This window comes from Pelobates fuscus, chromosome 1, assembly GCF_036172605.1.
Source record: "Pelobates fuscus isolate aPelFus1 chromosome 1, aPelFus1.pri, whole genome shotgun sequence".
Lineage (NCBI taxonomy): Eukaryota > Metazoa > Chordata > Amphibia > Anura > Pelobatidae > Pelobates > Pelobates fuscus.
In genome coordinates this window covers 147,722,789-147,794,877 of record NC_086317.1, presented here as the reverse complement: position 1 = coordinate 147,794,877, position 72,089 = coordinate 147,722,789, and positions in this window count along the sequence as shown.

The window sequence follows — 72,089 nt, the reverse complement described above, 5'->3', positions numbered from 1 at the left end:
CTGTGAATTCTATTAACGTTCCTACTGTTCCTCCTTTATCTACGACAATACCCTCTCAGTATTTAACTTTAAAGACTGTCTTTGATAAAAAAGAGGCTGACAAATTACCGCCTCACAGACCCTACGATTGTGCTATTGATTTGTTGCCTGGTACTATACCTCCTAAGGGCAGGGTGTACCCCCTATCGGTTCAAGAAAACTGTGTCATGGAGGAGTACATTAAAGAGTCATTAGACAAGGGATTTATTAGAAGATCCTCCTCTCCGGCTGGAGCGGGGTTCTTCTTTGTATCAAAGAAAGAAGGTGATTTAAGACCTTGCATTGATTATAGAGGTCTTAACAAGATCACCATCAAAAATGCTTACCCTATACCTCTAATAACAGAATTGTTTGACAGGCTCAAACATGCTACGGTATTCACCAAATTAGATCTTAGAGGAGCATACAATTTGATACGTATTAAAAAGGACCACGAATGGAAGACAGCCTTTAACACTCGGTCAGGTCATTATGAGTATACCGTCATGCCATTTGGGCTTTGCAATGCCCCAGCAGTGTTCCAAGAATTTATTAATGATGTCTTAAGGGACTTTATTCACTCATTTGTTATTGTGTACTTGGATGACATTTTAATATATTCTACTGACATTCACGCTCATCACAGACATGTTACAACAGTTCTGAAGACCCTTCTTGCTAATGGTCTTTATTGCAAATTAGAAAAATGTCTATTCGACCAGTCCGAGGTCCAGTTTTTAGGGTATTTGATTTCCGCCGAGGGTTTTCAGATGGATCCCCAGAAGCTCGCTGCAGTCATAGAATGGCCTCTGCCGCAAGGTCTGAAAGCCATCCAGCGTTTTCTGGGTTTCTCTAATTATTATAGACGTTTTATCAAAGGTTTTTCGTCTATAGTAGCGCCTATTACTCGTATGACTAAAAAGGATGGCAATACACGTGTCTGGTCTACTGAGGCACTTCAGGCTTTTGACTTTCTTAAAACTACGTTCGCCTCTGCCCCTATTTTACAGCATCCTGTCCCCTCATTGCCATATATACTTGAGGTTGATGCTTCCGATATAGGGGTAGGTGCTGTCTTATCCCAAAGAGAGTCTCCTGACAAGCCATTGCATCCTTGTGGCTTCTTTTCTAAACAAATGTCTAAGGCAGAGAGGAATTATGATGTGGGTAATCGCGAACTCCTTGCTATCATTTTAGCACTCAAAGAATGGAGACATTTGCTAGAAGGAACTAAGGATCCTATTCTCATATTTACAGATCACAAGAACCTATCCTACCTTAGCGAAGCTAAAAGATTGTCTTCAAGGCAGGCTAGGTGGTCACTGTTCTTGTCTCATTTTAATTATATAATCACCTATAGGCCAGGTGACCGGAACACCAAAGCGGACGCTCTGTCCAGACAATTCGAGACTATTGACAAACAGGAGATTGATGTCACTCCTGTCATTCCCCCAGACAGGATAATAGCAACTACTATATTGTCTATTTCCTCGTCCCTCTTGCAGGCCATACAAGCGAAACAAGGCATGGCACCCAGCGAGAGGCCTAATGATAAATTGTTCGTTGACATTCCCGAGAGACGGGATATTCTGTCACTTTATCACGATACTAAGACTGCTGGACATCCTGGTATTTCCAAAACAGTGTCAGCCGTTTCTCGGTATTTCTGGTGGGATACCTTACGTAAGGATGTTACTGACTATATAAGTGCTTGTACTACTTGTGCATGTATGAAAACCTCTCGTAGAGTTCCTTGTGGGCTGTTGCATCCGTTGCCCGTTCCCGAGAGACCTTGGTCTAATCTATCAATGGATTTTATTGTTGAATTACCCCCTTCGAATGGTAACACAGTCATCCTAATGATAGTAGATCGGTTTTCCAAAATGGCTCACTTTGTGTCTCTTCGCAAGTTGCCCACTTCCAAGGAATTGGCTCTTATCTTCGCTAGAGAAGTGTTTCGATTACATGGTATTCCCTTATCTATTGTATCCGATAGGGGTAGCCAATTTATTTCCAGGTTCTGGAAAGCCTTTTGTTCGGAGATGGGTATTTCCCTCTCATTTTCTTCCGCTTACCATCCCCAGTCTAATGGAGCTGCTGAACGTGCCAACCAGTCTCTTGAGCAGTACCTCCGTTGTTTTGTGTCTCACCATCAGGACAATTGGTCTGACCTGCTTCCTTGGGCTGAATTTGCTCGGAATAATGCCACTCATGATTCTTCCGGCAAAAGCCCTTTTTACGTTGTCTATGGCCAGCATCCCGTTGTTCTTCCGGCTGCATTCTCCTCTCAGGGCATGCCAGTTCTGGATGAGCATTTGGCTGGTTTGCGTAGTACTTGGGAGCAGGTTCAGCGTTCTTTGGTGGACTCTGCTGCCCGCCAGAAGGCTCAGGCTGACAAGCATCGCAGAGCAGCTCCTTCCTATGTTGTGGGGGACAGGGTTTTGCTTTCCACACGGAATATTCGCCTCCGGGTGCCTTCTATGAAATTGGCTCCCCGCTTCATTGGTCCTTATCGCATTATACATAAGGTTAATCCCGTTTCTTATGCCTTGGGTCTGCCTAAGAATCTGCGTATACCCAATGTATTTCACACCTCTTTGTTGAAGCCTTACGTACGCAACCGCTATACCCGGCATACTCCCCCTCCCCCTCCTGTCTCTGTGGAGGGTCATGAGGAGTTCGAAGTATCTGCTGTTATTGACTCTCGTTTTCTTAGGGGTCGGCTTCAGTACTTGGTACATTGGAAGGGTTATGGGCCTGAGGAGCGCAGTTGGATTTCTGCGGATGCTGTTCATGCTCCCCGCCTTGTACGTTCTTTCCATTCGCGTTTTCCTGCCAGGCCTGGTCCTGCCCGCCCGGAGGGCGTGTCCTCAGGGGGGGGTACTGTAGCGGTACTTACCTTATCCGGGGGCCGGACGCGGTCCTCTCTTCAAGCCGCGCGCGGTCCTGCGGCTGCACGAGCCGCGCGCGGCTCGTCCGACTGTTCAGACAGGAAGGCGGGCAGTGACCGCGAGAAGCGGTCACGTGTTCCGCCTGCAGCTAAGAGCGCGCCGCGAATCTCGGGCGTGCTCTTAACGAGACAGTGGGAGCCTAAATTGCAAAAAGGCTCCCATTGGCTCCTGTCATGCCAATCACCCCATACACTTACCTGTTGGGGGAGTGGAAGTGACAGGAGCCAATCACATTAGTTTGAAGGCTACTTATACTTACCCTTTTCCCTTAGTTCCTTGCCCTATCGTGGTTTCTGCTACAGTTCCCTTTAGTGCTTGTTGTGTTCAGTTGTGTTTCTCCGTATTTGACCTTGGCTTTGTATTCTGACTTCGTTTTCGCTTTATCCTATTCTGTACTGTTTGCCGGCTTGCTGATTCCTGTGTACCAGTCCCCGGCTAGTTTTCGTTTACGCTGTCTCTTTGTGCCCTTGACCTCGGATCGTTCCTGACTCTGTCTTATCCTATTACGTCGAGTCCGGCCACTCTAAGGTCCGGTAGACGTATCTCTCCTCTGTACTGTCTTCTGTTAGGCTGGATCCTGCGTGTAGGGGTATATACTCGTTACAGTAACGTCACATGTGATTAAAATATATTCATCATCCCATTTAAAACTCTGTAGGATATTTAAAAGACTCATAGAGTCTTGTAAAAAAGAAAGACAAGTTTTTACCAGTGGTTGAAGGTGTGCATCAGTGTATTCAGATAAAGGTGATAAATTAGACTTAATCCCAGAGACTATAGGATTTCCGGGGGGATTCAATGGATCTTTGGGAATTTTGGGGAGAGTGTATATCACAGAGATTTTAGGATGTTCTACAGTTAAGAAACCTAGTTCGCCTTTGTCCAATATTCAGAAATCAATACCCTTTTTTAGAAAAATTTGATATTCATACTTAATATCATTAATGGGGTCTTTAATTAGGTTTTTTATGTGTAGAAATATCTTGCAGTTGCCTATTTATTTATTTTTATTTATTTCTTTTTATAAATTTCTTAATTCTGAACTACTACCCCTCTGCCTTTATCGGCAGGTTTTATAATGATAGAGCTATCATTATTAAAGGACCACTATAGTGCCAGGAAAACAAACTTGTTTTCCTGGCACTATAGTGTTAATAGGTTCCCCCCGCCCTCAGGGCTCTAGGGGTAGGAAGGAGTTAATCTCTTACCTTTCTCCAGCACCCGGCTCCCTCGGCGCTGAGGACTCTCCGTCTTCCGACGTTATCGGCTGAATGCGCATGCGCAGCAAAAGCCGCGCGCGCATTCAGTCAGTCCATAGGAGAAGCACGAAAGCGCCTCTAGCGGCTGTCAACGAGACATCCACTAGAGGTATGATTAACCCATATGTAAACATAGCAGTTTCTCTGAAACTGTTATGTTTACAGCAGGCAGGGTTAATCCTAGATGGACCTGGCACCCAGACCACTTCATTAAGCTGAAGTGGTCTGGGTGCCTATAGTGGTCCTTTAAGCGCTTCTATAGCTACGTTTTCATTGTAGAATAAATTAAAATTGTATTTAGACAAGGGTTTAATCTTATAAATATCGTCAAGGCAAACTTTCTCAAAAACCTTGAGATTTTAAAAACTGCGGATAAAAGTTAGATTTTTTTCATAAACTAGTATGAGTACATTTTTGGAAATCCTGATCAAGGAGATTCAATGTTATTAATAGCCGTATCTTTATCGGTAAAAAATTTTTTAATACATGGTTTCCTAATAAAACGGCTAATATCAACATAAGCCTCAAACTTATTTATGGGGCGGCTTGGTGCAAATTTAAAACCTTTTGTTAAAACATTTGTTTGGGTAGTAGATAACACTTTAGCAGACAAGTTAAAAACTTTTATGTCATTGTCTTTTACTTTCTTCTCTTTAGGAATAATTCTCCCTCCTCGTAATCCTCTTCCGATTTTCCTAACCTTTTTTGCGGGGTGTTTTCTACATGGTTTCCCCTCCCCCATCTGGGTTCTAAAAAAAAACTCTTTGCCATTATCACTTCTTAATCATTCAAGATAATTTATTAAAGGGATCTGAGTAGTGTGTCGATACAAGTAATTACTTTGATCGCCAGTCATCTCTCTCCCATCTCTGTGTGTTTGTCGGTTAAAGGTTTTCTTAGGGTTTCTCCAAGTATTATGGGTAGATGGAAGTCTAGTATCCCTAAACCTTCTATTACCATCATTATGTCTTTTATAAATATACACAGGTTTTTGATAGTGTGTTTTTCTCTTAAACAAGTTCCTCAGTTGTCTTTTTCTGATGTGCTTTTTAATTGATAGTTGGTGGCTATTGTTTTCTCATCTCTTTGTTCAAAATTTCTTTTAGGGACCTTACGTACTCTATTGTTGGCATAATCGTCTTGGTTTCTCTTGAACTTTTTCTTTTTACTAACCACTACAGAGTTTTCAATCTTATCTATATTTTCTTTTGTTTTGAGCGGGAGGGACTCGAAATCTCTGGTCCCGATAAACGGTTCCAAACGACTATTTAACTCTTTAATTGCTACATCTATTTCAGTTAGATCCTCCCTTCTTTGAGTGATAATTTTCATCATTGTGTATGAAAATTACTCCAAAGCCAACATCCAAGTTTTAATAAAACGTTCCTTTTCTAAATCAAATGTGGGGGATTTTGAGAATCTAAGACCCCACAGGGTAATTTCCTCTTTTAAATATTTTTCAAGGGTAAAAATCTCCCACTTATTTTTCATTTCTCTGACTAGGAGTTTCTCTAATTGGAAAATCATATCATCAAGATTGTCACTGATGATAATTGGGGACTTAGTCCTAAATGTATCATTTTCAAATTTTTCAAAGGCAGTATCTTGCCAGTTTTTCCTTAAGTCAAACAATGTCATTTTTTAGTAGTAAAATAAGGAGACAGCCACACACCAAACCAGTGAAAATAAGAAAAAGATAATGACATAAAAGTTTTTAACTTGTCTGATAAAGTTTTGTCTACTTCCCAAATGTGTTAACAAAAGGTTTTAAATTTGCACCAAGTCGCCCCATAAATACAATTGTAATTTATCCAACAATGAAAAAGTAGCTATAGATAGCTCTATCATTATAAAACCCGCCAATTGGTAGTCATTCAGAATAAAGAAATGTATATACAAGAAATAAATAGGCAACTACAAGATATTTCTACATAATTATGCAAGTAATAGGAAAATAGGAAAAAAAATAGTATGAAATCTGAAAAAAATAGTCAATAAAAACTGGCATATTTTAACCCAAGAACAAAATAACTTGAAATATGTAGGAACTAAACCTACATTTGTTTTTAGAGGATCGCAAAATTTTAAACAAGTTTTATTTAAAAAAAATTTCGATAAGGAAACTCCAAATAAATTTTATCTGGTAGAGATCCAGAAAGGCTTCTACTGTGGTACCTGTAATGCATGCAGAAACACTAATATAAGTAATAAAAACATTACATCTTTTAAATCTAATAGCACCTTAAAGAGCTACAAATTTAAATCCCCTATTACTTGCCACTCTAAAATTTTTATTTATTTATTAAATTGTAACTGTGGCTACCAATATGTGCGTAAAACATCAAGATCTTTAAGCACTAGAATTAGTGAACATGTTAGAAATATAAAAAAAATGATTTACCAACCACAGTGTATCAATTTTTTTTTTTAGAATTTCATGATTCAGACCCAAACAATTTGGAATTCTATGATATAGAAAAAGTTATCATTCATTGGAGAGGGGGAAATATCGCCAAGAAACTAAGCAAGCAAGAAATAGAGTGGATCTTTGAACTTCAGACCCTTACCCCTAAGGGTCTGAATATAGACTTTAAGATTAACTCAATTTTATAGCCTCCAACTTATTTATATGTGTATATAGGATAATGTGTATACCTATTATCCCCTGCACATTTTTGTACTATAATTGTATTAGATTTTAAAGTGTATTTATGATCAAGTTTATTTCTTCTCTCTCTAATGCTGCCTTTTTTATCCCCCCTCCCACTTTTTTGATATTTCTATACAATATTTTATGGACCTATTATGAATTGAATTCATTCCAAACTGGCTGGTATATCTGGACAATATTGCCTTATGGGAACTATGATAACCACCATATTTGTAGTTTTTGAACTGAAAGGTGTGTTTTCCTATGCACACAAACAGGAAGTAAATTACTCCGCCCACAATCCTGATTGACATTGAAGATCTCCTATCTGATTCAGATGCATAATTTCGACTGACGGGAGGCCATCTTAGAAGTGGCATGTGTGACTGCAGTACGACCAAAACCGGATGCGTCGCCATCTTGAGTGTGTTGGTGTATTTCCAATTCGGACTGTACATAATCTAAAAAGCTATTTTTAGATTTATTTATGTTTTAAAGGAGCACTAAATATAGTAAATCTTAATTGTATTCAAGTCTGGAGCTGCTGACTTTGTCACTGTTTCCTTTTGACATGCCCACTGCCTGCTGACATCATCAGAAGTGGTAGCCTGATCCAATCACAATGCTTCCCTATAGGATTGGCTGAGACTGACAACGAGGCAGATCAGGGGCAGAGCCAGCATGATTCAAACACAGCCCTGGCCAATCAGCAACTCCTTATAGAGATGAGTTGAATCAATGCATCTCTATTAGGAAAGTTCAGTGCCTGCATGCAGAGGGAGGAGACACTGAATGTTTGGATGCATTTTAGGCAGCCATGACCCAGGAAGGATCTCTAACAGCTATTGGAGGAGTGGCCAGTGACGTTATTACTTGGCTGTAACGTAAACACTGCATTTTCTCTGAAACGACAGTGTTTACAGCAAAAAGCCTGAAGGTAATGATTCTACTCACCAGAACAAATTCAATAAGCTGTAGTTTCTCTGGTGACTATAGTGTCCCTTTAATTGTGATGGTGTGGTATTTATATCGCTCCCACCCAGGATGTGCATTTATGACCGCTTTTATGATTATGAATGTATTTCTTTGAATAATACATGGCCATCTTGGATGAGGGATTTTACATTGTAGTATGTCTGAAAACGGATGCATTGCCATCTTGAGTGTGGCGATGTATTTCTGGTTCGGACCATATTAGGCTTAATTAGTAAGAAACACACCTGCATGTATTTTTACTTAGTTTGTATGTTATATAAACAGCTAGGAGGTCATTGTTACCTTAGATTTCCACCTGAGGAAGACTTGCTGTCACAGCCCCCGGCTCGCCGCGCGGTGCGGCCGCACCCGACCGGTGCGAGCGTGCCGACAAACTGAGCTTACCTGCTCAGCGGCGAGTTCTCCTGGCCGCCTGCCCAAAATAAAGATGGCGCTGACCATGTGGTCGCGGCTATCAATGGCTCCGCCCCCCAGTGTCACACGAACCAATCACAGTCAAAGGAGGGATATTTAACTCCCTGAAGCCTCCCAGTTCATTGCCCTGTCGTGGTTTCCATTCCTGGTTCCCGAGAGTGTGTTTTCTTGTTCTGTTTTTGCTATTCCCGGTATTTTGACCTTGGCTATTCCTGACTATTCTGATTTCTGGTTTCCCTGACTTGGCTTGCTAAAAAGGTATTGTATATTTTTGGCTTCATTGACCTCGGCTATCCCTTGACCATTCTCTGTCTTTAACGTATTAGTCCGGCCATTCTAAGGACCGGTTTACGTTTTATCCTTTTCTGTTCTGTCTATGTAGATGTTACATAGTTCTGCGTGCTGGACCTCACTAGCAGTCGTGACACCTGTACATAGGTTGAAACGCATTGTGCTTCTGTTTCAGCTTACTTTTATCTGTACATGGAATAAAGTGATTTTTACATTGATCATCTGATGCCTGTCTCTTCTGGATACCACCTTGTTCCAGTAAAAGATCTTACTACAATCCCAATAGTGGATAAAAATGCCTATACAGTTCAAAGCCATTCTTTAAGGGCTCTGTAAATTGTGAGTGTGCCATTTTCAACTTCTGTTATTTATGTACATACAGATTGCACTATGGTTTTTCTGTTTTATATTTACATTATTAAGGGTCCTCTTATCTGAATGTATGTTACAAGACCCTCCTCATTGTTTTTATAAAAGGTAAAATCTTAATCATTGTGTGCACTTTAACACTTTTTGGTTTGGTCTTCTACTATAATGCCATCATGACTAACCACAATTAACCCCTTAAGGTCCAAACTTCAGGAATAAAAGGGAATCATGACATGTCACACATGTCATATGTCCTTAAGGGGTTAAAGATGTAACATTTTACAAAAAAAGAATAACTAATAATATGGTGCCATACAGTGTAATGCAGATCATCAGTATGCAAAAAAAATGATATTAATATTAAAAATAGACCCAAAAGGGAGGGAAGATGTAAGTAGCAGTCTGAGAACATAATAATTTTCAGCCCTGTAAAAATAACGTAAAATATGATTATTAATAATTATATAAAATACACTGCAAAAAATAAAGGGAACACAAAAATAACACATCCTATATCTGAATTAATTAAATATTCTTCTGAAATACTTTGTTCTTTACATAGTTGAATGTGCTGACAACAAAATCACACAAAAATTAAAAAAATGGAAATCAAATTTTTCAACCCATGGAGGTCTGGATTTGGAGTCACGCTCAAAATTAAAGTGGAAAAACACACCACAGGCTGATCCAACGTTGATGTAATGTCCTTAAAACAAGACAAAATGAGGCTCAGTAGTGTGTGTAGCCTCCACGTACCTGTACCTTTACCCTACAACGCCTGTGCATGCTCCTGATGAGGTGGAGGATGGTCTCCTGAGGGATCTCCTCCCAGACCTGGACTAAAGCATCTGCCAACTCCTGACAGTCTATGGTGCAACGTGACGTTGGTGGATGGAGCGAGACATGATGTCCCAGATGTGCTCAATTGGATTCAGGTCTGGAGAACGGGCGGGACAGTCCAAAGCATCAATGCCTTCGTCTTGCAATAACTGCTGACACACTCCAGCCACATGAGGTCTAGCATTGTCTTGCATTAGGAGGAACCCAGGGCCAACCGCACGTGCATATGGTCTCACAAGGGGTCAGCAGATCTCATCTCGGTACCTAATGGCAGTCAGGCTACCTCTGGCGAGGACATGGAGGGCTGTGCGGCCCCCCAAAGAAATGCCACCCCACACCATTACTGGCCCACTGCCAAACCGGTCATGCTGGAGGATGTTGCAGGCAGCAGAACGTTCTCCACGGCGTCTCCAGACTCTGTCACATCTGTCACATATGCTCAGTGTGAACCTGCTTTCATCTGTGAAGAGCACAGGGCACCAGTGGCGAATTTGCCAATCTTGGTGTTCTCTGGCAAATGCCAAACGTCCTGCACGGTGTTGAGCTGTTTCTGACCGTTTGAGCAGACACATGCACATTTGTGGCCTGCTGGAGGTCATTTTGCAGGGCTCTGGCAGTGCTCCTCCTGTTCCTCCTTGCACAAAGGCGGAGGTAGCGGTCCTGCTGCTGGGTTGTTGCCCTCCTGCGGCCTCCTCCAAGTCTCCTGATGTACTGGCCTGTCTCCTGGTAGCGCCTCCATGCTCTGGATACTACGCTGACAGACACAGCAAACCTTCTTGCCACAGCTCGCATTGATGTGCCATCCTGGATGAGCTGCACTACCTAAGCCACTTGTGTGGGTTGTAGACTCCGTCTCATGCTACCACTAGAGTGAAAGCACCGCCAGCATTCAAAAGTGACCAAAACAGGGTGGGGCCGGACCGCCATGCTGACCGGTCGCATGCAGGAGAGGCTCCGGAGCAATCTGGCTTCCTGGGCTGCTCTTTGAAGCCAATGTACCAAACCAGACCCACAAGTTGACCACACAGCTGCGGCAGAGGCGGCGGACCCAGACAATGGAGGTTTCGGGCCCCCTGGAGGCAGTACGAGACTTTGGAGGCTGTGGCCTACCTGGGAGAGGAGCAGGGTGGATGGCCGCCACCGTGCATCTCTCCCCAACTGCCACACGCCGACTTGAGGAGCTGCCTGCCTGTCCCGTTTCCCCTCCCACCCTTTGGGCCGGGGGGGTCATCCCGGTCCCCACTGGGTAAAGCTCGAGTTATGGAGAGCTTAAGGAGCCCGGAACACCCAAGGCCTACCTTGCAAAATGGCGGCGACCGACCGAGGGTGCTTCACCAATTGCTCCTACATCACAGGGCCCACAAGAGCTCCGGTTGCACCATCGAACCCGGCGGAGCATCTCACAACGACAGGCCGGGAGGGGCAGGAGGGAGCACTCTGCCCAATACAGGCTCCAGAGACTCACCGGATAAGAAGTAAAGCCGTGCCAGGTATGCTGAAGGAGGGCCTCTTATGTACAGGCATAGGCTGCAAGCAATAACTGCCAAGCGATGGAACAAGATACAAGTTCGTTATAACCACGGCACCAGCCTCGCAGGCTCTGCAGAGATAAAGTGTTCTATTAGGACTGGCTTGTTGCCACCTCTATGTCTCTGTCACAGACTGCATCTCGGAATTAAATTTACCTACTCCATAGAAACTGTCACCTAAGATGTGTAAGCTTCCTGAGCCTCATTTACTCCTGACAGGTAAAACGGACTGCCTGGCTCAACACTCAGACCACATATAAGACCAACTTTAGCTTATCAGCCATCCCTTGCTGCCCAGTGGCACTTAGATTAACAGCATAGCCAGTCTGTAAAGCGGTACCTCTCCACAATTCTCACCTATATATAACCACAGACACTCCTACTCTTAACTTCCCATATATTGTTAAGGCATTTCACTAACCATTTCAAGCGTCAATGTCAGTTCTTCAGCCTAAGCATGTCTGTTTTTTACTAAACAGCCCCTCACATTTTAGCACTGCTAAACCGCCTAGAGCCTTGACAAACCAGCTTAGAATGACACTGGACTGTTTAAACCTTGTACATCACTACTATGCCATAACCTGTCTTACTTGTGTTCCTATCTTGAAGAAAAAAAAGAGCGCAGTACCTCTTGACTAAGTGCCAAATGTTTAATGTGATATGTAATACTTAACAAGTCACTGTTTATGCCTGTACTTAACTCTGCACTCAAAAAAAAAAAGAATTAAAAAAAAAAAGTGACCAAAACATCAGCCAGGAAGCATAGGAACTGAGAAGTAGTCTGTGGTCACCACCTGCAGAACCACTCCTTTATTGGGGGTGTCTTGCTAATTGCCTATAATTTCCACCTGTTGTCTATCCCATTTGCACAACAGCATGTGAAATGATTGTCACTCAGTGTTGCTTCCTAAGTGGACAGTTTGATTTCACAGAAGTGTGATTGACTTGGAGTTACATTGTGTTGTTTAAGTGTTCCTTTTATTTTTTTGAGCAGTGTATATGGTCGAAAACAAAAATTAAACAACATGTGGTGATCTTATTAAGCCTACAACAGTAGCCTGCTGGTGAGGGTTAAAGTAGCAAATGTTGCATAAGTGTCCGATGGGGATGCTTGAGGAGAAAATGAGATTATAATTGCCGGCTCCCAGTGGTGGGTCCTGAATTAGATATGAAGATTCGCCATGGAGAACAAGTAGCAAGCATGATATTTACCAGCGATAACTGATGTTTTGCTAATGAATGCGATGTGAAAAGTTGAAACAACCTCCACCATGCTAGAGTATCACCAGATAGATCTGTGTAAAAGGTAAGTTGTGAGGTCATAGTCAGAATGATAGCAGCCAAGACTGCAGCTTTATCTCTGAAAGCGAACCACCAAGTCTCTTGGCACTATGGTTGGAGCTTTAACCGGTCTTGAGAGACAGATCAAAACCATCAAATCCAATGGCATTGGCTTGTCTCGGTGACAACAGAGGAACTATGAGGTGCCTTAGACAGTGCAGCAACTCCACTTCTGGATTATCCTCCAAGATCTTTAGATTATTACTTCATAGCATGTCTTCTAGTACAGCAAATCTTGCTCAAACTTAGTGTGCTGTTGGCACATCTCTTGTATTTCTTGCTGTAGCAAAGTGATTTGTTGGGTATTGCTTTGGTTGTCATGTTCCATGCCCCCTAATTGGCCTGTCAGGCCTTGTAAATCTTTGCAGATTTTGACCACGTAGGCCTGAATAGCTTGCTTGAGGTCCACCATAAGTTCCTTCATGTGACGAAACCAACCTCGCCACTGGGCATTGGAGAAGCCTGTTTGCCCGCCTCCTACCTGCTGACTATGGCCCCTTGAAAATTGGTACGTTTAGAGAACTATATTTGGGCATATTGTATTTTATGCTGCGACTGCTGGCCCTTTAAGCACAGTGAATGGTATTTTATTGTACTGCTGCTGGCCCTTTAAGAACTGTCTGGGGACATATTGAGACTTTGGGTAACAATACCCTTTAAGACTATGGCCCCTGAAAAGTATGAACTTTTATTGTGTGTGTATGGCCCTTTAAGAACCGTCTGGGGACATATTGTGACTTTGCTGAACAATGCCCCTTTAAGACTATGTCCCCAGACCTGTAAAATAACTTGTTCCTGGCTTTCCCACACTTGGTTCAGTAAATAGGGCTTACTGAACCAAGTACCACACAGGCGGACCACCCAGAAGTTAAAGTGTGCAGGCAATTTACCTCCCAGGCTGTGAGGTTACTGCAGGTTAATTGCACGTGGCGGCGGCCATCTTTGTTCAGTCGAATGCGGTCAGCGGTGTATGCTAAAGATTCTGTGGAACTAAAATCGGCTACACATTTTACCGAACATGGAAGAAGGTAAGGGTCAGCTACCTTCTTCCATACTGAACTTGCAGCTCCAGAGACTAAGTCCCGTTCGAAATGGGACTTAGTCGTTTTTTCGCATGAAATTGACCGGCCGCACAGCCCAAATCTATGGAACTGTTTTGGGCAGGAAAACGTGCTTGCGGTCGGTCATAAAGGGACCTCCAGCTAACTTTTGATCCGCTGGAGGGATTTGGCTGAATTTTGGAAGGGTGTATGTTTAAAGTGTGCTGATTCTAAATGTATGTTTTTTGGGAAGATTGGATGTACGGTTTTAAAGTTATAGCACATGTATATAAACTGTATTTTCCCTGGCTGTAATAATTATGTTAACTGGTTATCTGAGGGGAGGGAACTTGTGGGTTGTAACCGTTATGCTATTGGCTGTTTCACCCCGCCCCTGTGGGCGGTCTTTTATGTGTAAGATGGAAATAAAAGCAGACTGGGTGTGCTAGCACCTCAGATCATCTTGTACCTTCATGAAGTTTCGGCTCATGTTTGGGGGATTGGAGAACTACACTCTGGGGATTGCTATAATCACTATACTCCCCAGGGTATAATCGCTGAGCTCTGCTAAGAGTTGTTCCTGTGCCTGCTCTCTGGAATTCGGAGAGGTCCATCTACTGGAAGCTAGACCCTGGTCTTGGGTCCAGAGTGGGTAGCGTGGCGAGACCCCAACCAAGCTGCGGCGGTACGTGGGAGTCTACAGTGGTTATGGTGTCTGGTGGAGTGCTTGGAGACCTCGGAAAGCACTAGGAGCATCCGTCAGCGGAGGGTACCCGGTCGGGGTGCCAGCGGTTCCGTTACACTTCAGAATGCCCGTCGTCACCAGAAAAAAGTCTGGCTTAGATGGTGCTGGCTTTAGTATATGCAGAGCAGGTATTTGTTCACCCTCGTCTCCTAAGGACAAGTTGTCCGATAGCTCAGAGCAATCTTCTGGATATGAGGTCATATTGGGCTCAAGAGGGCCATATGCCTGTTGCAGGAGATTGCCAATATTCATGCCCAATTGCTGTCACGATTGGTAGGGATCCTAAAACACAGACAAGACACAACAGACAGAATTGCAATATCGGTCCTTAGAATGGCTGGGCTATGCAAAAGAATAGTCAAAGGTCAAAGGGAAATAGAGAGACGGAATACAAAGAGAAAAGTCGAGGTCAGGGAGCAGAGAAAACAGAGTAAACATAAGACAAGCCAAAGTTCGGTAACCAAATAATCAGACAGAGCATAACGCGCTATTGAGCTAAACAAAGACCACAACAGGGCACTGAGGCAAGGGGGAGGTTAGCTTATATACACACAGGGTGTGTCGGATTGGCTAACCTCCAATTATTGTTAACCACAATGTGTGAGGTGTTTCTTACCTCCCTTGTGGTCTCTGAGGTCATCACTGTGTGCCGGGTCCCAAGACCGGGTCTGGCACAGATAGAAGGATGCTGCTCTGGAGCGTGCAGCGTCAGAAACATTGCCAGTCTAGAGCACGGCGGCAGGGACAGCTGCATGCTGCGGACAGGGACCAGATGGCGCCGCTCGTGGTGACAGGGTAAGCAAGGCCGCCACAACTAGCTCGGAGGTATGGGACCTGATAATTGCGGCTTCTCAGTTTTGTTTTTTTGTTTTATAATCCATGTTGTATTAGCTGACCTGGGACTCCAGCTATATCTAGATTCGGGTTCAAAGTGGTAGAATATTGATAGAAATATCTATAGTCTCAGAGCTCACAGTGCGTGTGTGACCATCCGCTTGCCCTCGCTAGGCTCGATCCCATCTTATTTCCCACCCCCCACTGATCTTAAACATTTAGAGTATGTCACAGTCACTCTGATAGCTACTACCAAACAAATGAACCTTCTGAGATTGCATTAATTCATGCTGATACACACACTCCTTCATTTATACACACACACAACACATTCTCATACATACATAGAATCTTCACGAATGCATTGTAACATGCTTTTAAAAGGCTTCTAAATGTCGTAACACCTAGACTTGTGCATTTGATTTCAAACAAATTGTGATTTGTCTAAATTGTGGGCTATCAGTGATTGATCTAAAGTTTCAAACTACAAAAGACTATTTAATTGAATCATGAAAAACAAAAAGAACAATGGACAAAATAATTGTAATTGTTTCAATAAGTTCCATCAGTCAAACAAAAAAAAAAAGGATGATTGATGGAAAAAAAGATGATTGATGGTTAGGGGACAGGCAAAATGCCACATGGAGAAAACCAGAATCACACCAAACATTTTTTTCAGACAAGCCAATTTTTTCTATTTGCCAGACTTGAGTCTGACAACCACTTACACATCTCTGGCTGGCCATTAAAGGACCACTATAGTGCCGAAAACATACTTGTTTTCCTGGCACTATAGTGCCCTGAGGGTGCCCCCACCCTCAGGGTCCCACTCCCGTGGCGCTGAAGGGGGAGGAAGGGGTTAATCCCTTTACCTTTTTTCTGACGTCCTTGGCTGAATGCGCATGCGCGGCAAGAGACGAGTGCGCATTCAGCCAGTCTAATAGGAAAGCATTCTCAATGCTTTCCTATGGACGCTGGCGTCTTCTCACTGTGAAAATCACAGTGAGAAGCACGGAAGAGCCTCTAGCGTCTGTCAATGAGACAGCCACTAGAGGCTGGATTAACCCATAGGTAAACATAGCAGTTTCTCTGAAACTGCTATGTTTACAGCAAAAAGGGTTAAACCTAGCTGGACCTGGCACCCAGACCACTTCATTAAGCTGAAGTGGTCTGGGTGCCTATAGTGGTCCTTTAATATTGTGACATTTGTCACTCAAGATTGGACCTGGCATAGTTTTAATGCACTAAACTGAGAACGCACTTAAAAAATAAGGATTAAATAATTCATTAAAAAGAAGTAAAAGTTTATCAAGAGATACTGCAAGTGCTAAAATGGTTTAAACATATGAACAATAGTGTTTTAAACAAAATAAATTGAACAGTGACTTCAAACACATAGTTGTTAATTTAATATAACATCCTACCACCCAGAAGATCATGTACGTGACAAAGTGTTAAAATTTTACAATATGTTATTATTTAACACATGCAGTTTAGCTCCAAATCCAACCACATTGCAAATACCATATATGAGAGATGTACACGAAGATGCATAGCATAATACTTATAATTTATAGGACCATAAAAAGGAGTAATTAAAATCCTTACAAAATATATGGTGACAGTTAGTCCTCAGGCTCATGAGAATTGTCCAGTACAAACTCTCTGTTACCACAATTCCTTACAGTCCTCCTTAGCGCACACGCCAAAGATCTGAGACAACAGAATGGAGAATGGTCAAGGCACAAGTATGGTCAGAAAATGCTTTCAGATAACCACTTAAGAGAAACCATGCCAGGGCAATGTACAAGGGCTAAAATAAGACTACATAGCCCTAGGAGGGTAGTGACTGGCTTTGCCCATGTGACACAAAAACATGCATGTGCGGTGTCGGAGCAATGACAAACTTTTTTGTGTCATTTGCTAGGCGGGAGAAGGCGAACCAATAAGGGCTGTGTTTTGCAGTGATCGGCATCAAAAGGGAAGCCAGGAGGAAGAGCAGCCCCTAATGTAAGATAGCTTACTGCACTGGAACATGCGGGGCAGGCACTGTGACACACTTGAATTGCAGGAAAATGCCAGAGATCCTGTCTGTAGACCCAATGTTATAGAACAGGGTCACATTAACCACATAATGCAGCAAATCCGGTTACCTTCACCCAGAAAAACTTCACAGGAATATTATCAAGCAGCTAATCTTGTCAGCAAATAAACCCAATGTCTGCATTCATTCTCCAATGCAGAGATTTATTTGCAATATGGCTAGTTTTGGATACATTACCCAATTGAAGTCTATTCATATAATCACCTGGAGCTCCCCAGCATGGTGAAATAGTAATGTATTGTAACATTTTTTAAATTATTATTTATATATTTATTTATTTTATTTTGGTGTGCTTTATGGTAGAAGGATATACAGTATACACTATGAAAATAACTATGATATCATATTTCATATAGAGTAAAGTGTATAGGTTGGTCAGCACATTTCTAAAGGGTTGTGTAAGGAGATTAGAGAAACAGTGCAGTGTAAATAAGACAGCAGAGTAACTTTAAGTAATGTTCCAGTTGCACAGAGTGGGTTCACATGTGAGATCCCAGGAGGCTACAATTGATATGTAGGCGAAAGTCCCCCACTACATATCTAAACAAGATTTTCCGCCCCACAACTTGCAGTGACTGCGGATATCATGAGGACACATCTCAGCCAGAAATGGTAAATTCCTCAGCTCTTCACCGAGATCAGACGATGCCCCGTTGGGGGATTACAGAATCCTGTGATAGTTCCAGAGATGTGCACAGCAGTATGCCAGAGTGGGGATCTGCATGTGGTTGAAGAGAGTAGAGAAGGCTCAATGAGGTCCGCCCGGGTCCCCTAGGCAATGCCAGGTCCCAGCGTGGAGCAGGATGCACGTACTGAAGGGTCCCCTTTGCATGCTTTGCTTGCAGGCTGGATTTTGCAGGGTGTTGTGGTAGAGCGGCAGGGTCAGTTTATCATGTTTGTGTACCTTAGCTTTCTGCTCCCTATATGCTATTTTCCTCCAAAACTTAGTGAATAGGTCTTCCAGCTTGGCCATGATGTCAGGCTTCTCTACATTGCGAGCACACGTGGCGGTGGCCATTTTACAGGACTTCGCTTCTTCCCACTGCTCGCAGAGCTCCATCGTTTGGGCCTTTGCAGCTGGGTTGCCTCTCAGAAGTGGCCTGGGTGTTGGTGGGTCTGCACCTCCGATGTAGGGACGAGAAGAGCGGCCGCCTCTCCTCGGCTCCATCACCTGTAGCCCTCGTCGAGCCACCTTGGGCTCCCGATCTCCAAAATGCTCAGGTAAAGTATTAGGCTTGTCACCAGGTAACCCCTGATTTAGGTAGTGCACCCGGGTTTGTTAGTTTTTTCTTGAGTTTGACAAGTATCTGTAGAAAATCGGCAAGTAAAGCGGGAGGCCAGCTTGCATGCAACTGCTCAGCTTGCTAGCTTGCCCTTGCCCCATATTTATATATTTTTTTAGATGATCGCATATATCAAAGGAATATCGTTGCCAGCATGCAACTGCCCAACAACAAAAAGTTACATATCATAGTTAACATAAGCTGAACTGGTACATTTTATAAGTAGAGTAAGGAAACACAGGATGTCCAAGTAGTGGGAAGTAATGACACATAAGGAACTATCAGCCACAAAACACTAGTTGTGAGAATAGGCGTGAAGATTGATAGAGATTAAGACAAAATGATTGCTCGAAGAACAAAACAGAAAAAGAAAATGGCATGTATTATAAGCACATCTGAGTGACTGCAAGCGGCGAGGGAGCACTGATGCCGGAGCCAGAGGGACGTCATATTCCGGCTCCGGCATCACTGCGGTGCGCGCGAGGGAGCTGGGCACAGAGAGCTCAGGGGAGAATGCTCCCTCGCGCGCCCGCCCGCCAAGTGACACCATTGCCGGCCTAGGAGGTGGGCAGCTCCTGGGCCCCCCCCAGGAGAAGAGGCTGGCAAAATGTGGCCACAGGGCCTGGTCGCAGCTGCGACCCCTGCGACCGCGGTATGTACGCCAGTGGCTGCAATGGCAACATTTCTAAACGTATTTTTCCAGCTCTGATATTATGACCCAAAATTTGCATTTACCGTCCTAGCCTATTCCCAAAAATTACCTTTTAGAGCATTAGTTGCTACAGAATCTTCAGGGATTATTGTAAAAATTTAAAAATGGTATGCAGCCAGGGAGATACATGCTATTCTTTCCTCTGTAGCACTCACTAATTAGTCTCAGTAGAAACTAACAGTGATATTGGATAAAGTTTTATTTGTTGATAAAAAAAAATGTCTCTAACTGTGGGTTTAACCAATCACTTTTGCACACCAGATCTGTGGGTCTATTTTACAATAAAGCATATATTTTATGTACACATAACAAACAGCATATATCTTACTTCAGGGCCGGCGCTACTACTAGGCGTACTCGGCAATCGTGTGGCAGTGTGTGGGGGAGCAGGGGCAGTGTAATTCTAGGTGGGGTAGCAGGGGCTGTTTGGTAGTAGCTGGTGGAGCAGGGGTAGTGTAATGTTAGGTGAGGAGCAGGGGCTGTTTGGTAGTATAGTGCTAGGTGGGAGAGCAGGGGTAGTGTAGTGCTAGGTGTGGGAGCAGAGGCAGTGTAGAGGTAGGTGGGGGTGCAATGGCAGTGTAGTGGTTGGTGTGGGGCAGGGGTTGTTTGGGTGTAGGTGGGGGTCCAGGTGTAGTATTGTGCTTGGTGGGGGAGCAGGGGCAATATAGTGGTAGGTGGGGAAGTAGGGGCTATTTAGTAGTAGGCGGGGGAGCAGGGGTAGTGTAGTGCAAGGTTTGAGAGCAGGGGCAGTGTAGTGATAGGTGGGGGAGCAGGGGCAGTGTAGTGATAAGTGGGGGAGCAGGGACTTCTACTTAACAGGCAGAGGGTTCGCCGCATTTAGCCCCTACTCCGCCTGCCGTTTAGCGCAGCCCCACCTGCCATTTAGCTCTGCCCCCTGCTGTTCTGTCTGATATACCCGAGTGGAGGATAATGAAATCCTCCACCCGGGTGCCGCAGAGCCATGCTACACAGTGCGACCAGCAATATAGGGGGGTGCTCTGAGCACCACTCACACCTGTCACTCGGGGCATGTATGAGGTGTTTAGCGGCCGCATGGCGCCCCCTACTGCCACTGCGCCCTGTGTGACCACAGAGCGCGCACATCCCTAAGGCCGGCGTTGCTGGGTAGTGGGTCCATAGTAATTTCACGTTTCATGCTTTTAATTTTTTCTACAAATCTGTTTTTAAAACATTTATTGGGGGTTTGAGGAAAGTTGGGCCTGGTGGGGTCATTATGTGTTTCATGCATAAAGAGAGAAAAAAACAAGACAAAATGTACAACAACCTTAACTGCCTAGCAGGACTGTCCCAAACAGACATTCAATGCAGTCATGACCCATCTCACCTAAACGATGATCTGGCCTTTCTATATAAAAGAAAAAAATTAGAATGCACGTCAATCCTAAATGATTCACTCCATAACAAATAATACACCTTGGGTTCTCTAATCTGTACATTTCCATATAAAATATATACATTTTCTATTAAGCATGGTTTTCATTGATATTTCATGTTTTATTTTGCTTTGGGTTTGTTTCCTGTGTCATGTCATATGGACCCGGAAGCTCAATAGCTGAGAATATATTAGATATCCACAAATATATTAGATCGGTATGTGTATCCTATGTTAAAAAAGGATGTATTCCTTGCTCTCAGGATGAGAAATGTTGTGTAGTTTCCATTTAGATATCCACACCATAGTTCTCTGTTAATATATCTGATTGTCTTTTGATAGCTGAGAATAGAGGCCTGTGTTTTTGAGTTATGATGAGATGCAGTAAGAGGGAACGTTCTACAACAAAGCCCTATCTGTTGTGTGTTCTGCATAGTCTTTATTTTGTGCCACTGATCTCACTGTTTCGTGACAAGTCAGTCGCAGCTGCCTCTAACCCCTGAAATCTAGCCTGTCTCCGAGTCCAGCAGGCTCCTTTCACTTTAGAAAACTTTGGTAACTCTAGGGAATGCCATGAGTCTGACCCCGAGCTCTCATTCAGAATAACCCAGAGACCTATGGCCTCATGAGTCTGCCCCTGCTCCCAAAGAAAGGTTGCTAAAGTGGAAAGGCATTTCCATGCCAGCTGTGTTCAAGAAAGGAATGTAACCCTGGCATGAATCTCCTGTCACTTTTAGTGTTGATCTGGAAACATTACAGTTCTCTCGTCAGATCAGACATTACTAAACTGCTGAACCAATTCTGAACTTTTTAAAGGGCATTTACTATGCGCCAACAGTGCTAGACTGTCTGCTTAATCTTGTCAGTAAAACAGTCTGTGCCAGACATGATCATTTTAGGATCTTAAGAGGCTCAAGACTCAAGCCTTGCCCTGCCCAGTTCTACCCTGAGCTAGAAAACCTCTACATAATAATGATCAACATAAGCAGTTCATTGAAGGAACACATACAGTATGTAGATTGATCAACAATAGTCAGTATTTGGAGAACTTTTATATTATGTTTAAAATCCTGTGAGATTCCAACCACAGAGAGACCCTAGGTTTATCTGATATACATTTGAGATCAGTGCCGGCCATCAGAACCAGCAGCATTCCTTTTATAATTAGTTTTCACCCCTTTGCCTCCATCACTCCCTCACTAATCAGAAATGAAGGCCCTTCCCCTACTCTACTGCACTAAGGGAACATCAAGGTATTTTCCAATCCCACATTTGCATCTTTTCAGTAATTGTTACTGTTTTCCTGAAAGTGGGGAGGGAAGGGCAGTTCATTTTGTCGACTAACAATTTTAGTCAGATTTTAGTAGACTAACATTTTTTAGATTTAGTCGACTAAAACTAAAACAGTTCAGATGACTAAAATACAACTAAAACTAAAATGGCGTTTTAGTCAAAAGACAAGGACTAAAACTAAATTGAAATTTGCAGCCAAAATTAACACTGCACATAGGGGATGTGGAAAGGGCAAAAGAGACAGACCAGGGCTTGGGAGAGAGACACTTAGAGGGGCAGGGGGGACGGGACACAAAGAGGCTCTTAACCCCTTAAGGACACATGACATGTCTGACATGTCATGATTCCCTTTTATTCCAGAAGTTTGGTCCTTAAGGGACACCATAGTCACCTGAACAACTTTAGCTTAATGAAGCCGTTGCGGTGTATAGAACATGCCCCTGCAGCCTCACTGCTCAATCCTCTGCCATTTAGGAGTTAAATCCCTTTGTTTATGAACCCTAGTCACACCTCCCTGCATGTGACTTGCACAGCCTTCCATAAACACTTCCTGTAAAGAGAGCCCTATTTAGGCTTTCTTTATTGCAAGTTCTGTTTAATTAAGATTTTCTTATCCCCTGCTATGTTAATAGCTTGCTAGACCCTGCAAGAGCCTCCTGTATGTGATTAAAGTTAAATTTAGAGATTGAGATACAATTATTTAAGGTAAATTAAATATGTTTGAAAGTGAAACCAGTTTTTTTTTTTTTCCATGCAGGCTCTCTCAATCATAGCCAGTGGAGGTGTGGCTAGGGCTGCATAAACAGAAACAAAGTGATTTAACTCCTAAATGACAGTGAATTGAGCAGTGAAATTGCAGGGGAATGATCTATACACTAAAACTGCTTTATTTAGCTAAAGTAATTTAGGTGACTATAGTGTTCCTTTAACACTGGGCAGGAGCAGGAGGCAGGACATTTCTGTGATGATGGAAGTAACAGAGTGAAACTGAAGAATATAAAATAATCCCTATATTTCCATACTCAGTTGGCTGTGAGAGGATTGTGAAATGTTGCTGCTGTTTCCTCTCACCCTCTCCTAAATAGGCCTTAGGCCTTGTTTGCCTTTGCCTACAAACACTAATCATTACTGGCATTCAAATTAAAGTGGCAACGCTACATTGCTGTGCGTGAAGTCTCTGTGACCAATGTATTAAACCTGTACTGCTGTTTCTGCAGATAAGCTGATAACAAACAGGTTCACCGATAACACACTGATTTTAAAAATGTATATTGTTAATTAACTTTTAAGGACACCAAAAATGACTTAGAAACCCATAGCACCATTTAATCAGGCACTATTAACAGTTAGTAATAAAAATAATACTATTATTAGTAATAAAATTAATAATACTTGTTTCATCCATATCTGTATTTTTTGCCAGTAAAATATTTTTTTTCTTTAACATTTATCCTACCATACAGAAATCTAATGTTCACATTTCCTTTATTGCCCATTCTGTTTAATTTATAAATGTATCTTCTCCTCTGTCATTAGCCTGTTACAACCTGCAGCCTCCTGTTTGTAATTAAAGTTCATATTTAAAGAGCAGGAGATTTAAAAAGTTTAAAGCAAGTGAACATCCAACTGAAAATTAAACCATTTGCTTCAAGCAGGCTGTGTCAGTCACAGCCATAGGAGGTGTGGCTTGTGCTGCATGGACAGAAACAAGAGTGATTTAACCTAAATGGCAGTGAATTGAGTAGTGAGACTTCAGGGACACGGTCTGTACACCAAAACTGCTTCAATGAGCTAAAGTTATAACCACAATAATTCATTATTATTCATTCATAACCACAATCATTAATTATGAGTAACTTCTGCCAACCGGTCAGTGCTCCAGCTGTTATAAAGAATAACCCCAACTCTCGAACACTTAGCCAAACAAGACATCCATGGCTGGCTAAGAGTTATGAAAAAGAAGCACAAAAAACGAGGGGGCTGGGAACAAATAATAGGCATCACTAACTCTCAGGCAACCTATGATACTACCCAACTCTCACAATACTCAGCCAGCCAACGGTATTATTATTATTATTATTATTATTATTTATAAAGCGCCAACAAGTTCCGTAGAGTATTTATTGTCACTGGATGGCTGGGCATGATGACAGAAGTGGAAGACTACTCTCAGGCTTCCACAAGCAGGCTGTCCATGGTGATCAATGCCAGAGATATGGTGGTAGGGGGGTGCCATGCTGAGTATGTGGGGGTTCACCTACTTTTAGTCTTGCTGAGGTGAAGGGAGTGGTCTGAGACCGGCACACGGGTCAGCATTTGCCGACGACTTATTATTTATGGTCACCAACCCAACAACTACCATGCCACACCTTCTCACAATACAACAAATTATCTAACTTTCAAGTCAATTTCGCTAAAAGCAAAATTCTGGCATTGAATATAACCCCAAACGAGAGGGTCGATATCTCACGAAGGTGCCCATTTAAATGGGCCCCCATGGCCATTAAATACCTGAGAGTTTTCCTATCCCATACATTGTCAAAATTATTTGAGCTCAACTTTCCACAACTTATGCTAGAGGAGACACCTGATCTTAAATTATGGCATAAACCACACTTTGGTTGGCTATGCCAAGTGAATATTCGAAAAATGAATGTACTCCCCCACTTCCTCTATCTGCTACAAGTCCTTCTGATCAGTCTTCCTAAATAAATTTTTTACAGAGGCTAAGAGACTATTTACGGCATTTATCTGGGCCTACAAACATTCCAGAATCCCATTCCTCACTCTGACCAGGCCGAAATGTCTGGGTGGGCTGGGTCTTCCTAATCTGGAAATCTACCAAAAAGCAGTTTTACCTAACCAGAATATACGAAGGTCAGATCCTAACGCTACTAAACAATGGGTGAAACTGGAGGACTCTATGTTCCAAGTACCAATATATACTTTCCCATGGCACAAACCAGGCAGGGAATTCGTACTTCCACAACATGCCAACCACCCGACTATCATTCTTACCCTGAGGAGCTGGATGGGTGAAAGACATCTCAGTTTCGATTTCCCCTCATCCATCTACACTATACCCGTTAACCCAGTGTCAGGGTTATAGTTGATCCAGCACGTAGAATTATGCCAGACCTAGGACTAAAGGTAACGTCTTTCCGGGCCTTAGAGTGGCCAGATTTAACATTCCAGAAAATACTCAGAATACTTGCCAAGGTCAGGAACACAGAAGGAGACGCAACGATGAGGGAAAGCCAAAAGTGGGGATACCAGAATACAGGAAAGTCAAACAAAGCTAAAGTCAATAACCAGAAATAAACGCTTAGGAATGCACTCTCGGACAACCACTAAGGGAAACAACGACAGGGCTATGATATACCTCAGTTTCTGTTGAAGCATAATACACGACTTATATACAAGTAGAGTGGACCTCCCAAAGTCCACGGATACACAATTTAGATACAGACTATTAATACTCAGCACTGATTGCTACTTATATGCTTTGTTTTATAATCTGATGTTATATATTTGTTTCACCCCAATATGTAACCAGACAGATGTATTTTTCTATTGCACCTGCATTTCTTTACCTTAATAAAGTATTATTAAAAAAAAACAGTCAACAAACCTCAGACTACATTTTTGTTATAACATTTTTAAACAGAGATTTTTTATTTTTATTATATTACAGCTGACCTCCTTATTTCCTTTGATCTCTCCCCCACACACTCCTTTGCATAGTTTATATACATACAACCACCGTGTTAATGCAATGCCATACAAAGTATTCATCCCACTGCACATTTTCAAACTAGTTACAATTACATTGTACTTTTCAGATCATAACATTATCAATGTCAAAATATATATTTTATTGTTACAAAAAGTTCATTAAAAAATTGTTGGTTACTTAAGTAGCACCAGTTGCCTACAGAAGTCACATCATTAGTTAAATAGGGTCCTCTTTGAAATAGAATGTGCAATTAAAGTGTCACATAAAGGAAATGTCTCCATTCCGGGTACTTAGTGCAACCTCAGAGCACTGAGCCAATGCCGAAGTGCTTCAGAAGCATGCTTTACATACACTACCCTGAATGGCGCTGGCGAGAGAGGCATGCAAATACTCTGGGATGGCACGCTTTCTTTTTGAAGACCCACCCAGTTTTTGGACATCCCTATCTCATGTTGCTGTCTCCTTGTGGCATTGTCTGTACCTCCCATTATTGGGAAGTATACTGCTGGTATGTCACATTTTAGCAGTTAAATGGTATAGAGCAGTGGTAGTCAACCTTTTTCTAACTACCGCCCACTAATGCATCTTTTTGGTTGAAAAATTTTCCTTACCGCCCACCAGTTTTCGCGCAAGTGCAGAATATTTTTTTCGAAAAAAAAAAAAAATGTACGTTCATTTATCTTTTTATTTCCAATTAATGCATGTTCATAATGTTTTTAACTTTATAAAGTTTAATGAGAAAACAATAAAGTAAATTGAAATTACCTTTACTAGTGATTAATGAGATCCTTGAGGTTGATGCTGCAAGACTAAATATTTGATATCTGGTTCGATTTTCGTAAGGAACAAACGAAGGTCTCCTCTTTCGGTGATATTCAGACGACTTCTCTGTTTGCGCATAATATGATTTCTCATCTGTGCGTCAGCTCCCCTCTTCTCCCTCCTCAATTCCCCTCCCCACCTTTTTTTTCCCTTTTTTTAACCTTCCTTATAGCAATGCCCAGTAGGAAGGCTGAGCTAGGTATCCCACTATAACAGACTGGCACACAGGGCCGCCATCAGAGCATGACAACCGTGACAATTGTCATGGGCCGGGCCGCCCTGGGGGGCCCGGCCGCCCGGGCCCCACGTGTATCAGCAGAACTGCCGTCGGTGCATCTGCACCGGGGCCCACACGCTTATGGGGCCCATCAGGTGGCCCAAGCATTTGGGCATATGGGGCCCATCAGGTTGCCCTATTATCTTCAGGGGCCCGGTCAGCGCTGTAATAGCACGACCGGGCCCCTTTAAAAAAAAAAAATGCAGCCGGAAGCAAGTGCTGCTGGGAGGAAGTGACGTCCGGTCACTTGCTCCCAGTTTACTCCGCGTGGAAAGGAGGAGAGAAAGGCCGCGAGGAGAGGCAGCCGACTCACATCATCCCCAGCCACCCTCCTGCGACGAAATGGTAAGGAAGAGAGGAGGGTGGCTGAAAATGAGGTGTATGTGTGTATGCCAGTGTGTGTGTGTGTGTATGTATGCCAGTGTATGTGTATGTGTGTGTGTATGCCAGTGTATGTGTGTGTGTATGCCTATGTATGCCAGTGTATGTGTGTATGCCAGTGTATGTGTATGTCAGTGTATGTATGTATGCCAGTGCATGTGTATGCCAGTGTATGTGTATGTCAGTGTATGTATGTATGCCAGTGTATGTGTATGCCAGTGTATGTGTATGCCAGTGTATGTCAGTGTATGTGTATGCCAGTGTATGTATGCCAGTGTATGTGTATGTCAGTGTATGTGTGTGTATGCCAGTGTGTGTATGTATGCCAGTGTATGTGTGTCTGTCTACGTATGTATGCCTGTGTGTGTATGCCAGTATATGTGTATGTCAGTGTATGTGTATGCCAGTGTATATGTGTATGCCAGTGTATGCCAGTGTATGTGTATGCCAGTGTATGTCAGTGTATGTGTATGCCAGTGTTTGTGTGCCAGTGTGTGTATGCCATTGTGTGTATGCCAGTGTTTGTGCACTGTGTGTATGCCAGTGTGTATGGATGTGTATATGTCTGTTTCAGTATTTGTATCTGTTGTGTATGTGTGTGTGTGTATTCCTGTGGGCAAGATTTGGAGGCGGGCCCTGTGGGCGGGCTTGAAGGGGGGCCCATACCTTGAGCTGTGTTAGGGGCCCCAAAATTTCTGATGGCGGCCCTGCTGGCACACATACATACATACATACAGACACACAAGACACACAGACAGACAGGCACACATGCAGACACACACACAAACATACAGACAGGCACACATACATACAGACACACACACAAGACATACATACAAAGACACACACACAGACACACACAAGACATACATACAAAGACACATACACACACAAGACATACATACAAAAACAAGACACATATATACAGACACACACAAGACACATACATAAGACACACATACAGACACACACAAGACATACATACAAAGACACATATACAAACAAACACACATTATATTTAAGTCACCCTCCTGTTTCCTACCTTTAAGGTGCAGGAGGGTGACTTTCCCTGGGGTCCAGTGATGGCTCAGGTGGATGGGAGTCAGAGTTCCCACTCTGACTCCCTCCTCCTCCTTCCTCCCGCGCGGGCTCTCAGTATGCTGGGAGGAGTGACCGGGGAATCACTTCCTCCCAGCAGAGATAATGTCATCACAGGGGGCCCGGTCGCGCTGTTAAAGCGCCCAGCGCTGACCGGGCCCCCTCACAATCCACATCAATCGGGTGGCCCTGACAGCATGGGCCACCCGATGGACCCCTCCATATGCGGCCCCGGCGGATTGACGCCCGGGCCGGGGCCGCAAGTGGTGATGGCGGTACCCAGTCGCAGGGGTACCGCCGGCTCGCACCCGCCCGCCCGCTCACCCAATCTAAAAAACCCTATAAATTTTTTTAAAAAACCCTACCGCCCACCTGGAATCCCGAAACGCCCACTAGTGGGCGGTAGGGACCAGGTTGACGACCCATGGTATAGAGACTAAGATGTACTCTTTATGTTAGAATTTGCAATGTTTCCTTAAAATAGTATCTTTGAGTAGGACAGGCATACAGTAATATAACGTGTATATTTATTAAAGGACCACTATAGTGCCAAGAAAACATACTCGTTTTCCTGGCTCTATAGGGTCTCTAGGTCCCCCCCACCCTCAGGGCCCACCCTCCCACCGGGCTCTAGGGGGTGGATGGGGTTAAATTTACCTATTTTTCCAGCGCCGGGCGGGGGACTGTCCTCCTCCTTCTCGTCATCGGCTGAATGCGCATGCGCGGCACGAGCCGCGCGCACATTCAGCCAGTCCATAGGAAAGCATTCTCAATGCTTTCCTATGGACGCTGGCGTCTTCTCAATGTGAAAATCACAGTGAGAAGCGTGGAAGCGCCTCTAGCGGCTGTCAATGAGACAGCCACTAGAGGCTGGATTAACCCTATTATAAACATAAAGAGAAGTCCTGCGCTTAAGCAGCAAGGACTACAACACACATCAGCCCCAATATATAGTAAAAACCAAAGAAAAGAAAAACGTTACTTGCGCTTTCTCCTTAATCCCTATGTATATTTAGACAAATGGAGGTCATTTAGTTGCTCCAATGGCCATTGGAGGGAATGCCCGCCTGCCAACGTCAAGGCAGACCCCCCTAAGCGGGTCCTAACACTGACCCTTCAGCCTGCTTCCTTGAGCTTCTGGCAAAGATATCTCTAATGAGACAGAAAGGGGTATTTTTTATATACACCCCTATACTTATTAACCTATTAACCTATACTTATTAACTTATTAACCTAACCTTATTAACTTATTAAATAGTATAGGGGTGTATATAAAAAAAATACCCCTTTCTGTCTCATTAGAGATATCTTTGCCAGAAGCTCAAGGAAGCAGGCTGAAGGGTCAGTGTTAGGACCCGCTTAGGGGGGTCTGCCTTGACGTTGGCAGGCGGGCATTCCCTCCAATGGCCATTGGAGCAACTAAATGACCTCCATTTGTCTAAATATACATAGGGATTAAGGAGAAAGCGCAGGTAACGTTTTTCTTTTCTTTGGTTTTTCCTATTATAAACATAGCAGTTTCTCTGAAACTGCTATGTTTATAGAAGAAAGGGTTAATCCTTGCTGGATCTGGCACCCAGACCACTTCATTAAGCTGAAGTGGTCTGGGTGCCTATAGTGGTCCTTTAATGAGCGATAAGAGGTTATGAACACAGCATACATTGTGTAAGTAAAATTAAAAAAAAAATTGGCGGAGCCTGCGCCTGAACCGGAGCGGACGCAAGCCGCGGTAGCTCCGAGCCAAACGGGGAGAAAAACCCCTAAAACTACCCCTAAAAACCCGCAGCACCAAGCGAGTCACCCGGGGGCACCGAGACCACGCCCCCGGCAAGACATATGCCGTTCTTCCAAGCGGCCAAAGCGCCAAAGAAAAAGAGGAAGACCGGGGCCTACCACGCTACCCAGAGCCTGGACCTGGAGGCTCTGTTTGGCGCCTTCACTACACCAGGTACAGCGGGAGAGCAGGGGCAGGCCACAACAGCCGCAGGGATGGGACGCAGACCCCCAAAATCGCCCCCACACACACCATCAGGGGCACAGCACATCGGGCACATGCTTCAGCGGCAGCCTGCTCCTAAAATGGCGCCGCCCGGGTACAACAGGGCCATGGAAACGCCAGAGAGTCCCCCACAGACTGACTCCAATACACAGCCAGTCCAGCCCTGCACAGAGCCCACCACACAAACTACAGGGGATGGGTCAGCCCCAGTCACCCAAAGGGACTTCCAAAACTTAGTAGGAGAAATAAAAAACCTACTGGCAACTAACATGGCAGCCATCAAGGCAGATATACAGAGCGTCAATGACAGAGTGAGCACAACAGAGGGGGATATTGCTGACCTCAAACAAGGCATGAATGCTACACAAGAAACCGTCCACCACCTACAAACCATGCAACAAGCACTCTCCATACATCTAGCCACACTGGATTATAGGTCCAGAAGAAACCATCTCAAGATAAGGGGCATACCGGACTCGGTAACTCCAGAAGAACTCCCCCACTATGTGAGGCGCCTGGTGGCCACCATCTTGCCGGCCGCACAGGCCAAAAAAGTCACTCTAGATGGAACGTACCGTCTGCCTAAGTCCAGCAAGGCCCCAGCGACGGCAGTACAAGACGCCATAGTGCGATACTCACACTCACAAGACAAAATCGCCATCTGGTCAGCGCTACAGGGCAAGACGCCGCTCACCTTCGAAGGCGCTAACCTTACCTTCTACCAGGACCTCACAAGGTCCACCCTGCAGTGGCGAAGATCCTTACAACCTCTCACAACCAAGCTGAGATCGGCAGGGATTAAATACCGCTGGATGTCACCCAGGCTACTGGTGGTTAACCACAAAGGGACAGTACACAAACTCTCATCGCTCTCGGAAGCCCCAACTTTCCTCACGACACTGGGTCTACCACCTCATGTAGAGACCGACGACAGACGGGCGAACCCTCATGCTTGGAAACCCTCCCGAATAAACCCGTTCGTGCCCGACGCTGGCACGGCCACCCACCCAGGGACCTGAACTCTGGAAAGACTGTATACCTACCTGCAAAGTAGACTTCCAGACACTGTTACAAAACGTTCTTAACTAACAATATGTAAATATGTTACTGCACCACACACATGTGAGCCCCCCAGGGAAGACCCACCACCCCACGACGGATAGAACCTGGTAAAGGGGCACTACTGGACAGGTGCTCAGCTCCACACAGGCTCTCCCCCCCCCCCCCCCCCGCCACCCCCTAGGTCAGGGGTGCCACCTAAGACGGGCCAATTTACCCACCCTCCATAGCTACACAACACACTATCAGATAGAGCTATATCGAACGGCCCGGACCGACACAATCCTAACACGGATCTAGATTAAAAACCACACTTCCACATACCACACGCTCGCAACCACCTCTACAAGCCATCCTGGAAACACGACAACACACAAGGTCACACAATATAAAAAACTGTGCAAGACAATTACTGTTATAACTGTTTTAACTATGCTACTAATATCTGTTGGTCAATCCCCGCTGCAGCTGTTGGGGCGCAGCGGTACAAAATGTTTATTGTTACCTATCACATGCACAACAAAAATAAAGAATTTAAAAAAAAAAAAATTTAAAAAAATTAGTGTGTGGTGACATATTTAGCACGTTACATCATACTTCATACTGCTGAATGGGCTATTTTTCTTTTCTCCCTACTGTATTTCTCCTGCTGACAAATGAAGCATTCCTGGCATTCAATTAAGTTAAGTTAAGTTTCCATATATATTGTACTGTACATTAGACCCCCTATGCTGCATATAACTCAACATAGCTACAGTTACATTGTTGGCAAGGCTCAAACAAAAAAAAGTCAGTTTGCACTTTCTCCAAAACAGCCTCTTCTCTGGATTAATTTGCACAATTTTAAAGATGCATCCCAAAAACTCTTAAAATTATATTCTGTTCCATCCAACGAAATAGTAATCCATTCAGGTTCAAAGTGTTGTATATATTATTACCAAACCTTCTTTCATCTAATGCAGTAATACCTTTGTTTGACCGGGGGTTAAAAGTCTGTAAATAATATTAGCTTGACAATCTATATATGAAATGCAAAATTATCTCAGAGACCGATTAATGATTTGCAATATAATATTAACTAAACCAGTCCTCAGTATCAGAGCAGTTTCTAATGCAATACGGTAGTCAGCACTGCTAAAGTAAACAGGCAGTGCATTGTGGGTATTTGCCTGTGGCCTAAAATACTAACTGCCTATTAATACCAGTGTGGACTCACTAAAAATGGCATGTGGATCAAGTTTTGGGCCCGCTTCTAGGAGTTTGGAACATACTGGACAAATATCAATTGTTACCATGTGTCCTTTATAAATCTTGTTGGGTGATGGGTTTTATTACTAAAATAATGTTAAAGTTAAAATAACGAGTAAAAATAACGAGCCTCTTTTTGGTAATTCTGTAAAACTGTAATGTCAGCTAAATGATGAGAATATTAAAATTACAACAAAGGATGTAACCTTAGCTTTAACCCTCTACTTCATCCAGCAGCATACTCACCTGTGTGAATATTGCCCTAACCTAACGTTGCCACTCAAGACCATAGATTTTGGCAGGGGTGATTGAAGAGATTCTCGGACAACACCAGTAAGGCCTCTTTTTTCTTTTTAATATATGTGCTAGAATGCTGACTATGTAGCGGTATGTGCTGGAGACCAGAAGCATAAATAAGTCTTTGTGATGTATACTCCCTAGATTGGACCTGGGTAAAAGAGGGTGAAGATTGACCAGAGAGACATGGGGCCACCTCTTAAATGAGCAGGTATTCTCATTTAGGGTATGGGGTGGGTGTGGAGTAAATATAAGTATACAACACTCCATTACCAAGTAAATAGCTTTTCTTTTCTTTCTTTTTTTTTTAATAAATTCTTTATTTTGAAAGATTTTTTTTTATGGGGTGGGGATACAGAAAAGAAAACAGGGAGTTAGAGTTTGTGGTACAAATTTCTCAAAACAGACATGTGCTTTTTACAGTAGGTAAACAGTTCAAGCGTATATACCGATTATCTGTTGGCCGTTTCCACCGTTAATTGCAAATAAACATTTTCTACATTCTAGTCGGTGTCTGTTGTTCTTTTGGCTTGGGTTTGGGGTGGGGAACAGAAATGAGAAGGGTGGGGGGTAGGGTACATTTTCCTTTACATTGTGTAGCAAACAAATTACCAATAATGAGCACTTGCATTTTGAGTATTCATAACCACGGTTAGGGGTATTGTTTGGAAGTATGGGGTTACAGGTAGGGTAAAAGGGGAAGGGGGTCAAAGTCCACGCTGTGGTACTTTGTTTTTCATGCTTTTGTCTCTATTTTTCCTATGGTTTTATTTTGAAAACTCATTCTTCGGGGTGGGGGTACAGAAGAGAGAGTTGGGGGTTAAAATTGGCGGTGCGCTCTTCGTGGGCCATATGCGTGCTTATTTTGGTGTTCGCGCTGTTGCGCAGGTACCGTGAACCTTTTTCATTGGTGTCAGGGTGTCTTCATATATTGTACTAGAGGTATTACGTGGGTTTATGTAAAAGCCAAGGTGCGAACAGGTCACCTACAGAAGCGTTGTGATACAGATAGGCATATGCAGGTGGAGTAGTTCTCTGGTAATACAACGTTATGTCTTCCTGAGCGATTTAGTTCTGACAGATTTTCGAAACATTTTTAAACAAACCAAAACAAATAAAAACAAGTTTGAACGTACGTTCATGTTTCCTCATAGTGATATGAGGAGCAGTAACTAACATTTGAAAGGTGTAGGGGGGTGAAACATCACTCAGGGGTGGAGTGTGGTTTGGGGGTCCCCTACTTTGGGGTGTCAGGTGGGGTTGTGGGGGGAGGGGTGATGGGTGGGTGAGTAGGCGTCCCTGACCTCTGGGTTGAGCGATTTCTCAGTATTGACTCTAGTTGTTTTTGTAGTTTTAAGATTAGCCCTGTTGTGTGATTTCATTTAAGACCGGGGTTTGAGTATAGGTTGAACAAACTGCCTGCTTAATAGCTTTCTCAGGTCTGGGTTGACCTTCGCCTGTGGTGAATATGTCACTTTATATGTCTTTTGTTTGATCCTCATAAGTCGACCAAGTTATGGTTCTCTTGCTTACCAATTACTGATCCCTCAATGCATTTCGTGCCTAAGGGGGTGTGTGAGTTGAGTGGGTAGTTATGGTCCCTCATGTTTTCATTTAGCGAGTGTTTATCTTTTTCTGTTTTGTCCTTTCGTTTCTCTATTATTTTTGTCTTTATTTTCCTTCCTTTCCCCCTGTCTCTTAAGTGGCGGTGGAGGGTTCCATGAGCCACAGGTCCCATATTTTATTACAATGTGTTGTAGTGTCGTGTATGAGCGCTGACAGGCTGTCCATTGACCTGGCTTCATTCATTTTCTTTTTTATGTCTGTGAGTGTTGGGTTGTGGGTGCGCCCCAGTGGGAGGCTATGGCTCTCCTAGTGGCCAAGGCTAGTTTGACCAGCAATTTGTTGTGGGCTCGTGGTGTACCTTCGAGCGGTTTGGATAGTAGCCATAGCCACGGGTCCCTTGGAATGTTGTCGTGTAGAACTTTTGAGGCAAGGGCCACTATGTCTGTCCAAATTTGTGTTATGTGGGGGCAGTCCCACCACATATGGTAATATGTTCCTTTGTGGCCGCACCCCTTCCAGCATCTATCTGATGCGGAAAGTCCCATTTGCATATGTTTTAGGGGAGTGTGGTACCGGCGCATTAGGGTTTTATATGCCTGCTCTTTATGTGTTACGCATATTGTTACCGTCGCTGTGGCTTCCCATATTGCTGACCAGTCTGTGGGATCTGCGGGGGGTCCCAGATCCCTTTCCCATGCTATGACATACCCTGGGGGCCGGGTCCCTGTTGTTTTGAGTAATTGTGTGTAGGTTGTGGAGATCTGGCTTTTTTGTATGGGGGCATGTATACATGCTTGTTCGAAGGCTGTGAGTGGTGTGTGACCAGCTTGTTTATATGTGGGGGTTTCAAGGAGGTTTTTGATTTGTAGGTAACGGAAGAAGTCGTGCGTGGTGAATGGTCTGTTTTGAGGTAGGTCTGTGAATGCAGTGAGTTTCTGGTTCCGGAAGAATTGATATGTCCGTACGAGGTCATTGTCTTCATAGTGAGCGAAGTCTTTTGGGGTCATGCCCGGTGTGAAATGTTTGTTTCTCAGAATTGGTGTCAAGGGGGAGGGGTTCGTCGTGAGTGCATGTTTTATGGAGAGTTTGTTCCAGATTGCAATGGAGGTGTCGAGTGCTGGTGTGGTGGGAGGGAGTTGTGGTCTTGCTTGTTTTGGGACCCAGATATAGAGGGAAGGGAAATCTTGGCCAAATAAGTCATGTTCAAGGTCCACCCATCTTTTCAACCCTATGGGGGTGTGCAGTGCTTTAATCTGAGCCAGTTGTGCTGCGTGGAAATAGTGGAGGAAATGGGGTAAGCCAAGACCTCCGGACCGTGTCGGGAGGTAGAGGATGTCTCTCCGTATCCTGGCTCGTTTGTTGGCCCAGACGAAGCGGTCTATTTGTGTTTGTAATAGTTTAAAGTCCTTGGCGACTACTTGGACCGGTAGTGTCTGGTATAAGTATAAGAATCTCGGTAGGAGATTCATCTTTACCCTTCCTAGCCAAGAGATCGAGTGGGATTCCCAAGTCTTGAGGTCGGTCGCCGCTTTCAGCAGTAGGGGGGAGTAGTTGAGTTGGTATGTCTGGGAGACGTCTACTGGTAAGTCGACACCTAGATAGTGTATGTGTGTAAGGTTGAAGCGGAACGGGTAGTCTGATTTTAGTGCGTCTAGATCCTCCTGAGGGATTTGTACCGGGAGTGCTTCTGTTTTGTCCAGGTTAAGGCGATAGCCTGAGACCTGTGCGTATTCTTGTATGGTGTGTAGTAGGGATGGGAGCGAGTTCATCGGGTCGGTAATGGTGAGGAGTAGGTCGTCAGCGTAGCCTGACACTTTATATTCTTCTTCTCTAATGCGTACTCCTTTTATTGCTGTGTCTGTGCGTAAGGTTTGGAGTAGGGGTTCTAATGAGAGGGCAAACAGGAGTGGGGAAAGGGGGCAGCCCTGTCTCGTCCCGTTGAATATGCGGAAAGAGGGGGGCTGAGCATTTGGGATTAGGAGGTTCGCTTCCGGTGCGGAGTACAGGACTTCGAGCGCATTTAGAATTGGGTCTGGGAATCGGAATTTGTGCAGGGTGGCAAAAAGGAATGGCCATAACAGTCGGTCGAATGCCTTTTCAGCGTCTAGGGATAGGAATAGGGTGGGAATTCGTCGGTATGAGGTGGTCCAAAGGAGGTCGAAGGTCCGTCTGGTGTTGTCGTACGCCTGTCGAAAGGGTATGAAACCCACTTGGTCTGGGTGTATAAGTTTGTGTACGTGGGGGTTGATCCTGTCCGCAAGTAGTTTTGTTAGTAATTTTACGTCTACGTTTAGTAAGGATATCGGTCTGTAGTGGTTTGGGTCTAGGTGGGTTTGGTTTGGTTTGGGAAGAAGGCACACATTTGCTCCTAGGATGTCGGGGGGTATGGGGTGTCCCTGTAATATTGCATTAAAGAGGTTGCAGAGGTGGGGGAGGAGGATGGCAGGGAATGTTTTGTAATATAGTCCTGTGAAACCGTCCGGTCCTGGGCTTTTATTGGGTTTAGTATTTTTGATGGTTTTAGCGATTTCTTCGATGGTGACTGGTTCACTTATTTTGGATATAGCTTCCGCTTTTTTTTTTTTTTAAATTCTTTATTTTATTTGTGCATGGAGAGAACACATATAACATGTCGTGCCACAACAGCTTGAGCATGCAGAATCAAACAACGATTTGCGTTAATTAGGCATTGGTTAAAACTGTGCACATTTTTAAAGTTGTGATCGCTTGACACACGTATTTATACAAGCTTACTATAAGTAGAATGAACAAAAACGATTTCTAACTGCGTTGCCTCAGGTTAATGTATATTGGTAAATGGCTAAGCACACATGGCATCTGAAAAGGCTAAGCAGTATGTCAAAATAAAGGTGATAATCTGAAGTGAAAAGTTATATTAAGTCGCGTGCATGATGATTATAAGCTGTTGCGTCAAAATTAATAGCACCAATATTAAGCTTGCAGCATAAACAGGTTTAATTAACTGTGCGGCTATAGTGCTATATAAAAAGTAGTGTAACTGTGGCTAGGACATAGATTAGTACAAGGCAGCGATAAATTAGTGGGTGCTAGGTGAGATGTCTACTGATTCACCCATGGCTGCGTTTAAACGTTAGTCAGGCCTCCGGTATCATAGAAACAAGCAGTAATTAAAACGACAACAAAAGAAAACAAAACATTATGTCAGAGGTTCATGTGGGTTCATTTTGAGCATATGAGGCTGGGTAACAACGATTACTATGCCTGGCATAATGTCCAAGTCTCTGTAGGATCAGCCGATGCCGTGCTGGGGCTGAGTGTGTGCCCCCTGTGATGGTCGGTACATTTGGCTCGGTCTCTCCGGTGTGTGGGAGCCTGGCGTCCCTGTGTCGTTTAGGTGTGCGTTGGTCGGTGAGTCGACACTCCGGTGTGCAGCTGTGCTGAGAGAGGGTAGATGCGAGCCCGGCTGGACGATGACTCTTGAAGCTTGTGAGTCGCTTGTGTGAGAGGCCGTCTTAGTAGCTTTGTGCTCTTGGGTGCGGGGTTCAGCATGTTCGTCCATGCGGTATTGCGCCATTTTGCAGGTTGCAGATGTCACTGGGCGAGGAGTGGGTCTGACAAGAAGGGTGGCCCCCCTCCGGTGCACGTTCAAGCGGGAGCCGGCGCCCGGGAGGTTTATTAACTTCTTCTGCCGTGTAAGTGCTTGGTGTAGCCACCGCCGGGCGGCCGCCCTGGGAGCCGTTGGCGGGTGTCTGCTTAGTTGGTGGCGGGTCGTAGGGCGTATCCACACCGCTGCTTGTTTCAGTGTCTGCTTAAAGATCTGGCCTTTATTATGGAGTGCTGACCAGAGGCTTGCGCCAAGCCGGTCAAAGAACTCCATAGTGTGTAAAGGTGGTGTGATGCGGGTTCTCCCCGTCGCGGGCCGCGTCCGAGCCGCCATCTTAGTTGGGCCCCTGCATTGTTGCCTGTCCTTCGATTTAGTTGCTAGGTTGGGGGTGACCGTCCCCAGCGAGGACCGGGATAACCCCCGCCGGTCCATGGGGGGGGGTAGCAGGGCTGTGCGTGTGTCTTGTACGGAAGCGGGTCCCTTGCCGGGTGATCGGCCGCCTCGCCCATGCTGCAGGCTCCGCTCCGTTTTAGGCCGCATGGCCGGTTCCGGCTCCACCAGTGTGGACCGGTGCCGGATTGGTATCGCTGTGATCCCTGTGAGGTACTGCATCCTGTTCCAAGCACCTTAAGTTGCTGGCACCTGTGGTTCGGACAGGGTTAATGAATTTGTGTCTGCTGGTGCTGGAGGTTTCAGGATGCACGTCCGGCCATCTTGGCTGTCAGGCCCCGCCCCCCTAGCTTCCGCTTTTAAGGCTGGTAAGGGTATTTTTTTTAGGTATTCGTCTATGGATCGCCTGGTCTTATCGGGATGTAGTCGGGTGTTGGGGCTATGGTCGTATAGAGTGGAAAAATATTTTTGGAAGACCTCCCCGATCTGAGATGGTGCGTGATGTTTGGTGCCGTCCGGTGATTGTATTGTGTCTATTCGTTTTCGGTCGGACCTGCGTTGCAGTTTCCTGGCCAGTAGGGTGTCGGCTTTATTAGATTTTTCATAATAGGTTTGTTTGGTCCATTGCAAGGCTTTGTGTGCGTCTTTTGTCATGAAATCCTTAATTTTGGATCGGCATTCTGTGATTTCTGTGAGAATGTCTTGTGTGGGGTTTTGTTTGTGACTCGTTTCAAGGGATCGAAGGTTTGTGAGGGCTGTTGCTAACTCCGCTAGTTGAGTTTTTTTCAGGTGTGATGCTAGGCTTATAATTTTCCCTCTCAGAACCGTCTTATGGGCAGCCCACAGTATGCTTGGTGAGGATGCCGTGGGTGCGTTCAGTGTGAAGTAGTTCGTCAGTTCTGTATGTATTGCCTCTGTTATCAGTGGGTTGTGTAGTAGTGTGGGCCTGGCTACGTCGGGGACCTTGATTGATAATGTGATGTCTGCGTGGTCTGACCACGTAATGTTGCCTATGTCTGCCGATTGGGTCATGTGCATGAGGGAGGGTGAGATCAGAAAAAGGTCAATGCGGGAGTACGAGTTATGGGGGTGGGAATAGAATGTGTAGTCCTTAGTGGTCGGGTGGAGTAAGCGCCAGACGTCCACCAGTCTCTGTTTTTGTACGAAGTCTTGTAATAGTCTGTCTATCTTGGGTGTTGGGTTCTGATGTTTTTGGGTTCGTCGTCTGTCTGCTGTTGGTGACAGTGTGGCGTTGTGTGCTTGGAATGTGTCCCAGAACTCCTTATTTGGGGTGTTTGGCGCATACAGTGAGGTTATGGCATAGCGGGTGTGTCCTGCTTGACCTGTGATCGTGATGAATCTACCTTGTGGGTCTTTGAGTATTTGTTTTATGCTGAGTGGGCAAGTTTTTCTCATTAGGATAGCCACTCCATTTTGTTTGGTCGTGGGGGAGTTTGCTGTGTAGCACTCTCTGTAGTGTCTGCTAGTAAGGGGGAAAGGTTTGGTTTGTGTGAAGTGGGTTTCTTGCAATAAAATTATATCCGCGTTGGTACGGTTTGCCCATCTCATTAGTTTGTGTCTCTTTGCGGGGTTATTGAGTCCTTTGCAGTTGATAGATACGCATGTCATTTTGGTGTTCATGGTGTCTTGTTATGTGAGGGGTGGGTCGGTGGGGGGGGGGGGTATGTGTGGATCCGGAGTGGAAGGGTTGTCTGTATCTTTGTTGGCTATTATGTTTGAAGAGTCGGGTCTTTGAGTGTGTGAGGTCTGGGGTTCGCCTTTGAGTCGGAGTGAGGGTCGGATATTTCCTGGTCTTATACCTACGCTGCCAGGTGAGGTGGGGGCGGAGGTTGAGGGGGTGTAGGTGCCCGTGTATCGGTGCGGACCTATTCCTGTTCCCTCGTGGGTGTTCTGTGGACCCGTTGGGGGTGGAAGCGGGTTTGGTCGTTTGCTACCAGATGGTTGTTGTTAAGGGTAGGTTGTGTGAGTTGAGTCGGAGGTGTCTGGAAGGGGTATATACCTCGCTTCCCGTCCTCTCCGAGCCGTGAGTGTGTTACCTTAATCGTGGTCTTTTAGCGGGTCATTGTAGCCCGGTGGCTGGGGTGGCGTTTAGGAGGAGGCCTCTGCATGGCCTGATGTGTAGAGGCGGTAAGAGTTCTGTGGATCTGTGGAGAGAGTGTGCATATCATTAGACTTTGTTGTCAGACGTGGTGTGTGCTCGGGTCGCTGGGGGCCCATGTTGGCCGGTACTCAGGGATTTCCCTTATGTTGTCGGCTTTGTGTCTGAGTTGTGACTGTGCAGTTGTAACCTCGGGGGGGGGGGGGGGGGGTCCCCCTGTTCTGGCGTGTGTTGTGTACCTTTACTCTAGTCTGTTATCTCCCTCGTTAACTTCATAGTTAGGGTGAGCGTGAACAGTATAACCATATGACAGTTCAACATTGCAACCTGTTAGGGTATATAGTTCGAAGTCCTCGTTCAGGTTATAGCGGTAGGTTCTGCTGGGTGAGAAGAGTGTCCCTTGACATTTGCGCCATAATATAGAGAGGATTGTGCGGATGTAACCTTTGGATCCTAGTATAGTCAGTGTAGTGCTATTTGTTACCTGTGTCATAGTGGATGGGGGAATAGTGCCGTGGTACTCTCGTGCCATATTACCGGTGGCGTTAAGCGCCTCGGGGTTTTTTGTTTTTTTAAAGCTCGTGGCTCTTTAGTTGGCTGGTGATTGTGTTATAGTATAATTTAGAAATAAACAAAGATGTTTAAATGTCTATCTGTTCCTGTCCAAATTTGAGAAAATTAGATTGCGTATACGCAGAAGTAATTCAGACTGACACACGGAGTTCAGGTTAAAATAACTTCGAGGAAATTTATTGGCAAGTGAAGAAAGAGCGGGCTCGCAGGCCCTTTTAAGGGGAATTTTGCATCATCATTGATTATCGAGATATCAGTAAATAAACATCATTAATTGGGGGGCGGAGCCAAGCAGGCAAGCAGTCCAGACGTGCCTTACCGGAGCTCCCGCGTCTGGAGGGGAAAACCGGGGTACAGCGCCCGAACACGACTCCCCACAGACTGCTACACACCGTACCTCGCATCAGGAGGGGCTACCGACCAAAACGGTACCTCCTACGACCCTCTGCACAGCCGCCCTGACGCAAGGGGGCTTGCGGCCTACCTGAGGACGGACCACGGAGAGACGGCCGCTCTCCGGGGTAACAGCTTCAACAGGTGCCGCGGCAAGGAAATCTCTCTCTTCCCCCCCCCCCCGACCGGAGGGGGTTATCCCGGTCATCAAGCAGCTCGACTCACCTGAACATCCCCACGGGACAGCTAACGCTGCACGCATTGCCAAGCTACAGATTCCAAGATGGCGGCAGCTGCCCTCGAGCAGGAGACAGATGAGCAGCATAAATCGTTGGAACAGCGACTGGACGACCTGATCCAGAGATTCTGGCGCAAACTCACACACAAAGCCGACCACCACAAACAGGTACAGCGGAGACACACACCCACAGGGGGTGGCCATCAACAAGGGGAGCCCCCCGGGTCACAAAGAAAGCCAAGCACTAAACACGTGGCGGAGCCCGCCATTGCTGCCAGGCGCGCCACGCCAAAGACCCCACGAGGCCCCAGGAAGGCAGACAAGCTAGGTCAGCCACGGGTACCCCGCCACCCCCCAAGGGAGCGAACAGCCTTCCACAACCAAGCACAGCACAAACGGCGCATGCATGCCCTGAGAAAGGAACAACTGAGGCGCCCACTGGGTGTAAAACACCAAGGCCACCCACGACTCCACCTAACCCAGCGACCAAACCCTGGGACAGCAACACCAGTCACCCTCACAAGCAAGCAGTCGCCCACAACTGCTCCCTGCAGGCCGCAGCCCCAGGACGTATGGAAGCAACTCCCAGCGGCAACACCGGCGGACACGCTAGAATCGACCTCACGCAAGGGTGTCGGCTGAATGAACCTACCTGGACTACTCATACAGCCCCAGGCACACCATACTGGGACATAAGCATGCCTAACTGCCTGTACATGTGGCTGAATTTGAACACACAGGGTTAGAGAACTATTGAGCACCTGTTTCATGCCATATTCATAACCTGATATTTTTCTATTTGTCTGGTATTTTTTACGCTAGATATGCACCAGACTCTCTCACTTGTTTAAGCTAAACAGCCCAGCTTTGTACAGCTAGAACAAAGTTATTTACTTAGCCTGTTCCTCATAAGTTTTACTCTTAATGCTCAGACCCCACTATATAGCATGTTTAGTTTAGTTATCACCTGCTATGCCTGTAATGTTATGTATGCCGATAGTACTCATGCTCTTTAATTTTACCTACGCCATATGTATTAGCATGCTATGACTTACAGCTCTATAGCCCGCTATATAGTCTACACACACTGTTCTACTTCTATACCTAGCCTGTTACTCTTACACTAATTCAGCTGTCACGAAAATAGCAGCCGTAAGGCACTGACAAATCAACGGTATAACTATGCATGTGATATAAGCTTACTTCGTGTCACTATCACTGGGCTATGATGCCCTGGTTAATCTAAATCTACTATGGTTTCACCCTCGTTAAACAACAAAACATAAAAATGAGGCATCTAAATCCTAGACATGTGTTGCATTAATGCTAGTGTTGTATTGATCCCATGATGTACCTATGCATACGTTTCCCCTGCTCTACCTTCTGTACCCCATCTCATATGCCTTAAATAAAAGAAAGAATTATAAAAAACATCATTAATTGGATTAATTGTTAAGTGTCTGTGTTAGTGTCCACCCATCAATATGATTAATTGGCTCAGAAACTAAGTGGTCAGCTAGGTGTCCTCCCACCGAGAGGTGGTGTTGTTCTGGACACGGGTGTGGACGGATGGCTCAAGCGCCATCCTTCCCAGCATGAGGTTTACTCGGTGGAAAGGGGGGCTTGGGCGTCATTTTACGTAGTTAGTGATGTCAGTCTTGTGATCAGGTGCAAGGTTCTCTTATGAATAGAACATTTCATTAGTACAGTGTTCTCATGGCCTTCAGATTATACTATGTTGCAAATTACAGGAGATTCAGCAATTCCTGGGTTAGTCATGTCTTTATAGAAAATACAGTCTCTGTTCATTGTATTAAATGTTGCTGGGAAATTCTGTAATGTAATGTAGTCTAAAATGGAGGATCTGTCAGGTAATGAGGACAAAATGGAGGGTCTGTCACAGTGTGAGGTTAAAATGGAGTTAGTACAATAATTCAATACAAGTTCAATAAAGATTTTTAATAATTCTACATCAGTCCCCCCTATGAAATGTTAGATTCTAAGAGATAAACTTTATTTGTTAATACCAGAAGACGTGTTAGCCCAAAGGCACAGAAACCCCGTGGCCGCTAGCTAGGTGTTAATGCAAAGTGCAACTCTGTCCCTTACTCTGACCCTAATAGGCTAACTCATCGTCAGCATGGCTCTCGAACACTTCACTCCCATGGGTGGCCCATGGTGGCTTGTCCACCACTTCTCCACACGGGGTCTTTACCATTCACTGACAGATGCTGTCCTTAAGCTGGTCCCTTCCTAGAACTCTCGCACTTTATCAACAAAAGGGATAGTTTGTAGCGGTATACAGGGTGAGTTGAGATCTTGGAAATCTTGGTCATCAACTTCGAGATGTGTGAAAGTGGGTGCCGCTTGGTCTACAGTCTTCATGATGGATTTTCTCAGACAAGGGAGGACACAACAATGAGAAGAGCAAAAATAAAAAGAAAAATTAGTATTGCTATACCAATATGCATTAAAGCCTTTTGCCATCCTGTCATCCAACCAAACCATCTGTCCCAGGGATCTTTTATCCCAGAATTCCTTTTTAACTCTTCAGAGAGCTCATTCAATTTTTCTATGGCTAAGGTAACTTTACCATTAGGGCCTGTGTTTTCTGGGATGTAAGTACAACATGTCATGGTGTCGGGCAAAATTTTACATACCCCTCCCTTTTCGGCTAGAATCATATCTAAGGCCATTCTATTCTGGAAGGCCATTTGGGATGTTGCCTGCAACTGTTCGGCTAATCCTTGGAGGGCATCCCTGGTGTAATTAACAAAGCGCTGTTGGTTGTAATAAATGTAATTTATCCAATTTAAATTCTTGTTTGCGGTAACTATGGTGAAGAGTGATTCAAATCCTGCAGCAACTTCATCTCTTGCTTTAAATTCATTGGGCACCCCCCTAGGCACCCCAATGGCATCAATATAAATGTGAGGGTCAAAACTTCCTTTTACTGGGGCTTCGCGCTTATCCTTGGCTGGTGTGTGTTTGGACTCATGTATGTCAGGGTGTGTGTCAGAGATAATATGTATAGGCATGATAGCTTTAGCCAAAGTACACTCCCCCCACCATTCCTTGTCCATTCTGGATCTTAGCTGTAAATCCCCACACAACCAGTAAATATCCCCTAAGGACCTAGTATGGAACTGCAACAAGTTCATGGAGACATTTCTGTAGGTAGCACAATACCCCTTAGAGAAGTTACCCAAGAATTTACCAATTCCATCATAATTAGCATAACAAGTGTAATTACCTTTATATACTGTAATACCATCTGGGGGTTTGACATCTTTGGCTAGGAGAGGATACTCTACTGTCATGCTTTACATATGGACCTGTTGAAATCGTAGTGATAGGCAAAAAGACTCAAAACACATTCTTCTATATCTACTGGCAGGGTTAAAGGCACGGTGCCCAGGTGAGGCCGGGCACCGCCACACACATAGCATGCGGTTTTGCTATGCTTGTTGGCATTATATTTCATCCATTCTAACCATAGATTAACATCATTAAAACCTGTTTCAGCGGCCATGGTATCTTCAAAGGTGGGGTTAGCGATGGCCATCATGTCCTTAAAGGACTGGATGTGTGGTTTTAATGGATTTGAGACCATATGGGTGGCCCCTTGCCACTCGGAAGAGTTACATATATCTTTAAGGTAGAAATGCCCTAACTTGTTATAGGATCCTTTTTTCCAATACATTCCCATTACATACTGGTCTGCATCTGTCGGACTTGGATGCTCAATATTTAGAATTAATTTCATTGGTGTACCTCCTCCAGGCTTTCTCAGAGTCATTCTTTGGAGAAGGGATCTACCATGATCATCTAATTTAGATAAGGCACTTTTTGGTTTGTAACCCCAGGCAGGCCCGGCATTCCATCCCGCCGCCCCCCAATGGTCACAATTGTGCCCCCATTGTTTGTCAACTACACAAACATAGGGGTCCTTTGCATGAGGGATATCTCTATAGATATTCTGAATCTGCGATGTGGGAAATGGGCATTCTACGATATCACAGTAGTCAAAAGTATAAGTAGCCACACGGGTACATGATGAATTGTACCAGAAGGTGTACCCACTAACATCTTTGGTGATGGCTACTTGCTGAGCCTTAATTAGGAGATACAGATACCAGAGGTACATGGTTGTGCGGTATCTGCTTCCTCTGGGGAAGGAGTCTTCTTGCAGTGGGAAGCGTGGATCCAGTGTGGCCTGCCGGCCAATTTGACGGAGGTTGCGGTGATCAGGAGAACTTGGAACGGTCCGTCAAATCTTGGTTCCAGGGTATTTTTCCGCACAAATTTCTTGACCAGAACCCAATCTCCGGGGAGCAGGTTGTGGGTACCTGTATCCAAATCGGGATCTGGAATTGAAGAGAAAACTTGGGCATGTATTTTGTTTAAGGCACTTGCAAGTTCAGTTACATAGTCTACTAAAACATCAGATTGAAGCTGCAACTGTTGCGGATAATAACAACCTAGTCTGGGTGCTGTCCCAAATAGAATCTCATATGGGGATAGTGAATGCTTCCCTCTAGGTGTGTGCCTAACGCTGAATAAAGCTATTGACAGGCTTTCTGGCCAGGGCATCTTTGTTTCTTGTGACATTTTTTACATTCTGGCTTTTAAAGTGCCGTTCATGCGTTCCACTTTACCACTACTTTGTGGGTGGTAAGGGGTGTAAAAGGCTAGGGTCACCCCCAGAGCAGTCCAAATTTATTTAGTCACTGTTGCTGTAAAAGCTGGGCCCTGATCACTTTCAATGACTTCTGGAAGTCCAAATCTACATACAATATCTGCAAGTAGACGTTTTGCTGTTGTCTTGGCAGTGATATTGGCCACTGGGTAGGCTTCTGGCCAGCCTGAGAACATGTCCACTATTACTAGTGCATATTCATGAGGCCCACTCTTGGGCATCTGTATGTGGTCAATTTGAATTCTCTGGAATGGGTACATGGGTTTAGCCAGGTGTTTCGAGGGCACCTTGGTTGGCTTTCCTGGATTGCATTTTGCACAAATGACACAGGCCCTACAGAAGCTGTTGATCAATGTTGTGATTCCAGGTGCTTCATAATACTTTTGTATGAGGGCGGCCATTAGGTCTTTTGACAGATGTGCAGGTCCATGTGCCCATTGGACAACTGCTGGATATAAATTTTTAGGAAGGCAGAATTTAAAGTTGTTGTAGTATATTCCGTCCTTTAGGATAGCTCCTTTCTTCTTCCATTTCTGGATTTCTTCGGGGGTAATTGCAGCTTGCTGTTCCCGCAAAATTCTTAGGTCAGTAGGAAGGGTTTGTAAGGTAAAAACAGGAACTTCTTCTTCTTCTCCGGCCACTTCTTCATCCACTTCCTGCAAACTTCTTGCTGCTTGCTTAGCAGCCTGATCAGCCAAATGGTTGCCTTTTGCTTCATCTGTATCCAACTTCCCATGTGCCTTGACTTTCAAGACGGCCACTTCTTCAGGGAGTAGGAGGGCATCCATTAGTTCCTTGATTGCAGAGCTGTGTTTGACTGGTGTACCGGCAGTGGTAAAAAATCCTCTTGTCTTCCAAATGAGGCCGAAGTCATGTGCCACACCCAGAGCATATCTTGAATCTGTGTAGATGTTGGCACGCTTTCCTTCGGAAATTTTGCATGCTGAAGTCAGGGCTTGTAATTCAGCTTCTTGTGCAGACATTGCTGGTGGTAGGGATGATGACTTGATAACTTCATCTGTTGTGGTTACGGCATATCCTGTGTGGTATTTTCCTTCTTCATCAGCATACCTTGAACCGTCCACAAACAGGGTAAAATCAGGATTTGATAATGGATTCTCATGCACAGTTGGTAAGTGTATTGTCTCCATTTTCATCTGTTCAAAACAGTCATGAGGTGTCTCCGGGTCATAATTATTCACTATGACCAGATCTTGAAATTCTTTTTCCAGGAAATGGCGTGGCCATGTTTCAAGAAGGTCAGTTGTTGGGTACTTGGCAATGCCATTTTCCTGTAGCTGTGATTCATCCATGGTGGCCCATAATTTTGCCATGGGCCCAAGGTCATTCCATGATCTTGTTTTCAACTTGGTGACAGGGACATGTGGAATAGCAGTATCCCAATGACGGTACAAGTAATTGAGTTCTGGAGGTAGGTGAATCAGAACCATGCTTTCAGAATCACAGTAGAAATCTTGAGCAGTGAGCTTCACCCCCATCCAGTGATAAAGCTCATCTTCATAGCAAGGTTCAGGAGTAATGTTTGGCTTTACCACGTGGTACAGAAGGCATAATCAGGGCCTTCACAAAGAGGTGTTTCTTCTTTATAGAATGTTAAATCTGGATGCATTCTCTTGATGCACCCGGCGAGAAGGTAGATGTAGGTTTCATCCATGATAAACCCATAGTAGATACCCCCCTCAGGGAGTGGAAGAAGAGTGGAAGGATTAAGAACTTGACATCTTTGTATGGTAATGTTGTCAGGTAGGAGGAGGTGACACTGTAGACGCAGGTGTCTGGCAGGAGACACATGCTTGAGCTGGACTTGGTTGATAATGGCAGAAATGTCATGAGGGGCCAAGACAACCAGAGGGTGGCCGAGGACCAGGTCTGCAGTTCTTTCAATAAGTTCTCTTGCAGCAAAAACAGCCCTAAGGCAGGAAGGGGTCCCTCTGGCCACAATATCCAGCTGGCAGGAGAAATATCCAATAGGCCTCTGGCGGCCTCTTAAGTCCTTTGTTTGGGTAAGGACTCCTGTAGCATGGCCTTGTCTTTCAGAGACAAATAATTTGAAGGGTTTGGTATAGTCTGGTAGGCCTAAAGCAGGAGCAGATGCAATGGCCGTTTTAGAGTGCGGAAATTGTCCAGAGCTTCATTGGTCAGGCAGAATGGGTCTGACTTGAGTGCATCATAGAGAGGTTGCATAAGCAGAGAGGCTTCTGGGATCCATGCTCTGCAGTAGGAAATGAGGCCTAAGAAGGCATGAAGAGATTTTGAAGTCCTTGGAGGTGGAATATCCAGTACTGCTCTGACTGGGTCCCGAGTGAGATGTCTGGTACCTTGAGATAGGCAATGACCAAGGAAAATTACTGAAGGTTGACAGAATTGCAGCTTGAGAAGTGATGCTTTGCACCCTTGTTCTGCCAGATAGCAAAGGAGACTAATTGAACAGTCTTCAGTTGTGGGTATGTCATCTCCACAGAGTAGTAAATCATCCACATACTGGAGCAAAACAACTTCCGGGTGGTCTGCTTGCCATGGGTCAAGGATGGAGCACATGGCTCTTGCAAATTGACTTGGAGAGTTTTGTGCCCCTTGGGGCATGACAGTCCAGGTATACTGTTGCATCTCATGGGTGAAAGCAAACAGGTATTGACAGGTTGGGTCCAGTGGAACACTGAAGAAGGCATTAGCCAGATCAATGACTGTGAAGTATTTTGCAGATGGTGGGACTCCAGAGAGCAGAGTGTGAGGGTTTGGTACAAGAGGGGTGTCCAGGACAGTTGCTTCATTGACAGCACGGAGATCCTGAACCATTCTGTACTTCTCTGGCTCACCTTTTGGAGTTTTCTTCTTCACAGGAAATAATGGAGTGTTACATTCTGATTTGCATTTCACAAGAGCACCCTTCTCCAAGAGTGCTTTGATTTGAATTGAAATAGCTGCAGCTTGAGCTGGTTTTAAAGGATATTGTGGTTTTCTTGGTAACTTTGCTCCTGGAATGAGCTTTACCACCACAGGTGGAACGTTTAGGTGACCTATGTCCTCTGGGCCAGAGGACCATAATTTAGCAGGCACCTTTGTCTTTAGCACATCTGGAAAGTTGGACCTCTGTTCCGCTGCTTCCCCACGTGGTTCTTCTAAATGCAGCATCAGAGGCAGGGAGCACAAGGCTGAGGTGTCTGATTCAGATAGAGGAGTAGACATTTCTACCTGTCCATCTGGAGTGAAGGTGATAGATGCCTGCAGGCGTGAGAGGACATCAGCGCCTAACAGGTTAATTGGGCATGTGGAGGATACCACAAAATGGGCAAGCAGGCTAGGATAGTTGCCAACTCGTAATGGGGTTGTTAAAGGACTGTGTCTTGGTTGGCCATCCACTCCAACACAAGAGACATCAATATTTGACAGAAAAGATTGGTCTGGCAGGTCTTGTTCTCGTAGAACACTTCGGGCTGCACCTGTGTCAACAAGAAATGTGGTAGGTTGTCCTTCAATGGGTAGAGTCACAGTTGCTAGTGGCCCCCCCCTTGTCCCCTGAAGACACTGCCATAACAGGGGTTAATGACACAGGCTTGCCAATTTCCTAATCATCTGGTTCCTCAACAATTGGAACTGTTTTTGAGACCTTGGGGGCAGGGGCAGGCTTGGGCAGCCTCTTGGGTTCTTTCTTGGGTTCAGGGCAGTCACTTCTGAAATGTCCCTTAGCCCCACAATTAAAGCAATGTCCATCCTCAGGTTTGGTGCCTTTTGGGACAGGAGTGGAGCGGGACACCATGAGAGGAGCTGAACTGGGCCTTCTGGGAGTCTGGGCAGATTCCAGACCTCTAGCAACTAAGAGTAAGGTATCCAGAGGGACTTCCTTATATTCAGGGCGTGCAGCAATGATTCCCTTGCGTATGGAGTCTTTAACACCTTGGACAAATGCACCAGACAGCATTTGTGAATGAATCTTGTCAGTAAGATCAAAACCCAAATCTGTAAACATTTGAAACAGTCTTGCATGAAACCTTTCCACTGATTCTCCTTTGTCTTGTATAATATCAGTAAGGCCAGCAGCCTGATCTGAAAGTTTGTCCTTAGCCCATTCTTTCAGTTGGTTGCAAAAGGTTACTCCGGAGGGGTAATCAATGTCACTTACAAGCAGATCTGTGCTGAGGTGACAGGCCATGCTAGGCCAATATGCATCACCGGCTTTAATAGCACAAATGCTCAGTAAATCACGCCATGCTGCGGAATAAGTCTTTTGAATCTGAACTATCCCTCGGTAAAAGGGCATAGGCTGCTTTTCTGGGTCTGGGAGGGATTTCATTAGAGCACTAGCTTGAGTAGGATTAAAAGCAACATATTTAGGAGGGGCCCGTTCTCCCCGACCTTTATGACCAAAAGGATCATCGATGGAACGGCGGGTCGAGGGCCCCGCAGCCTCCAACGAGTCCTGGGATACCTCGTCATCCTCATCCTCATCTGTGGTCTGGGGCCTTCTACGCAAGGGGACCACCTGAGGTGTCAGAACCGGGGGAAATGAGGGATTCCCAGATGCTGGGGTGGCTAGTGAGTTGTGAGCTTGGGGTGAATAATCATCGGGAAGTACTGGCATCAGGGGCGCCGGAGGACTGGGGGCCGCCATATTGGAGGCGTGAAAGGAAGCTGCGTTAGGGTTAAGGGAAGAAGTGGCGGCCATGTTGGATGTGGGCACATCCGGGGCAGACTGTGCCGGACTGGGCATGACCGGGATCTGGGGAGTGGCTTGGGGAAGGGGGTATGGATAATTTGGATAGGGCAGGGACATGGGGTATGGGAAGGGGTATGGCCAAGCCATCTGGGTGGGGATTGGGGCGGAACCTGGCGAGGGCGGGACAGTAAGGTAGGGATTAGGGAAGGGGGTGGGAACCTGGGCCGTGGGAGGAGTGAGTAAGGGAGAGGACGGAGAGGGATTAGTAGAGGTGGGTGTAGAAGGAGGAGCCGGAGCGGGTGCAGTAGGATTGGCAGTAGCAAGGGAGGAGGGGTTAGTTTGGGCGGATGCAGATGGGAGGGTAGGATTATCAACGGAGAGAGAGTGTAGGGAAGGAATGTTAGATGAAATGTTTGGATTAGGCACAGAAGGTAGCGCAGGGATGGATGAGGATGATGGGAATGTTAGGGATGGTGAAGGGGAAAAGAAAGATCCATCAGAATTCAGGACCGGGCAAACAGGGGAGGTGACGGGATGGGTGTTGGGAGGATTGGGAGTGGGGAACATAGTCAGCTGGCTATCACCTATTGCTGACTGAACCTTGGGGATAGACATCCCCTGGGCGCCATTTTGGGACGCTGGCTGAGGAAATGCCCCAGCAACACAATTATTATGATACACAAACAATTTCACACCTTTGTGATTTATTTCTTCCTCAACCCAACCTTCCTGCTGAATAGCCTTCGCTACTCTGTACCACGCTTCAGCAGTCCGCAATAAATCATTATCTGTAAGCTTGCCCTTCTTCTCTGTCAGTAATCTACGCCAGCTTTCTGGCTGCAATCTACCACATGAAGGCACAGCAATTTTACACACTTTAGCAATCTTTTCAACACCTTTAACCATCTCCTCTCCCTCTCTGTCTTCAACTAAATCACATGCGAGCCAGCCCTTACTGGGCTTACTCAATTCCTGGCCCATATCCCCCCTATACAGGCGTCCCAGATATAGGGAAAGAAAAATGGAACAGAACGTCTACAATGCTCGACTGCCACTCAAGAAGGGTGGGTCCCCCTTAAGTGCGTCTTCCCAAAACGTAGACCAGTCACTAAATCCGCCTACCCGAGGTGGTAGACACGGATTGGAGCGGGGTGAGAAGTGTGTGACCAATCACTTCTCTATCAAGAGAAATAGGAGTGGATAGAGTAATAATACAGGAAGTGTAGGAAAAGTACAAAGTAAGGTGAAATTTTAGAGACAGACACAGGAGTTTGAATGACTCCTAATTAAACAAAAACATAACAATACAATTGAAATACAGTGCATGCATCACAGTTCAAATAAAATCAACAGTAATCCCTTTCCTTTACTCGTGTGACCAAAGTCACCTCCCTCAACCTCGTAGTGTCCCCGCTCGGAGAACGACTTTCGTAAGTCTCACTACCAGCGGCCACAGGAAACAGCAATCCTCTCCGACCCGAATCCTGTATAGCCTCCCTCGTTACAGCAGTCCACTAAGTGTGGCCACCTCTATCCTCACTCCCGTAGCGCCCCTATGAACCCACTCATAAGTCTTACTACCACGTGGTGCTGGAGACAAGCAATGCCTGCTTGAATCCGCCCGCCACAAATAAAAAAAAAATTGGAATTCCACCAGCCTCAGCGCTCGAAGCTGGAGGTTACCACCTCTCTGCAAGCAGAGTTATGTGCACAATGAGGCTAGCTAGGCTATCAAAGTGACACCATGGGGAATCCCCAGGAAGCAATGAGTCTACACCCCTCCACAGATTCCCCCCTCCTCTTTTTCCTTACAGCCACAGCCACGTGGCTCCTAAAAGGAGTAAACAGGCAACAGAGGATCCCAGGCAAACACCCCCGGGTCCACCCCCCTTTATCCCAAAAGGGGTAAACAGACAAACACAGGACCCCCAGGCAAACTACCACAGGTCCACCCCCCTTTATCCCAAAAGGGGAAACAAATAAAACACTCAACCCGGGCACTTAAACTAAAACAGGCCAATACAAACACACCCAGGCAACAGATAGACTAAATGCAGGTAAACAAGTGAGTAACAAGACACCGGGCAAGATATTACCTGTCTTTGATGTCCTCCCGGGAAGCAGTCACAGACATGTGGACGGGTCAATCAAAGGGGCCGGAACATACCGGTGGCTCTGCAGAAGTCTCTACCGTGTAATCGGAGGTGATCAATCTCCCTTTCCTTCCCCCCGGATTCCTCCGTCCAACAGCGTCTTACTTAGGACGGCTTACCGGCCAGAGGCCATAGCCCGATGCCCCACGTTGGGCGCCAAATTGTTATAGTATAATTTAGAAATAAACAAAGATGTTTAAATGTCTATCTGTTCCTGTCCAAATTTGAGAAAATTAGATTGCGTATACGCAGAAGTAATTCAGACTGACACACGGAGTTCAGGTTAAAATAACTTCGAGGAAATTTATTAGCAAGTGAAGAAAGAGCGGGCTCGCAGGCCCTTTTAAGGGGAATTTTGCATCATCATTGATTATCGAGATATCAGTAAATAAACATCATTAATTGGATTAATTGTTAAGTGTCTGTGTTAGTGTCCACCCATCAATATGATTAATTGGCTCAGAAACTAAGTGGTCAGCTAGGTGTCCTCCCACCGAGAGGTGGTGTTGTTCTGGACACGGGTGTGGACGGATGGCTCAAGCGCCATCCTTCCCAGCATGAGGTTTACTCGGTGGAAAGGGGGGCTTGGGCGTCATTTTACGTAGTTAGTGATGTCAGTCTTGTGATCAGGTGCAAGGTTCTCTTATGAATAGAACACTTCATTAGTACAGTGTTCTCATGGCCTTCAGATTATACTATGTTGCAAATTACAGGAGATTCAGCAATTCCTGGGTTAGTCATGTCTTTATAGAAAATACAGTCTCTGTTCATTGTATTAAATGTTGCTGGGAAATTCTGTAATGTAATGTAGTCTAAAATGGAGGATCTGTCAGGTAATGAGGACAAAATGGAGGGTCTGTCACAGTGTGAGGTTAAAATGGAGTTAGTACAATAATTCAATACAAGTTCAATAAAGATTTTTAATAATTCTACATCAATTGAGATTAGTAGTCTTGTTGGCCCGTGGCACGGGGTGTGTCCGCTTGTCATAATGGCACGTTGTGCCATGGCTTGCTGAGTATTGGGGACGTAATTTGGGTTGTATAGTGGTACCTGCCGGACCCTCTCCATTTTGGCGGTTCAGTGTTCTGGGGGATTGTGAAAAGAGAAATAGAGGGGGAGGGTTAGGGATTTTCTGTGGCCTTGTTAGTTTAGGCTTAGTCCCCTGGTCTGGCATGTTTAACATACTGGTGCGTTAGTCTGTTACCTCCCACATACACTTTATAGCAAAGATGAGCGTAAACAGTAAAACAGTAAAACAGTAAAACATTTCAACATTGTAATATGTTTGGGTGTATAGGCCAGCGTCCCCGCTTGAGGTACAGCGGTAGGTTCCGCTGTGGAGAAAGAGTGTCTACCGACATTCGTGCCACAGTGAAGGGAGGATTGTGTTGCTGCTGTTTTTGAGTCCTAGCAAAGTAAAGTATAGTAAAAGGGGATCAGCATCATTTGGTACACCTGTCTTAGTGGGGGGGGGGGAATAGCGCCTTACCGCTTATGTGCCCTGTTATAGGTAGCGTAGCACGACCCAGAGTATTTGTGTTGGGCCTTTTCACGGGGTGGGCCAGCTTGCCTGGGTGGCGGGTTGTATCATAGCTCGCTGAGTAAAGGGAGTGTAGTGTGGGCTGTAAAGTGGTGTCTGCCAGCCCCTCGCCTCCCAAGGAGGCCTAGCGTTGTGGGAGATTGTGAGAGTAGCGCAAATTAGGGGGGGTAGGGTCGGGGATTTTCGGCGGGGCTGTTAGTTCAAGCCTTTTCCCCGGTCTGGCGTGTTTTGCGTGAAGGTGTGCCAGCCTACTATTTCTCATATTAAAGCCTCGTAACGGGAATGAGTATAAACAGGAAAACATTAAAACATTTCAACATTATAACCCTTTAGGGTATACAGGCCTGAGTCCTTGTATGGTTTACAGCGGTCTGTTCCACTGGGTAGAGAGAGAGTCCATAGGCCGTGAGCGATTGAGTCAGGTCACAGTGGCCTGGTTGACAGTCCCGGTTGTCGGGGGGGGGCCCTTTCCTTGTTTGGTGTCGGTGCGATGGATGAGGGCGTTCGTTCGTGTGGGCTTCTCTAATTCCGCTGTTGTTGCGGCGGTCTCTCGGCGGTGTTATGGTGGCGAGCTGTAGCCCCAGGGCCGCTGCAAAGTCTTCCATAGCCGCTGGATGATGTAGGACATGTTCCTGTTCTCCTATGCGTACTTGGAGTTTGAAGGGGTGGCCCCATCGGTATCTTAGTCCTTGTTGTGTTAGTGCCACAGTAAGGGGTTTTAAGTCCCTTCTTTTCCTTAGTGTTGTAGGGGCTAGGTCCTGGAAGAAGGCAAGCGTGTGAGTCCCATGCTTTGGTTGCGCTGTTCTGGCCGCCGCCATGATTTTTTCTTTCGTGGCAAAGTGTAAGAGGCGGACTATTACGTCTCTGGGGACTGATGGATTGAGGGCTGCTGGTCGCAGGGCCCTGTGTGCCCTGTCTATCTCCCTGTCTTGGTCTGAGGAGTGTGGGAGCAAGGACCTGAACAGATCTTGCAGTGTGGGTAAGATGGCGTCTGCGTCCACGGTTTCTGGCATACCTCTTATTCTGATGTTGTTCCTGCGTGAACGGTTATTTAGATCTTCCAGGCTGTCTTCTAGGAATTGCACTTTATCGCTTAGGTAATAGATGTCTTGTTTGTGCTGGGTGGTGTTCACTTTAATTTGTGTGATGTCGGCCAGTGGTGTATCTTGGTTTTGTGCTGCCCTAGGCAGGACAAAACTCAGACACCCCCCCCGCGCGCGCGCGCGCCACCCCCACCCATCCCTTCCCCCCTGCCCTGCCTTCTAAATACACACACATTCACTGACAGATACGCATACACTAGCTAACAGACACACACAGTCGGACACACACACACACACAGTCGGACACACACACACTAACAGACACACACAGTGAGACACACACTAACAGACACACACAGTCGGACACACACACTAACAAACACACACAGTCGGACACACACACTAACAGACACACACAGTGAGACACACACACTAACAAACACACACAGTCGGACACACACACTAACAGACACACACAGTGAGACACACACTAACAAACACACACAGTCGGACACACACACTAACAAACACACACACAGTCGGACACACACACAGTGAGACACACACACTAACAAACACACACAGTCTGACACACACACTAAAAAACACACACAGTCGGACACACACTTACAAACACACACAGTCGAACACACACACAGTGAGACACACACACTAACAGACACACACAGTGAGACACACACTAACAAACACACAGTCTGACACACACACTAACAAACACACACAGTCGGACACACACTAACAGACACACACACTAACAGACACACACACTAACAGACACACAGTCAGACACACACACAGTCAGACACACACACAGTCACAGACACACAGTCACACTAACAGACACACAGTCACACTAACAGACACACAGTCACACTAACAGACACACACACACTAACAGACACACACACACTAACAGACACACACACACTAACACACACACTAACAGACACACACAGTCAGAGACACACACACACACACTCACATTAACACATTTATTTTTTATTTTTTATTTACTCCCCCCCCCCTACCTTTGGGAATGCTGGGGGTGGGGGGGTTCTCCCATTCCCTGGTGGTCCAGTGGCTGCAGGACGGCACTGGCGGGCAGGCTGGGCGGCCGGCGAGGGAGCTCTTCCCCTGAGCTCTCTGCTCAGCTCCCTCGCGCGCCGCCCGCAGAGTGAGGCTGGGAGGCGGAGCCGGAATATGACGTCATATTCCGGCTCCCAGTCTCACTCTGCGGGCGGCGCGCGAGGGAGCTGAGCAGAGAGCTCAGGGGAAGAGCTCCCTCGCCGGCCGCCCAGCAACCAGCCCAGCATGTCTGTTAGCCGCAAGGCTAACAAGACATTTGGGGGCGGCGTTTTTTGCCGCCCCCTGGAAAATGCCGCCCAAGGCAAATGCCTTGTTTGCCTCGCGGCTAATACGCCCCTGATGTCGGCTTCTGCCTGGGTAGTGCAGTTGTTAAGGGCCTCGATTTCTCCTTTTAGGCCTGAGATGTGTTGCTCCAGTTCTGTGGCCGTGTGTGCCTTTATGTCCGCCGTGGCGTCCTGCAGCATTTGGCGGAGGTCGGCTTTGGTGAGCGGCTCTCGTGGTGTGTGGTAGGCTGTTGTTGGTTCCCTTTCAGGGGCTTCACTTTCGTCAGTTTCAGCCCCGGATTCTTGGGCCTCCTGCGTTAAAGATGGCCGCCCTTGTTCCCTGGTGGCGCGGAACATAGATGCCACCATTAAAGGGGTGTCTTTTCTTTTTTTAGTGCCCCCCATGGCGATGTTGTTCGGGGGGATCTGTGGCTGGTGTGTGCCCCTGGTACGTGAGCGGATGGTCGGAAAAAGGTGCCGATGTTAGCTGATTGTGGCTCGTGGATGGGAGAGCTCAGGCTTCACACGTCCTGCTCCATTGGCGTCCAGGCTCCGCCCCTTCTTTCTTTTTTTTTGACACTCAGATTTAGAAATTAAGAGCTGGTCAGTTTTTGTTCTTGTGTATCATCATTGTGTCAATTCCTCAGTGATAAATTAGGTGATTCAAATATTTATGATACTGAAAGGGATTGATCAAAAGCGTAGGAAAATTAAAGTGACTGTTTTATTTGCTGTGATTTTTGTTCTTTTTCACTCCCTCCTTTTTTTATCTTCTCCTCCTTTCCGTTTCCATTATCTCAAACCTTTAAATCTAATAAAGTGTTGAAGTGTAATTCTATTAAAAGTATCTATTACAAATACGCTGACGTAGAAAATCAAACTCCATTCACACAACCATTCATACCTGTCGGCCCGGCGTGAGAGTGGAGGCATTAGTTGAAAGTCTGTAACCAGAGGCTAGAGTCTCCATATGTCATATAACCCCAAGTTCTCAATACTAACATTTACAGCCTTCTTCATGAATCTCTGCTAGTTAATCTGTGAGGCAATTTCAGTCCACTTAGGGATCGCCTCAGATCTCCATTTTCTCGCCAAACCGACTTTGGTAGCCAGTAATATATGCACAATTAGCATTTTTATTTCTTCTTTCAATTATGGGAAATCCAAAATGAACAAAAAGAGTTGGGGGGTCAGTTCAATATGGGTCTGTGTTAAACTTGTAAGTTCATTTTTCTAACTTGAACGTCATAGTATTTCGTTGTTTGAAAATTATCTCAAAATTTTACACGGATGGTATCTGACACCAGAATGGTTAAGTAATGTTTCAACCCAACATTAGTGATCTTTGTTGGAGATGCGAGAGGTAATCTGCAACTATACGGCATATATGGTGGGAATGTACCAGCATATATGGTGGGAATGTACCTGCCTCCAACAAAGATCACTAATGTTGGGTTGAAACATTACTTAACCGTTCTGGTGTCAGATACCATCCGTGTAAAATTTTGAGATAATTTTCAAACAACGAAATACTATGAATAGTTTTTTTTTTGTCATATTTAAAGCGGTAACCCATTAAATGGCTACAAATAAATAGCTTTTCACCGGGTGCCCAGCTCCCAAACTAGGAGGTTATGAGAGAAACATGACAAGTTGTCACGCCAACCCCACTTGGACATTACTTATTTGTGCTGTTTTCACAAATCATTGGTATAGGACCACCTCGATCTCCCCCACAAGGCTTACATTGCCACATAATGCCTTTCAACTTTAGGAGGTATGATGCTGAGATGGAGTAGACCAGGAAAATTGGAACACATGCCATACACAGTTTGCTAATGCAGGGGTAGGCAACCTCTGGCGCTTCAGATGTTGTAAACTACATCTCCTATAATGCTCTTACAGCCTCAGTCTTAATGCTGGCAAAGCATCAGAGGAGATGTAATTCTCAATATCTGGAGTGCAGAAAGCTGCCTACCTCTGTACTAATGCATGGCCGCTTAGCAAACACAGTTAATGCCAATAGCAAAAATAGAGAAAATTTATGACAAACTTACCGTAATTTTCTTTTCCTGGCTATTTCTCATGGCAGCATCACTTATGGGTAGCTCTTCCATTAGCAGTCACAGGACAGGAATTAATTAGATTAATTAATTAATTAGACTGATAGGTATAAAGAGTCCCTCCTCCCCTTACACCACAGTCCAATTATAAAGCTGAAACAAAAAATGGGCGGGAACTCTGATGCTGCCATGAGAAATAGCCAGGAAAAGAAAATTACGGTAAGTTTGTCATAAATTTTCTCTATTCCTGGCTAATCATGGCAGCATCACTTATGGGTAATACCCAAGCTCACAGGAAATAGGGTGGGAATAAAATCACGATAAAATACACAAATTATTATGCTATGATTGAATTTAATATCAACGGGACAAAGAAACCGTAGACAAGACACTCTTCCCAAATGAGGTGGAAGGAGTATCCACATCTAGTTTGTAGTGTTTCATGAACGTCATCGGGGAAGACCAGGTGGCTGCCTTGCAAATGTCATCGTATGGAACCTCTGCCCAATTAGCCCATGAAGTCGACAATGCTCTGGTTGAATGAGCCTTTATCTTCAGTGGAGGAGAGCGATCTTTAGAGCCTCACCTCTCCTGGCCCCTGAAGGCAAAACGAAAAGCTGGTGAGTTTTCCTGTAAGGAGCAGAACGTTCAAGGTACATAGACAGGCAGTTCATGACATCCAAACGTTGCCACTTGATCTCATCAGGTGAAGAAGGATTGGGGTAGAAGGATGGCAGGACCACCTCTTGAGATAGATGAAAACGAGAGACCACTTTAGGAAGGAAAGCTGGATTAGGTTTCAGGCACACTCTATCGTGGTAGAATTGTAGACAAGAAGGCAAGGTGGAGAAGGCCTTGATCTCTGAAATTATCCTAGCGGAAGTAATTGCCACTAAGAACAATGTTTTGTAAGTTAGGAGGACAGCATCCAACTCCTCAAGAGGAGCGAATAGATCCTCAGTCAGGTAGTCGAGAACAAGCGGAAGGTCCCAAGGAGGGGTAGTGGATCTCGAAGGCGGTCTCAACTTGAAAGCTGCCTTGAAGAACCTGGAGATCAATGGGTCTGATGACCAAGAGGTGTTGCACAAAGCTGACAGGGCCGAAGATTGAACTTTAAGAGTGCTGATGCTAAGGCCCTTATCCAGACCTTCTTGGAGGAACTCCAAGATTTCAGTGTTGCGAGGGCGTATGAAGTCAACTTGCTTGGCCGAAGCCCATTCTTGGAACACATCCCAGATTCTATGGTAGCATGAGGATGTAGAAGCCTTCCTTGAGTGTAAGAGGGTATTGACCACTGCTTCTGAAAGGCCTAATTGTCGAAGTCTTTCCTTTTCAAGACCCACACCCCCAATTTGAGGTGTTCCGGATGAGGATGGAATATTGGACCCTGCGTTAGCAGATCCTCCAGAACAGGCAGGGGCCGAGGCTGTTCCCGGCTCAACATTGACAATAGGGGAAACCACGGCCTTCGAGGCCAAATTGGGATTACGGCAATAACCTTCTTCCCTTCTGACCAAACTTTCCTCAGGAACCTGGGTATCATGGGTAGGGGAGGGAACGCATACCCCAGATCGAACGACCAAGGAAGAGATAGAGCATCCTGGCCCAATGCCTGACTCTCTGGGTGGAGGGAGTAGTAATTCTCCACCTGGCGATTCCTGAACGAAGCCATCAGGTCGATCTGGGGCATGCCCCACCGATGGGTGATCCAAGCAAAAACCGACTGGTGAAGTCTCCATTCTCCCGGGAGAATTTCTGTTCTGCTGAGAAAATCCGCCGTTACGTTCTCCGAACCTGGGAGATAGATGGCCTTCAGTCCCTGGAGATAGGTCATGGCCATTTCCATTAAAGGAGCTAGTTCCTTCAAGAGCTGCTTGCTCCTTGTGCCCCCCTGGTTGTTTACGTATGAGGCCACCGCCCGGTTGTCCGTCTTGATTAACACCCAGGAATTCCTGATCTTTGGAAGGAATACCCGAATGGCCTTGGAAATAGCTCGTAGTTCTCTTAGGTTCGAGTGGAGCCGACTTCCTTCTCGGGTCCACCTCCCCTGAGTCCACGAGGAATCGAGGTGGGCACCCCAACCAGAAGAACTGGCATCTGTCGTAATAACGGTCCACGGAGGCTCTTCCAAGGGAAAGCCCTTTGCTAGGTTCTTCCCGTTCTTCCACCAGTTCAACTCTTTTCTTACTGGTAGTGGCAGAGATATCTTCTGTTCCCAATCCGTATTTTCTCTGTCGAACTGGAGAAGGAAGCAACTCTGTACAGGGCGAAACTTCCATTGGGCCCACTTCACCAAGCCTATCGTAGACGTCAAAGAACCCAGGAGGCTCATGACTTCCCTTGCCGAGGCCCTTTCGAGAACCTGGAGCTTCTTGACTTTGTCTTTTATCTTCATGACCCTCTCCGGAGATAAAAACACACGGGCAGAAATGGTATTTATCACCGCTCCGAGGAACACGATGGTCTGAGACGGAATCAGGGAGCTTTTCTCTATATTGAGAAGCCACCCGTGATCTTGCAGGATGTTCACAGAAAAGGAGACCCTTGAAACAAGGGGATCCTGAGAAGCAACTTTGGACACGGAAAAGGCACTTGAATGCCCGGTAACAGGAAAGAGAGAGAGAGTAATAGGAGAATGAACAGGTGAGAGATAATGAATCATAACCTGTACCCCCAACTTGCTTGATATATCATACTAGTACAAAATAATAGTAAAACTAGATGAATAGCCCCGCACGAGGGCTATAGAGGAGTAACAAACAAGAGAACCCCCAAAAATATCTCTCCAATAGCTGCCTAGTATAATATGTGGATACAACCACCTTAACTAGGGCAAACACACTAAATGCCTGCTACCGTTGGCAAACCGAAAAGTCACCTAATAAAAAACTATAAAGTGCTACCTAAAGGTGTGAGACAAACATAAGAAAAATAAAGTAAAGGAAACGCTCGACGCGCGTTTCAGCGTGTATGCACGCCGTCGTCAGGAGCTAGTCAAACACTGTGTGCTCCCAGGCTTCTTAAATATCCGACGTATCATGACCAGATGGCTTGCAGCTGATCGAGGCAAATTGAAGGTGTCATTCTGTCCCACCTCCTATGCCGCATCATAGCCGAGTAGTGCCTATGCATTGGTGGAAGTGTGGGTCAATCATAAGGTGATCCCACAGCGGATCCGCCTATCCTCATTGCTGCACACACTCGGCGGCGGTCATAGGTTCAACAGCATGTCCGTCAAATGTGGGCGGACAAGGGGGAGGGGATGCAGTAACTAGCAATCCAATCGCCATGAATCCTTCAATGCTGGGCTGTCCAGCTAAGTGGGAGTGTGAAGCTCCGTCAAAGAGGCGGGGCTTCATGTCAATCACTCAAATCTGGTAAAAGGGGATTATTCACTAAACTAGCACATCGCACATACACCGATTATGGTGCTTAACGAGGGCTAATAGATAAATAAACAAACCACTTATGAGTGCCCACGATGGAAGATCATATTACGACATCTAACCCAAGCTTAAAGGTGAAATGAATGCTGCAAGACCAACTTGCAGGATGTTCATTGCCATTAAAGTATGATGCTCCACTATTCTTTGGGAAGGCCCTATGATGAGTATGTCGTCCAGGTAATGGAATATCTCGATACCTCTCATCCTTATGACGGCAATCAAAGAGACAAGGACCTTCGAGAAAGTCCTTGGCGCTAAGCTGAGGCCAAACGGAAGCCCTCGGAACTGGAAATGTCTTCCTAAAGCCCAGAACCGAAGGAACTGCATGTGATTGCTGTTTACAGGGATTTGGTAGTAGGCGTCTTTTAAGTCTATGGAGTTCATCCAATCTCCTGGTTTTACGCACTTTAGGATAGTCTGTAAGGATTCCATTTTGAATGTCCTTACGTCTAGAAAGGCGTTCACTCCTTGAACTCAGGTTCAGGATGAGACGCCACTTTCCCTGGGGCTTTGGGGCCAAAAACACAGTAGAATACATCCCCCGGAATCTTTCATGTGTAGGGACTTCCTCCAACACCTTCTGTTCCAGCAGAGTGGAAATGCAAGTCCTCATGGCCCTTCGTTTGACACCTTTGATTTTCTGAAAAGGGTAGCATGTGGACGAGAGGAAAATTCCATCCTGTAGCCTTCTTTTATGATGGAAGTAACCCATAGGTCCGTGACATTTGCGGCCCATACCGGGTAAAAGAACTGCAGTCTTCCACCCACTGCACCGAAGACCTTCAGAAGGTCTTCCCGGAGGTTCTGGCACCTCTACCTCTGGAAGCCTTATTGGAAGAGGAGTGAGAGAAGGACTTCCACGAGGAATTCCTGGAATACTCCCTTCCGGGCTTGTAGCTTCTGCTGTCCCGAAAGGACCGATCATTGAATCGCCTGGTCTTCCAGGAGGAGGAAAAACTCTTTCTGCTGACTTGTGGAAGAAACGCTTTTTTCCCATCAGCCGCTTTCTGAATGGCATCCTCCAGGATCTTACCAAACAGGAGATCCCCCTGGAACGGGAGACCACACAAGGACGCTTTGGAGGCATAGTCCGCCCCCCAGGAATGAAGCCATAAGGCCTTTCTGGAGGCCACCGACAGGGCCATACCTTTGGCAATCATGCGAGTGATGTCCAGGGAGGCTTCAGAGCAAAACTCAGTAGCAAGGCTCAAATCCTTGAGACTCTCCAGGAGATGTTCTCTACGGACACCTTGACCAATGTCTTCCTCCAAATTAGCGAGCCAAACTCTTAAGGCCCTGGAGAGAGTGGTCAGCGCCACTGCCGGATGAAGGGCCGAGCCTAGCGCCAGGTTCTCTTAAGTATGCCATGGAGTCTATAGGAAGCGTGGTCTTTTTAGCCATATGGATCACTGCAGCATCAACCTTGGGAACCGAATTCCAAAGGCAGCAGTCCATGGCAGAATAAGGATAAGTCCTCGTGAATTTGTTTTTCAAGGTGGACTTCCTCTCCGGCTTATTCCATTCCTGAAGGATCATGTCCCTTATAGAGGAATGTACCGGGAACGTTGGTCTATTAGGCTTCAAGTCCTCAAAAAACCTGTCAGCCTCTCTCAATTCAGATTTTTCTTCCGTGAGGCTAAGAGTGTCTCTGAGGAGGGTAATAAGTTTATCGATAGACTTTGAGTCCAGAGACCTCCCCCTCATCCGAGACCTCCCACAGGTCAGGATCCTCCTCAGAGCTGGAAGACTGAGGTTCCGCTCTGCGTCTCTTAGGAGGGCCACCACACCCCGTGGTAGACTTAAAGCCCTCAGCAATTGCACGGGAAATCCAAAGTTTAAGGTCGTCCTGCGGTGAAGTCTTACTGGGCACATTAGCCCCTTCCGACAAGCATTCCCTGCAGAGGTTCCTTCCAGGTGGAGCTGGTGATGAACAATTGATGCATCTGTTGGTCTTGTCCCTGGATTTTCTTGCTGGAGAATCCAACTGTTTGCTGGGGCTGAAAGAAAGCCATATATAACATATATTACAGGCTCAGTATGGCACTCTTTTACCTGAACAAAATAAATGGCTCACCTATGTTTTCTAGAGAGGGATCTAGCAGAGGCAGAGGGAGAATCCATACTATGAAAGGAACAAAGGCAAAATCAGAAACGCATACCTAATAAGTCCAAAAAGGCAAACTGGTAAGCAAACCCAAAGCCCCCAGCAAAAACCATGGAAACAGGCAATCCTACCTCATAACGGCAGAAAACACACTCCAGGCAGCCAGGAGACAGCAAGAAGGAGAACTGGCGAAAATTCAGACCGCAAATCAGAAGTTCCGAACAGCTGACAGGCAAGTGTCAGTATTCCCCTGTTTAAATACCTCTGCGCCCAATCCGCGCATGCGCAGAGCGCTGGAACGCACGCCATGCGTTCCAAGCCTCGCGGCCGGCGCGAGGCACTTCCGGGTTCGGCAATTCCGTGGCTGGAACGCACACCGCGGCAAAACAGCAACACTGGCCGAGGAAGAGCTGAACACAGCCCCCACAAGGACAGCAACTCCCAGTAAGCCCCCAGGGGCAACACAGGGCATGCAGGCAGGAAACACAACTCCCAACAGAGCACAACAGCACCCTCCATCAGGATGACTGCAGTATGGATCCCCAAAGCACTGCCAGCAAGGTAAGGGGGGGGGGGGGATTTCAACCCCAATTACTAGGGGCACTTCCAGAACAAGGGGAAATTTTTAAGGATAACCAACCCCAGGAAGCTTAGAACAGTGTCTCCCTCAGAACACTAGATATACATCCCACGCAGCAGTTCAGTACTTACTCTGAACCTGACCCAGTTAGTCCTGCTCATGCAGGCTGTTTACTGGGTCCTTCAAATGAAGAGAGGCTGAACTTCATTTGGAACGAACCCACGACAAACGCAGGAAGGTGGCCATAAAATAAAAAGTAAAAAGTCCTGTAGAACTTGCTAAGGACAGGAAAAAAGACTGTGGTGTAAGGGGAGGAGGGACTTTAGTCTAATTAATTAATTAATCTAATTAATTCCTGTCCTGTGACTGCTAAGGGAGGAGCTACCCATAAGTGATGCTGCCATGATTAGCCAGGAAATATATATTTATTGCTTTAAAATATATTTGTAACTGTCATTTAAAATATAAACCCGCATTTCCCTAGAAACCATAAAAGCCACAAAAACAGCACTTGTGAAGGAACATAGTCCTGCTATTAGTTGACTTCTAACAGAGAGTGTCTGTTTCCTTACTATGGAGTGTGTAATATTTCTTAAAAAATGATCAGAGTATACAATATATGAGACTCATGGTGAATCTGTTGGGTGGATAGATTGGGCTAATCTGAATTCAACTTTGGCTCTGCTATAATATCCAGTTAACAGACTATTTATTACTTACATAACTTGCAAGAAGGAAAAGAAAACCTGGCCTGTAGAATATAAGGACTTGTTATGTTTTTAACTGAAATGACATGGTACCTTTCCTGGGTTCTAAAGTTAGGACGGGTGAATATTATGCTGTGGTTTGACACACACACGCTGCTTACAAGAGATGAAGAGGTTCCTTCTATGCTGGTTGCTGACAACGCAACTTGATTAACCACTAAAGCTGAGAATAAAAGCTATCGGCAAAAACATGCTGTCCTGTTTGTTTTTCAGATGGCATGTTCAGGATTGCTAAGAATAATATTCCTTCTAAATTTTGATAAAAAGACTACTGCTCTATCAGAGTAGCACGTGGGTAATAGACACAGAGTACCCCTACCCTAAACTTTCACCCACTGTAACATGGTCACTCAGGACACTAATAGAGGATCCTCATGTTCCTCTGCACTGTTTGACATGTAGCTCTAAACAACATGTAGTGAGCGCAAGGGGGTGATGACTGCAAGTTAGACTTGGGCACAGCTAAAAAAAAAATTGCCTGAAATAAATTCATCTATGCATCCATGTGGAAAAACAATTTGGATGAACCAAAATACTGCAAAAATACACCTGCTACATTGTTTTTCACTAAAGATTCAACTGCAAAACACAAATTTTGTTCACAATAACAATGAATAGATTTTACAGAGCAGGCTCTGAATGAGCCTGGATTTGGTCTAGATTTAGTGGTACTTAAAATAAAAATGTTATGATCCCCTATTAGTATAAGGGAGGTATATAATCCTCTCTTATGCTTCTACCGGATATGCCAAGGGTTGGGGCATGTATACTGTGCTCACTGCAAAGAGCCTGTCAATGGTTCCCTCTGTACCCCCACCAGTGGGCATCAGGAGGTGGCAAGTCACTGGCCACATCTCTGCTCTCACCCAGAGGCGTACCTAGGTCAATTGGAATTCAGAGCAGAAATGTATGTTGGCATTCCCCAAGTTTCAAACTTCCACACCCACTCCTCCCTATGTATGTATTTCTCTTAATCCTCTCTTTCTTAAACCTTTTCACCCCCTTGTTTATCTCTTAATCCCCCTTTACCTTTTGTCTGTTTCTTAATAGTGATGTCGCGAACATAAACTTTCGGTTCGCGAACGGCGAACGCGAACTTCCGCAAATGTTCGCGAACCGGCGAACCGGGCGAACCGCCATAGACTTCAATGGGCAGGTGAATTTTAAAACCCACAGGGCTCTTTCTGGCCACAATAGTGATGGAAAAGTTGTTTCAAGGGGACTAACACCTGGACTGTGGCATACCGGAGGGGGATCCATGGCAAAACTCCCATGGAAAATTACACAGTTGATGCAGAGTCTGGTTTTAATCCATAAAGGGCATAAATCACCTAACATTCCTAAATCACAATGGATATGATTGACACCTGACATATGACATATTGACACCTTGACATATGGATTGACACCTGTCCTCAGAGACCCTGATACACACTGACACAGAGCAAAATAGGGACTGTTCCCCCTACATAGGGTCACTTGGCAGATATGGATTGACACCTGTCCTCAGGGACCCTGATACACACTGACAGAGCAGAATAGGGACTGTTCCCCCTACATAGGGTCACTTGGCAGATATGGATTGACACCTGTCCTCAGGGACCCTGATACACACTGACACAGAGCAGAATATGGACTGTTCCCCCTACATAGGGTCACTTGGCAGATATGTATTGACACCTGTCCTCAGAGACCCTGATACACACTGACACAGAGCAGAATAGGGACTGTTCCCCCTACATAGGGTCACTTGGCAGATATGGATTGACACCTGTCCTCAGGGACCCTGATACACACTGACACAGAGCAGAATAGGGACTGTTCCTCCTACATAGGGTCACTTGGCAGATATGTATTGACACCTGTCCTCAGAGACCCTGATACACACTGACACAGAGCAGAATAGGGACTGTTCCCCCTACATAGGGTCACTTGGCAGATATGGATTGACACCTGTCCTCAGGGACCCTGATACACACTGACACAGAGCAGAATAGGGACTGTTCCTCCTACATAGGGTCACTTGGCAGATATGGATTGACACCTGTCCTCAGGGACCCTGATACACACTGACACAGAGCAGAATAGGGACTGTCCCTCTTACATAGGGTAACTTGGCAGATATGGATTGACACCTGTCCTCAGAGACCCTGATACACACTGACACAGAGCAGAATAGGGAATATTCACTAAATGCCAAACATTGTTATACAGGGGAATATTCAGTAAATAAGGATAAGGGGGGGGAACCTACTGTCCTCCCGCCCGCCCCCACCCGTGAGCGGTGGGTGGGGTCCATAAAAATAATGAGGGGGGGGGACCTACTGTATGATGTTGTATCGATCAGGTAGTGTACGGGTTACGCCCGCTTCACAGTGACAGACCAAACTCCCCGTTTAACGCACCGCAAACAACCGCAAACAGTCCATTTGCACAACCGCAAACTCCCCATTTGCACAAGGTTGGATACCAAGCTAGCCATGTCCCGTTCCTTGTCCTCACTGATGTCATTGAAGATCTCTTCCTCCACCCAGCCACTTACAACACCAAGGGTCCCCGAAAGGTGACAACAAGCCCCCTGGGACGCCTGCTGTGTTTGGTCTTCCACCTCCTCAAAGCCACCTTCCTCCTCTGACTCCTCTTCTTCAGACTCCTCTCTCTGCATTGCCTCTCTCTGCGTTATTATAAGGTGTGTTAAGTAGTACTATTCTTATCAGTTTAATCCCTGTTACGAGTAGAGGACTATTTCCTTGTTTCGCTAACAAGGAAGGACTATTTCCTTGTTTCAGTGCACTGTTCTCGGTAAGGTCAGTCGCTTGCATATGCGTGTCCGCTGGGATCTTCGTCGTTTGGGTCGCCCTGCTCTGACTCTGACAGCGTAGGGAGGTTTGTGTTTGCGCCGGGAGAGTGGCAACAGTCCCTCGGGTGGGTGTTTAGACGGTCTGTGTACCTCCTTTCGTTGTTCCTTCTCTGCTATTCGTCTCCAGAACGTGGCTAAGTATGGTATCTAGCTTGGTCATGAGGTCTGGCGGTTCTGTGCTTTGAGCGCACGTGGCAGCAGCCATATTGCTGGACCGCGCCTCGTCTCTCGGCTCTCCCGCTTTTCCTCTGAGGGTCTCGACCCGTGTTTGTCTTCTTGGAGTCGGACCGGGATAACCCCCACCGGTCATTGGGGGGGGGGAGCAGGACATTTGTGGGGCTGTATCTCTGATTTGTGGTCGGGGAGAGCGGCCATCTCCCCCCGTCTCAGGCCCCAGCTAGCCATCTTGTGCTCCCGAGCTCCAAAGTGCTTGTTTTCGTATTGGGCTTCTCACCGTGTCTTCCTGAGTTCAGGTATCATAAGCTCAGGTGAGTGTGCAGCTCGGATTTGGTGATTTGCGTGGATTCTCAGGATTTGCAGCGGGAGCTCAGCTTTTGTGTGTCTGCTCTGCTTGCTGGCTTGGCCCCTCCCCTTGTTAAAGTAAATTGAGTAATGGACAAAAGTCTTTATTGTATCATTTATAAATAACAAAGGGATACTATACTCATTCCCCTATAGTGGCTAATTGTGTAATAATGGTGATACTATTACCTATTATATAATATTGCCTGGGGCAAGGAAATTCCCTCTAAATAGATGGGTATAGGCAGAGAGTATGGAGACCGGAGTGATGCTGTCATAAAAAGTGTCAATAAGGTGATATAAAGTTAAATGTATCACAGACACAAAGCCACCCTTTCTCTTAGCTAGTTTCCAGAAATGCAGGATAGGTAGAAGGGCTATAAAGACTCAGAGAGGTCTAAGAAGAATCCTCTAAACTAGCCCTAATCTCCTTAAACACCTTCAAGGGTGTTCTAAGATAAAGCTCAATCTAAACGTTTAGATGACTGCCTGATTTCCCATCACAGATGCTGGCTAGGAATAACACTGGGCAAGACAAAGAGTGGGTCTAAGTGCCCACAGTGCAGTAAAGTGTCCGTAGTGAAGTGAAAAAGAGAATAACGAGCTGGCGCCCAAGAGAATAACGAGCTGGCGCCCTATCAGGGGACGTGTATATGGCATCGATTTTAGGAACCGGGAGATGGAAAAAGATGCTTGGTCGGTCCTCCTACTTCAAATTTGAGGCACTGCGCGTGCAATCTAATGTGCCACCAGATAGGAATAGCACTACTTAACACACCACTCCTATCAGTTTAATCCCTGTTATGTGCCTTTTTTTTGGTTTGGTTTTTGAAGCCACAGTGCAGCACCAGAGGCCCGAAAAATTAGGCATGTACACAGTGCAGCACCAGAGGCCAGAAAAATTGATGTTTGTTTCACAGGCAGAAGGTGCCCTAAAACATTGCTGCTTGAACCCTAGTTGGTGGCGGATAAGTCACGCAAGTCAACCGGCATTCAGAGCTAAAATACAGCAGCATGTGGACCATTTTTAGCCCAAGGCAGCTCATCTCATCAGGCCTTTTTTAGTCGAATGTATCGCCCACTGTCAGTCCCTTCAGTCCCTTCGGGATCCATCCCTCATTCATCTTAATAAAGGTGAGGTAATCTAGACTTTTTTGACCTAGGCGACTTCTCTTCTCAGTGACAATACCTCCTGCTGCACTGAAGGTCCTTTCTGACAGGACACTTGAAGCGGGGCAGGACAGAAGTTCTATCGCAAATTGGGATAGCTCAGGCCACAGGTCAAGTCTGCACACCCAGTAGTGAAGGGGTTCATCGCTCCTCAGAGTGTCGATATCTGCAGTAAAGGCGAGGTAGTCTGCTACCTGTCGGTCGAGTCGTTCTGAGGGTGGATCCCGAAGGGCTGTGGCGATGCATAGGACTTAAAAAGCTCTGCATGTCCTCCATCAACAACACATCTGTAAAGCGTCCTGTCCTTGCCGGCGTGGTCGTGGGAGGAGGAGGATTACTTTCACCTCTTCCCCTTTTAGATTCCCGTTGTGCTGTGACATCACCCTTATATGCTGTGTAAAGCATACTTTTTAATTTATTTTGCAAATGCTGCATCCTTTCCGACCTGTTGTAATTTGGTAACATTTCAGCCACTTTCTGCTTATACCGGGGGTCTAGTAGCGTGGACACCCAGTACAGGTCGTTCTCCTTCAGCCTTTTTATACGAGGGTCCCTCAACAGGCACGACAGCATGAAAGACCCCATTTGCACAAGGTTGGATGCCGAGCTACTCATTTCCCGTTCCTCCTCCTCAGTGATCTCCATGAAGGTATGTTCTTCCCCCCCAGCCACGTACAACACTACGGGTACCAGATAGGTGACACCGAGCACCCTGGGATGCCTGTTGTGGTTGGTCTTCCTCCTCCTCCTCCAAGCCACATTCCTCCTCTGACTCCTCTTCCTCACAATCCTCTTCCAGCGTTGCCGTAGGTCCAGCAAGCGATGCTGATAAGGCTGTTTCTGGTGGTGATGGTGACCACAACTCTTCCTCTTCCTCTTCACGCTCATCTACTACCTGATCCAGCACTCTTCGCAGGGCACGCTCCAGGAAGAAAACAAATGGTATGATGTCGCTGATGGTGCCTTCAGTGCGACTGACTAGGTTTGTCACCTCCTCAAAAAGACGCATGAGCAGGCCTACAGGCATTGCGCATGAGCGTCCAGTAACGTGGCAAAACAATTCCCAGCTCCCCAGAGGCTGTCCTAGCACCCCAGTCATACAAATATTCATTAATGGCTTTTTCTTGTTGGAGCAGGCGGTCGAACATTAGGAGTGTTGAATTCCAACGTGTCGGGCTGTCGCAAATCAAGCGCCTCACTGGCATGTTGTTTCGCCGCTGGATATCTGCAAAGTGCGCCATGGCCGTGTA